A 61,932-nucleotide genomic window follows, 5' to 3' on the forward strand; every position below is an offset into this window, starting at 1 on the left:
AAGGAATAATAAAAATGTTAGATATAATGGGAGAATGCATCCTTCACATATCAATTAGACATGTCCAAAAATGTAGAAATTTAAAATCACCTAAATATATAATCAAAAAAAATTATAATCTGAAATAAAAATAAAAAATTTAAAGCATAATAAATTAAACATTCTATTCAAGATATAAATTGATAATATGTCTTAATTCTAAATGTGAATGATTGAAATAAACTATTGAGTTAAAATGAGAACAATGATTTCTAATGGATAAAATGTTACAAAATAAAATCGAAGAAACGTCCATACATATGAATGAGATAAGAATTTGAATCCCTGCCGTTTGTTTCCTTCTTCTTATTCACAGAAACCTGCAACACTCATCTCTCTCAATTTCTGCAACACTCTTACCCATTTACAGGATTGGCTCTTTCTCCACATAAGGTTAGTTCTTCCCTACTTAATTACTGAATTCATATGTTAAATTTCCAACTTCTTTGAGCTACATTCTTAAAATTATTTCACTCATAGTTTCTTCAATCATTAACATTTATGGTAACCTAGAGAAAAAGTAAACATATGTTCTGTTCTGAATCCTTGTTACCCATTCTCAGCTTATCCACCATTTTTACAGGTGCCAAGAATTATGAAGGATTATTCTAGTCACTAGAAAACAGAATTATCATGGCGACTATTGTTAACATTAGTAGTATCCCTCTTCTACCTTCAAGTTTTTCATTGAGGAAATCAATCAAACAAACATTTCTTCCCCATTTCAGAATTATTCATAAACTATCTGCTACTGCTACTGGAGCTAATTTAGTTCTTGAACCAAATTCACCCAAAATTGCTACTAATCCTGATCTTCCTTTAACTGATGCTACCCCAATTCCATCCAATAAAACAAGACCTGCAGTAAAGAAAGAAGATTTGGTTATTGGTGCTGTATTTACAGGGAAAGTGAAATCAATCCAGCCATTTGGTGCTTTTATAGAATTTGGTGCTTTTACAGATGGCTTAGTTCATGTTTCCCAATTGAGTGATAGCTTTGTTAAGGATGTTTCAAGTGTAGTCTCTATAGGGCAAGAAGTAACCGTTAAGTTACTAGAAGTAAACCTGGAAACCAAAAGGATATCTCTAACTATGCGTGAGGGTGATGAAATGGATAAGAAACAGCAGCCTAAGTATGATCAGAAGAGAAATGATGTAAAGAAAACGTCCAAGTTTGTAAAGGGACAGGATCTTGAAGGAACAGTTAAGAATTTGACTAAATCTGGTTGTTTTATTTCACTTCCTGATGGTGAGGAAGGATTCTTGCCTAGTTCAGAGGAAGCAGATGAAGGGATTGTAAATCTTATGGGTGGATCTTCTTTAGAAGTTGGACAAAATGTTCGTGTGAGAGTTTTGAGGTTGATGAGAGGACAGGTGACTTTAACTATGAAGAAAGATGAAGATGGTGAAGAGTTGGATGTGAAGCTAAAGGGGCAAAGTGTTGTTCATAAAGCAACAAATCCTTTTATGTTGGCTTTTCTTCAAAATAAGGAGATTGCAGCTTTCATGGATGAAAAGGTTTGAGGTTTCTATTATAGAGGGTCAGTGGTGATAACTTGTTTTGTATTTTCTTTAATTTGTTGTGAATGAGATGTTTTTGCATTTATTGCTTATGAAATCAACTTTTTTTCACATTCTTGCATACAGAGATGTCAATTTAATCAGCCTGGTTTGTATCGGATTCAATTTTGGTTTTTTTTCTCTGGTTTAAACAGAAGTTTATTGGGATGGGTGTGAACTTCGCTGGTGAACACTATAAACACAATTTAACCATTATCATTTTATTAAAATTTTAATTTAAATTTGTCTCTACAAGATCATACTCTATTCAGATTTAAGAACTTATATTCAATGGATGTGATGTATATATATTTGACTATTTTCTATATTTAATACATTCATATTAGTTATATTTTAAATTAATTTTATAACAACTAATTAAACAAAATTAAATAAAATTACTAATATAATAACAAATTCAAATAAATTATTTTATTAAAAAATATAAGGTAGTATATCTATAAAAATTTATTCATACATATTAGTATTAATTAATATATTTTGAATGTGTATTAAATTTGTTAAGCTAGTTGAATAAATCATATATTTAACTATTTGATTATTCATGTAAGTTAGTAGTTCACCTAAACTTTAGGGTAGTTCGAATTAAAGTTATATATAATGATGCTTAATTTTTAAAATATTTGAATTGTCGGGTCGAGAGTTGGGGTTAATTTGGATATATATATGTGAGAGTAATGAATACTTGAGTCGGATTATGGGTTGACCCGCTCATTAACTTAAAACAACTAAAAATAAAATTAAAAATATTATAGGTATGTTTCGAACTAGACAAATAAGTCTTTATATTTTAAATTTAACACTAAATTTTATGAACGCGGGACAATCTTAATAATATAAGTTCAACTTTTTAACTAACTAATATATATATGAGAGTAAATAGATATTTGGGTCGAATTGTGGGTTGACCCACTCATAAACTTAAAACGGTTATGTATGTTTTATTTTAATATTTTATTCGTAATATATTAATAAATTTAAACATTTAATATATGTTATTATAATTTTTTAAAAACAATTGTTTATATTTTTATCCATGTGTATGGAGAATTTTTTTAGTTATTATAATCTGGATTATTTAAAAATAATAATTTGTGGTGATTTTGAGAATGTATTTTGGTATAAAAAAATAAAAGGTATTAATATATAATGATGAAATAAAATATAAATATAAAGTATTTTAATATTTTGTTTAATGAATTAAGAAATGTGACGAAAAATTACGTTTAAACATATTTTTTAATTTAGATTATTAAAATAACATCATCCGAACCCACTAGTTTATCTCAGAATAATTTTATTTATTTAATAAAAAGTTATACATTTATTATAATTAAAACTTAAAATTAATAATGACATCTATAAAGATACAATCATTGAATGAAATCATAAAAAAAAATGGGTCAAAATTGGACCAAGAAAAAAGAGTTGTACGGATTTTAAAATAAATTAATTTTCAATTTAATTCATATTGTACACCTAAAGCATTCGAAATATCATTTAACCTTATAAACATCTATTCAATTCATATTTTTTACGCGATATGTCTGACTATTTTAAAAAAATAAAGAATGATCAATTAATGTTAAGATAAAAATAATATAGTAATTTATTTTTTCATAGAATAATATTTTTTATCATTAATTAATAACACCATCAAACAAGCTCTAAAAGTTGCAAGGTCCAAATAGTACTGCTGCTAGTCTTTTGTGAGTAGATTCCTTGTCTGCTTAGAAATAAATGTTCAAAAATAAAAACTATAAGTGGATCAATTTTTTTTTTTTTTTTTTTTTTTTGTATAGTTTAATTTAAGAATTTATCACAAATCATTTTATCATCCCCTTTTCACTTAAGAAGAAACTTATATAACTCAGTCAAATCTTTCATATTATATGAAAATAAAATTAATTTAACTTTTTATTTAAAAAAAAAAAAACAGTTTACAAATAATGTCTTCACACCATGGATTATTTTTTATATTTTCATTGAAGCTTATATATTATCTTCATACCTTTAAAGTGATTATCTTATTATTTATTTATATTGTATGGAAGTCAAAACTCTAATGCGAATTAATTGCAAGTCGTGCCGGCTAGGTTTAGTAGATTTGCAGATCTGTCACGCCATATAGGTGGCTTTGATATATTTTATTTATTTATTTTAATGTATCAACTTAAGGTTAAAAATAAAAAATATCAACAAACGTGTATGTTCAATACTTTTATCCAATTAATATTAAATCCAAATTATCTGTAATATTAATTATTATGAATTAGATTGAATTAAATTTGGATTTGATTAAGTATGGTTTAGATAATTCAATTTAATATTGTTTTATCTACTTGTTTAATAGATTTTATTTTTTATTTTGTTATTTTTTTTAAATCACTTAAAAAGTTTATAAATAATTTTTTTAATAATATATTATAATATTTAAATATATATATATATATATATATAATTGATTATTATAACGAAGAAATGATTGCCTAAATATTATAGAATAAACTAATAATAGATGACAAGTGAAATAAGTAAAATTAAGAAAAAAATATATTTTATTTAGATAATCCTAATTCAATCTCATCTGTATTTAAATAAATTCAAATTCAATCTAATTTGAACTCAGTCCAATCCGAATTAGTATTTCGGATTCGAATCTGATTAAATTTTGAATTAATCCGTGCAATGTTACTATAGTTTTAAATCTTAATTTAGTTTAAATATACATTTTTTAATTAATTATCTTTTTATCTTATTATAACAATAAATAATAAAGTATGTATATATAATATTGAGATGTGAAAGCTATAATTTATTAGGATTATTATATTGAAAGTTACATAAAGTAATAAAAAATTACAGATATGATCCTAAAAGTTAAAACCTTTATAATAATTATTGGTCAATATCACCCACCCACCACCATATCGAGAGAAATTGAACCAAATATCATATAAAATTGATTTTTATTAGAAAGAATATGAAATTAGATTTTGTTCTAATATTTTAAAATAAATATGGTTGAAAGTTTCTTTAGCTCTAGTTCTAGAGTGTAATGATCATGACTAATTACCCTACTAATCAAGAAAAACTCATTCCCAAGATTTTGTAGTTATTATATCTTATCTTATTGGGACTTGTCAATGTAAAAGGTTATACAAGATGAGAATGGTTGACTAAATTTAAATATTTATCAAATTAATGTAACATTTTTATATATAATTTACAATTTTAATTATTCTCATTTAATTTTGATAAATCAAAATGCTAATAATATGAAAATGAGAATATACTTTTACGATAATATATGTCAGGTGCATGTGTTTTTATTCTTGTTTTTATGTTTTGTTATTTTTTTATTTCATATTTATGTATAGTGCTTCTAGTTATTTTTCATTAAATAAATATACAAAATAATAATAATAAATGAGAATAATTAAAGTTGTAAATTATATATAAAAATGTTACATGAATTTGATAAATATTTGAATTTAGTCAATTCAACTATTGTATCTTGAATAACTTTTATATTGACAAGTTCCGTAACAACTATCTTGGGAATGAATTTTCTTGATCATTTAATAAAAATATTTCAATAAATATTGGTATTCAAATAAAGATATGACCTTGTTCTTCAAAGGTTTTTTATTTAATCTTTACAAAATAAATTTTTCTATTAATCACATCACTCATTTCATTCATTAAAATACTAAAATATTCTTTATTTTAAATTATTATTTTGTATTTTATTTATATATATCAATACCCTTTAAGTCATTCTACCAAATATAATTATCACTTTCTCAAAATCATCAACCATCATTACTTTTTTCTCTCTATGGATTATTCAAATAACCCCAATTCGAACGAGCCCTATATATATATATAACATGAATGATTTCTTTAAAATTTAAAAAGATTTACTTCTAATATGGAAATTTCCAATTGGTCAACTTTCCCATTAAACCAATCAACATCCGTTTCAAACATCATCTCCCTCTCTCTCTCTCTATATATATATATATAATTATATATGTATATACATCCATATATGTTTGTTTAGAAGAAAGAAGAAGGAGGATAGGAGAAGATGAGCAGATTTATAACATGTTTGGTGTTAGGTCTTGTTTGGTTGTGTGGAGCAGAAGGAGCAATAATGAGGGATGTAATGAAGAAAATCCATGAAATAAACAAGGAAGGTCATTATCTGGGTATAGTTATTCCAAACAGCTTCGAGATGACTCCATTTCTACAGTCTTCAAGCTTCGTCCCTCATCCCAAACTTCCTCATCTTGATTTTGCAGGTAATTATTTATTACATTTAACTTTATTATCTCTTTATAAGTAAAACAAATTTATTAATTAAATATTATATGGTTTGATTGATTTTAGGAAGAAGATTCAGGTTTGGAAAAGTGAATACCAAGAGGGTTATTGTTGTTATGACAGGATTAAGCATGGTAAGTAAGTAATTAATCTTCTTATTCACTTTTAATTAAACTTAATCTTCCATTCATTCCTAAGTTGCTTGAGAGCCATTGTTGTATTATTAAGTTTATATAACCTTCTATAATCTCTAATCTTACAAATATTAAATAGATGAATAATAGAAGGTGGGGAATAAGTTAGCACATTAGTTATTGGAAAAATGATAAAAGAGGTAAAGAAAAAAATTATTATTTTTTCAACTAATTAAATTACATTCATTCTTATCAAAAAAAATTGTCTCCTAATCATTTCTTTATAAAATATTCTAAACTTTAAGTTTTAGTTTCAATTAGAATTGAAAATGACATATTAAAATATTATATTATATTTCTTTTAATCTTTCAATTAAATTAAAAGACAAAACTTAAATAATTATGAAAGAGGTGTCTTTTTCATTTATTAAAATAAATAAAAAATAATATTTATTAATTGTTATTTAAATAACCAAATTTAATAAATATCTTCTTACTTTTCTCTTTTATTCATATTACTCTATTAAAATATTATATATTTTAAATTATTATTTTTTATTTTTTATTATATATTAATACTTTTAAATAATTTTATCAATAACAAAATTTATATCTTCAAAATCATCACTAATTATTATATTTTAAACAACCATTTTTTATTTTATTTTTAAACTCAATCAAGAAGAAAACCTAAGTCAAAAACATTAAATTTGTTCAATATTAATTTTACAAGTCACATTTTTCAATAAAATCAAGTCAATCGGTTTCAGTCCTCTTTTTAAAATGTAATAGAAAAATCATTATTAATTTTCATTGAACTTCTACAATTCATAGTTTAATTTGTGATAAGGACAATCTATATAGAATAGTAAAAAATAAAAATTTATTACCTACAAAACATTTATATATATCAGTTTAAAAACAATAATAATTTATCATTGTATTAGTGGTGATCTTTTTATATTTTATCCTATAATTGATTAATTTGAATTCAAGTATCCTAACTCTAATTTCAGAATACACCTATATTATGGTTATATTATAATTAAAACACTTAATAATAATTTGTATTATATATATATATATATAGTTAAATGCAGGTGTGAGCACTCAATTATTGGTGAGTTTGTTCAAATTAAAAGGAGTAGTTCATTTTGGAATTGCTGGAAATGCAAATCCTGAACTACAAATTGGAGATGTAACAATCCCTGAATTTTGGACTCACTCCGGACTTTGGAATTGGCAAAGGTTTGGAGATGGTCCTCAAAATGAGTTAGCCTTAGAATCAACCGGCGACTATACCCGTGACATAGGTTTCCTTAAATTTTCCGACTTTAACAACGCCACATCCGATAACCTTCTTAACAATGTGTGGTATCAGCCCGAAGAAATCTTCCCGGTCGATGGAACGCCAGAAATTAGGCAACACGCCTTCTGGGTCCCTGTCAATAAACGATATTTTCAACTAGCAAAGCGTCTCGAGGTAAAAATAAATCTTTATAAATGTTTTTGTTTTATTTTTGTATACTAAATTAATAAGTTAAATATCATGTAACATGTAATGTGTATACTTGATTTTTTTTATGTAGGGGATGGAATTGAATGGTTGTGTGAACCAAACATGTTTGCCAAGAAAACCGGTGGTGATAAGGGTGAAAAGTGGGGTAAGTGCGAATGTTTTTATCGATAACGCGGCGTATAGGGGTTTTTTATTTTCAAAATTTAATGCGACCGCAATCGATATGGAGAGCGCGGCTGTGAGTTTGGTTTGTTTGCAGCAAAGGATTCCATTTTTGGCAATTAGAGCTTTGTCTGATTTAGCTGGTGGAGGTTCCTCTGAATCTAATGAAGCTGCTATTTTTGCGTCTCTGGCTGCACAAAATTCTGTTGAAGTTGCTATTCAGTTCATCAATTTGTTGCCTTAATTATTATTATCTTAAGGGGAACTACATTATTGTTGTAAGTTGAATAAGTTGAATAAAGAAATTATATATGTATATATAATTTCAGTCAATTTTATTGTGAACTTTTATGCTGATGTATTGTTTAAAAAAGAAATATAATTTCACTCAATTTTATTGTGAACTTTAATGCTGATGTATTGTTAAAAAAAAAGAAATATAATTTCACTCCATTAAATTGTGTATTGGGAACTACATTGTGAGCATAAAATGATATTTGACTTTCTTTATATATTCATGGAATCATTGAGAATCTCAAGAAATTAGTTCAGAGATTACAAGAAGAAAAACAATTAAAATCTTGTTTGATTTGAAATTTATATCTTATATATATAAATATGCTTAATTTTAAAGTGTTCGGATTGCCGGGTCGAGAGTTGTGGTTAATTTGAATATATATGTGAGAGTAAATGGATACTTGGGTCGGATTATGGGTTGACCCGCCCATAAATTTAAAACGATTAAAAATAAAATTAAAAAAGTTATAGGTATGGTTCGAACTTGCAACATAACAAAACAAATACAACTTTTTAACCAACTATGTTAATAACACTTTATATTTTAAATTAAACACCAAATTTGATGAATCGCATAACATTTTAACAATATAAGTTCAAAACTAACTATAATATATATATATATATATATATATATATATATATATATATATATATATATATATATATAAAATGATGCTTAATTTTTAAAGTATTCGAAAATTGCCGTGTCGAGAGCTGTGGTTAATTTGAACATATATGTGAGGGTAAGTAAATACTTGAGTCGGATTATGGGTTGATCCGCCCATAAACATTTTAACCGTAATATTTTTCTCACGTTTTTTTTATATTATTATTACTCGTGCAAATGCACGGGATACATAACATTTTAACCGTAATATTTTTTTCACGGTTTTTTATATTATTACTAATGCAAATGCACGGAATACATGCTAGTATATTCTAACAATGGGAGAGTATTTGAACTCAATTGTTATATTATGAAGATAAAAAACATTTCATTCTTTGTTATTATATGATCGGTTATAATTTATATAAAAGATAATAATTCAAATAATCGAATAAATATGTCGAGCTTGTTTGGGTTGGAAATATATTCTATCAAAAAGAGAATATTCAAACCGATTTAAACAATTCTTTTGTTATATCGATTCAATATATTATGATTACTTAGCTTGACAGAGGGGTTTTGATATGTAAAATAAAATTTTAAATAACTCAACAAATATGATTCACATCTTAAATATATTAATTAATATTATAATTAATGAATATTCAAACTTTATGTCTTTACTATTTGAATTATTATTATATTAATATTTTTTAATTAATTGTTTACCCCCATATTTTTTAATTTGAATTGTTGCTCAATTTTATATAGGATACATAAAATGTTAGATTTATTTAATATATATGAGACAATAATATACATATAAATGTTTCAGATAAAAAAAAATTATTTCAGATTTATATATGAAATAATTTATTTACATGTTAAGAAATTACCAAGACAAAAATATATGCAACAAAAGAAAGCATAGATAAAAATTAATACATTTTTCTTCTGTCTTAAAAACAAACTATTATAAAAAATAAAATCACTCATAAAATCATAGTAAAACCAAAAAAATGACAAACATCACAAAAAACAAATCAAAACACAAAACCAAACGTACAAGGATCCATACAAAAACACACTGAAATCATTTACATTGTAATTCAAGAATTAATGAAATGATATATAAATGAAAAAAAGTTTTTAATATTTTTTTTTCTCAAATGTGATCATATCTACCAATTTTAAATACATTCCAAACAAAATCTTTGGTCAATTTATAGAAGAAAAAAAAGTTGATTATCTTAATAAAAAAATCTTGATTATAATTCATACATAGAATTCTGATAACAAATGATTTGTATTATTAAAGTTAGTATTTTTCAAATATCATTTTTATAGAATAATGATATCTAGACATATTATAGATTAATCGAATCTTTCATAATATACCTTATATTGTTTTCATTTCAAAATTTCAAAATATTTTTAAATTACAAAACCGTGTCTTAAAAATTTGTGATTATGATAGGCCCTAGGGTAACCTAATTCTCGGTGTTAGAATCCAAACCACAATAAACGAGGATAAAAGCAATAAAGAAGAACGAACACCAAGATTACGTGGAAAACCCTTTACGGGTGAAAAACCACGGGCAGAAGAGAAGATTTCACTATAACAAAGATTGTACAGATTTTTTTGGTGGACAACGTAAAACTGTTCGAAAGAGAAAAGACGGCCGCAATCTCTATATATTGTCTAACCCTAGAATATGATGTAAATTAAAAAAAGGGGGCAAACCCATTAAGACTACAGGTCCATATAGTGCGGGCAAAGCCCGCTGACCCAACAAGAATTCGGGCCATAAACTCTAACAATCTCCACCTTGAAACGAATTCCAATCTTTGATAGCATAACCACAAAATCAAACCTCTTCCACCAAAGCCCCTAAAGGCATAACTCAGCAATGAAGACCAACCAGGTTCAAGCAATGCTCAAACTTGGTAATAGGAAGTGACTTGGTCATCATATCTGCAGGATTATTGTGTGTACTCACCTTCCTCACAACAATATCACCACGAGCAATCACATCACGCACAAAATGATACCGTACATCAATGTGCTTAGTCCTCTCGTGAAACATCTGATCCTTTGTTAGAAAAATAGCACTCTGGCTATCACAAAATATTGTAGAAATCTGCAAATCATTACTAAGTTCGCCAAACAAGCCTTTCATCCAAATTGCTTCTTTGCAAGCTTCTGTAATCGCCATGTACTCTGCCTCTGTAGTAGACAAAGCAACTGTAGCCTGCAACATAGCCTTCCAGCTAATAGCGCAACCACCAACACAAAAAATGTAACCAGACAATGATCTTCTCTTATCAAGATCTCCAGCGTAATCTGAATCAACGTAACCGACAACTCCATCTCTACTTTTCCCAAACTGTAAATAAACATCAGTAGAACCACATAAGTATCTGAGAATCCACTGAACTGCTTTCCAATGTTCCTTACCAGGGTTTGCCATATATCTACTAACAACACTAACTGCATATGCTAAGTCAGGTCGTGAACAAACCATAGCATACATAAGGGAGCCAACAGCACTAGAGTATGGCACTCGCGACATATAATCATCATCACTATCTGACTGTGGTGACAAAGAAGACGAAAGTATAAAATGAGCAGCTAATGGAGTACTTACCGGCTTGGCACTTTGCATGTTAAACCTACTAAGGACTTTCTCGATGTATCTCTTTTGACTTATGTATAATTTACCAGCCGGTCGATCTCTAAGAATCTCCATTCCAAGCATCTTCTTTGCTGCACCTAAATCTTTCATCTCAAACTCGCTACTCAACTGTGCTTTCACTTTTCTGACCTCTCTTTGATCTTTAGCGGCAATTAGCATATCGTCAACATACAACAACAGGTAAACGAACGACCCATCATCACATACTTTAAAGTATACACAACTATCGTAATTGCTCCTCCTGAAATCATGAGTGGTCATAAATGTATCAAATCTCTTGTACCATTGCCTCGGTGACTGTTTCAAACCATAAAGAGACTTTTTCAGCTGACATACATAGTCCTCCTTTCCTAAGGCTACGAATCCCTCTGGTTGTTGCATGTAGATGTCTTCTTCAAGTTCTCCATGTAAGAATGCAGTTTTTACATCTAACTGCTCAAGCTCAAGATCGTGGTATGCCACAATACCTAGTAAAGCCCGAATAGAACTATGTTTCACAACTGGAGAAAATACATCAGTAAAATCAACACCTGGAGTTTGACTATATCCTTTTGCAACAAGCCTGGCTTTATACCTGGCTTCTTCAACTCCCATCGTACCTTCCTTTCTCTTATACACCCATTTGCAGCGAACAACCTTCTTGTTCTTTGGTAACTTCACTAGATCCCATGTAGCGTTCTTGTGAAGCGATTCTATCTCTTCCTGCATAGCGATCATCCACATACCAGAGTTTTCGCAGGTAATCGCCTCTGAATATGTCGCAGGTTCTTCTTCTGAATCAATCTCTTCAGCCACATTTAATGCATACGCAACTAAATCAGCCTCTGCATATCTCTGAGGGCGTCTAATTTCTCTACGAGGCCTATTTTTAGCAATTGAATGTTGTGGAGGTGCTTCTGAGGAGCTAGCATCATCCATTAAAACTGGAATAGGCTCTGGAGTTTGCTCTGGTGTAGGTTTCAACCCAATCTCAAGCTCCACCTCAATACTTGACTTCTGTTGATTTCCCTCGGAGGGAGTTGAAGACGGAGACCCCTGAAGCATGCTAGTCTCATCAAAAACAACATCTCTACTGATGACGACTTTACTAGTCTCAGGACACCACAACTTGTATCCCTTCACACCTTGCTTGAACCCTATGAACACACACTTCAGCGAACGAGGCTCTAACTTCCCATTATCCACATGAGCATACGCAGGACATCCAAAAATTTTTAAATCAGAATAACTAGCAGGAGAACCAGTCCATACCTCTTGTGGAGTTTTCTTATCAATAGCAGTCGAAGGAGAGCGATTAACAAGATGACATGCATACGCAGCGGTCTCAGCCCAAAACGACATCGGCAGCCCAGCATTAAGGCGCATACAACGCACCTTCTCCATCAAAGTCCTATTCATCCTCTCTGCAACTCCATTCTGTTGAGGATTATGTCGAACTGTATGATGCCTCACAATACCTTCAGTTCTACATAAAGTATTAAACTCATTAGAACAAAACTCCAAACCATTATCAGTTCGGAGATGCTTCACTTGCCTCCCTGTCTGCTTCTCAATCATTAACTTCCACTCTTTAAAGGTAGAAAACACGTCACTCTTTTGTTTCAAAAAGAATGCCCAAACCTTCCTGGAGAAATCATCTATAATAGTCAACATATAGAACGCACCACCTTTAGATGGTACTCTAGAAGGCCCCCACAAATCAGAATGAATGTAGTCTAGAGTCCCCCTCGTATTATGAATACCAGCCGAGAACCTAACTCTTTTCTGCTTACCAAAAACGCAGTGTTCACAAAACTTCAGCTTCGTAATACCCTGCACATCAAGAAGCCCTCTCTTGTTCAATTCGACCATGCCATTCTCACTCATGTGACCTAGACGCATGTGCCATAATCTTGTTGCATCAGAATCAGACAAAGACGAACTAGCAACAGCAACATCACCTGTAATCGTAGAGCCTTGCAGAACATATAAATTGGCAGTTTTCTTGAGTCCCTTCATCACAACAAGAGACCCCTTGCTGACCTTCACAACTCCACCTTCACCAGTGTATTTGTACCCTTTAGAATCAAGAATACTCAATGAGATCAGATTTCTCTTCATGTCAGGAACGTGCCTTACATCACCAAGTGTTCGAATAGTGCCATCAAACATCTTAACTCTAACCGTACCAATACCAGCAATTCTGCAAGATGCATTATTACCTATCACAACGGTACCTCTAGAGACCACTTCATATGTAGAGAACCAGTCCCGATTAGGACACATATGAAACGTGCATCCAGAATCAAGAATCCATTCGTCGCTCTGTTTCGAATCAATATCAGACGTAACGAGGAGTTCTCCATCATTGTACTTTTCAGCAACATCAGCTTCGCCATATTTCTCTGGTTGATTGCTCTTATGATCCTCACCAGCCCTCTTATTTTTATTTTGTAACTTATAACACTCAACAACAATATGACCTTTCTTCTTGCAGTACCTACACGTCTTATCTCTGTTCTTGGATTTTGACCTGCCACGGTTATTGCTGCTAGAATACCTCTCCTGCTGTCTGCCTCGTGCAACAAGGCCTTCAGCCATATTATCTGAACCAACAAGTTTATGCATCTTCTCTTTCGAGAAGAGTGCATCATAAACCTCATCTAGAGTCAAAGTCTCACGACTATAGAGAATGGTATCTCTAAAATTAGCATACGAAGGAGGTAGTGAACACAATAATATGAGCCCTAAATCTTCTTCATCGTACTTAACCTCCATAGATTCCAAATCAGAGACTATTTGTTTAAAAACAGTTAAATGATTTTCTAAAGACGTACCGTCAGACATACGTTGGGAATACAAGCGTTGCTTCAAGTGTAGCTTGTTAGTCAGCGTTTTCGTCATGCATAATTGCTCCAATCTTAGCCAGAGTGCAGCAGCTGTTTTTTCCTTCAAACAGTCTTGAAGAATCTGATTCGACAGATGCAGATAAATCTGCGATAGAGCCTTACGATCTGCTCGTTGCTTCTCTTCATCAGTCCACGAAGACGGCATCTTGTCAGCGCCATATAGCGCATCTTCCAGATCCATTTGTGCCAAAATAGCTCGCATCTTCACTTGCCATAACGCAAATCTGGTGTTACGATCCAGCAGCGGAATATCGTATTTCATCGTGGTCATGACCAAAAATAAAACAAACAAATTTGGCTCTGATACCAATTTGTTAGAATCCAAACCACAATAAACGAGGATAAAAGCAATAAAGAAGAACGAACACCAAGATTACGTGGAAAACCCTTTACGGGTGAAAAACCACGGGCAGAAGAGAAGATTTCACTATAACAAAGATTGTACAGATTTTTTTGGTGGACAACGTAAAACTGTTCGAAAGAGAAAAGACGGCCGCAATCTCTATATATTGTCTAACCCTAGAATATGATGTAAATTAAAAAAAAGGGGCAAACCCATTAAGACTACAGGTCCATATAGTGCGGGCAAAGCCCGCTGACCCAACAAGAATTCGGGCCATAAACTCTAACACTCGGATTGGAGCCTGGAATTGGCTCCAACGTCGCATATGAATATCAAGACACACGTGTCATTCCTTATCTTGTTTTCATTTCAAAATTTCAAAATATTTTTAAATTACAAAATCGCGCCTTAAAAATCAAAATCAAGCCACACGTGTCATGCTTTAAATGGTTAGTGACGTATTTTATTTTCTTCATTATTGTTCGTATTGTACTTAATAGAGGTTAAAATCGTGTAATCCCTTTAATTCAACTTATTTGCCTAGATGACTTAAGTAACTTTTTCGATCCTCGTCGACTATCTGGATTGGCCTGATTGCGTTCTTCGAAGATCTATCTCTGCCATTACTCAACCTTATCCCTCCATTCTTTTACCAACGTGCACGTCTTTACATCGCATTCAATTCCTCTAGGATCAATAGTTAAAACCTATACCCGAGCTAAACTATCGAAGACAAAACAAAAACATTGAAGAATGATTTCAGTAGAGAAATTGAAGTTGAATTCAACTTCAATAACCGACCTAGTTTAGTATAAATAGTCTCTAGATATCCTTCTTTCAATCCATCGAACAAACATCACAAATTACAGCCTAAATCGAAGAATTCAAATGAACTCCGGTGACTAGTTTTTGTAAAAACTTCTCCGACGAGTTAAGCTTCGATCCAGGGTTTGGGAAAACTTCCTACACATCATTGGAGTGTTCTTTAATCATTAGTAAGTTTCCAGACTCACTGTAATTCAAAATTGGATTTTTCCAAGTTCGATCGGGTTGTTCATTTTTAGGGTTCAATTTTGTGTTTTTCTTTTTTTTGAAATCAATCCCTAGATCTTTCTATGCTTTCTGTCGAAAGATATTTCATCAATTCAACCTAAATCGAAAAAACTCAAATTTGATTTGAAAATCTAGAAAAATTGAATTTTGTGTTCTTGAGCTTTTAAGCTGGAATTTTGATTCAATTAGTTGTCTAACATGTTATGATGATTTTCAAATCATAAAATCAACATTCCGATCATGTTTAATCCAACTGAAATTTAAAAAAAAAATTAAGTTTGAATTTCAGTTTTAAATTTTGTTACAAAGTTTGATTGATGTTCTTGTTTTGGTTGTGTTCGACTATAAACATAATTTCAAAGTTATTGGAACAAGAATTAGGCCATGAGATGGCCTAAATCAAAAGTTCCCAATTTTTTCCTAACAAACCATTTTGAAAAATCAATTGTTATATAATTTGATTGATCATGTTTAGGTTAGGAATTATGATCCCTATATTCATATGAGTTGTTGCAACTTATAGATCATGTTTTCATGATCTGTATCAAAATATACAAACCTGTCATTCTTCATACCAAATAAATAATACTCGGTCCCCGATGACCGAGTCCTATAAGACCGGGACCGAGAAGTAAGACTAAGAATCCTCAGTCTTGATTAAGACCAAAGACCGAGAAAATTGACCTAGGACCAAGAGGTCTGACCTGAGAGCGAGACTCCTAGGTCCACGACCGAGGAAGCTAAATCCAGGACCGAGCCTCCCAGACCTAGGACCAAACAACCTAAGTTTAAGACCGAACCTCCCGAACCCCAAGGCGGAACCCTCTGGTCCCTTGACCAAGTGTTCCGAGCCCCGATCCAGACCACCCTCGGTCTAGACCAAGCCTGTCGGAGCCTATCCGAGCCTAGATCGGTAAAAACAGACCTAAGCCCTAGGACTCCGGTCCTAAGGCTTGTTTGGATCCACTTTTCGAAATCCAAAATTATTTTTGTGATTTTGAAACCCCAATTCATTTTCAAATAATCCCGAAAGGTCAAAACATGATTTTTAAATATTTTTGGGATATTTTCCAAACAAATATTTTGGCTAAGGCCCCATTTGGAATTTATTTTTAAATTCTAATACTTTTTTGATATTTTTCAGGTATTATACTCAATTTATATCAACGCAATCGCATGTACGCCCTTTTAAATAATTGTGTATAATTATTTACGCAATCTAAATAATTTTGTATAATTGTTTAGGACCTCAATGCTACTAATTAAAGGAAATAAATATTATAAACAAAAATTTTGATAGCCAAACTTTTGCTTTATAAATAAAATTGTCTTCGACGGCCGCGGAGGACATAGCGCAAAAATGTTTTCCTGAGCGTAATCAAATAACGAATCTCTTATGGAAAATCTTGTATAAAGTGCGTTTATATACGTATATTTTACTGTTTTTTTTAAATCATTTGGCGAATCTGTTTTCAAATAAATAATTTTTTTAATTAATTTAAACTGAATTTCAAATCAAGTCATTTTCTAATTATAACAAATCCCCATATTATTAAAATTTAAATAAAATTAATTACTTTTATATGGTTAATTTCAAAAGCTCCCAAGTACTTTCAAAATCTTTTAAAATAATGTTTTATTTTAAAAAGATACATGACACACAAACCAATATTGAAAATTATCGAACATCGAGCCACCCCGTGATCCCCCGTATTGCCACTAAGCTACGAAGCAGGGCTTCCCGGGGGTTACGGTAGTATATGAAAATACTCGATTTGAAGAATTCATATCTCGATATAAAAAAATTAGAAATAAAGATGATCACATTGCACTTCGAAATGCATTGATTGATCATTTGTGGGAAGAATAAACCAATTCCAACATTTAAAAATTTATCTCCTTTTTATTTGTACGAATAATTTTTTATTTCAATCTCCGATTTAAATTTTTTAGTTTGTGTATTGTAATTTTTGAATTTTTAATGAATTTTTATAATTAATTTAAAATCAAATTTTAAATAATGGGGTGATATTAAAATATTGTGGTGTAATTTATAACATTGTAAAATATATTGGGTGATATTAAAAAATTAAAAGAAATTGATGTAAGAAAAAATATTATAAAAATATTTTTTTGTGTTTGAGAATAAGTTTTTTGGTTGGAGAAGAATTACTGTTTAATGTGTTATTTATATCAAAATAAGTTTAAAAATAGTTTTTTCGGTTATAGATGGTCTTAGAATGTAGATTTCTTTTTAAATTTAATTAAATTTTGATTTTAACAAAAATTTGAAATAATAATGACGATACACTTAATCATTCGTTAATGTCTTATCATCAACGATTATTTCATTAAAAAATGAGATATTATTCATGTTACAATGATAAAGAAGTCTACTTGTTTAATATATATATATATATATTGAGAGAGAATTAAGAGTTTTTAAGTAAAAACTAATTCCTTCCCAACTAGATTGAGTTTGAAAAGTATTTATAAATTATAGATTTTTTTTCAATTAAATAATGTTATAAATTACACCTTAAGGGGACGTTTGTTACGTGGTACAAGTTATATAGGTATAAATTGTAAGAGATATAATTTATATAGGGGTATTAAGATCTATAAATTATATAGATTATTAATATTTGATTGGAATAATAAAAGAAGTATAAATTATATAGATTTTATAATTTTATGTTTGGTTGTTTGTACAAATAAATAATACAAATAATAAAAGATTATTTTATTATTGTATTTATGTAAATTATTTTTATATTTATCTTATTTTATTTTTTATTAAAAAAAATTAATCATCATATAAATATTTTTAAATATATATAATAATACTATATAATTATATAAATTCTTTATATATATATATAATTTTTTAAAAATATTATTTATTAATTATTAAATATATAATAACAAAATCACATCAAAATTATTAAATCTTGTTAAAGACTCCTTACATAAATCAATCACTTTAAATAATATTGACAAAAGAGGAAAAAATTCAAAGAATTTGTTTACCTCTTAGACCTCCACCAAGAGAGTAACTCCCTCTATTGCAATGCACCCACTGCAGTTAGATGAAGAAACCAAAGAAAATAACTTGTCATAAGAAATTAGAAGGATGATCCAAATATTTGAGGAAAGAAAAAAAAAATTAAAAGATTGATAATGGAAAAAAAATTATACAAAATTTTAACAGGGTTAAAAAGGGAAAGAAAAAATTACAAGAGTTTGTCCCTGGTCATACTTGTTACAAAATTATACCTAGTTTGAGGTATAAGTTGTACCCTTATACTCACTATTTATAAAAAAAAAAAAAAAAAAAAAAAAAAAAAAAAAAAAAAAAAAAAAATTAGCCAAACATCAACTAAAGTTTACTAATAACACTAATATCCTATATTTACACTAATTATATATATAGTGTATACATTCATATAGTTAGAGTAACAATAAAGGTTGAGAAATAAGTCAATGATAAGATATATGAGTAGTCAAGTATGTATCTAGATTATACTTAACATTCTTATTCACTTCTTAATTATACCCAATTTTTTTATATTCTCAAATTAACCATACACTAAATTTACAAATTATTTGATTTTATAAATATAATATATATATATATATAATTAAAATTTAATATATTAAATAAAATAAAAATTAACTGAAATATTATACATTTAAATTGCACAAATAAAATTAAATAATTAAAATTAAATATATTATATAAACATTAAATAAATACATTAAATAGAAAATAAAATATATTAATAATACAATTTAAACTTTTATTCCTTATAACTTCATAATTTAAAAGTATAACTATATAATGAGTAGATATGACACAACCCAACATTACATAGTTACTACAGGGATTTGGATACTCACAATGGGAGGAAATCAATTGTTTCATACCTTGTGCATAACCAAATTTGGTACCCTTATATGGTAGAATGAATGAAACATCTGATTTCATTCCCTCACAATGCAACGCGTTTAACTTAGAATTTGTAGTAAGTTGTTGTTACGATACGAGTCAACACAAAAATGATATATATTTATATTTACAAAAATTTTGGTGTTATAATTGACTAAATGTATATCCTTAACCAAATTTAGGATATTAGACACAATGTTTATTTTAGTTGACTAAATTATTATATTTTTATACCATTATTTTTAACATAAGCATATATTAAGATTATGTGCATTGTTATTTTTTGGGGGTAATTAATTTATTTTATTTTATATTGATAGGTTTAGCTCCATTTTGGGTTTAATGGTAGAAACGTTTTGAATAGGGTTGTAAAAATATTTAGCGACGAGGGTTTAGCGTAGAAATGTTTTTAGCGATTAGGGTTTAGCATAGAAATATGTTTGATATCCATATCCTGTTTAGCGAGCGGTTATGGTGTAGCTACATTTTGAGTGGGTTTAGCTACAGAAACATTTCAAATAGGGTTATAAAAAAGAGTCCCGAAACTACCATTTTGGGACGAGAAACCACCATTTTGGGACGATAAACCACCATTTGAAAAGAATAAATTGTAGTTTCGGGACCCAAAATTGTAGTTTCGTGACATTTTAAAATGTTTATATGCTTCATGGTTCATTTTATTTTATTTTCATTTTTTTCATTTGTTTTTGTAGAATAAATCAACGTAAAAGGAATGCGGCCCAAGAAAAGAGTTTACCTCAACTCTTGCAAAAAAAAAAAAACAAAGCAGCCTACAACATATTTTTAACGAGGACCTCGTCTTTTGGCCTTTTCAATATTCTTCAACTACTGTCTAATCAACAAAAAAGAGACTATGAAGGCCATAGGCTTTGGCTCTCTTCTATCACCATCACTTTCAAAATGTCTTAGTGAGATCTCTCGTTATCTCGTTAGAAAGTTTGATTGTACTAAATGTGCATTCATCCTAGAGAGTGGCGATGAAGTAAAAATCGAAGAAGAGGATGTTCAAATCATATTGGTCATCCCCATAGGAGAGCTAGACATTGTAGAATATGAGGATAACGAGACCGATAAGAAGTTGAAGGCCTTTAGGACTCGATGGGGTAACCCGATAAATGGTGGTTCTATAGTGACCGATATGCCAAAGAAAACATGGAGAACAAAACAGTTGACAAAAATTTCAAGATAGACTTCCTATTATATGTTGTCAACTACTTTCTCTAGTGTGATCATCTAAGTCAACTATCTAGGTATATCTCAAAACTTACATATAAGTATGGTATATGCATTGTTAAATCTATTTTTTTGTACTTGTAGGTTTAAAATTCTGAAATCTATTTCAGATGTTCTAATATCCCAAAGTTTAATTGGTGCAAATTCGTACTTCAAGGATTAGTTCAATCATGCGAATAATGGCAGGAGCACGAAAAACAACATTTCCAAGGACCATAAACGTTCCTTATCGTAAGTTATGTTTGTCAACACTACTTGATTTTGGTGGTTACAAATGTAAATATTTTAAACATATTTATTCAATCAATATATGTATGTTTTCAGTCGTTCTACTTGTAATAGGGTCAACAACCCTGAACTCCAAATTGACATGAAGTTGAAGGTTAGGTTGGAAACGGAGTTGGCATATAGAGTATTCGGGAGTGGAAGCGATGTTAGACGCATTCCACTTCCACCTCTTCAGAACAAGGAGAACGAGGAGACAAACGGGGGAGAACAAGGAGGCAGATGGGGGAGAATGAGGATGCAGATGGGGGGGTGCCTCATCATGAGATAGTAGTGGTAGATAGGGGGTGCCTCAAAAGGCAGTGCCTTAGAAGGAAGCGCCTCAGAAAAAAAAAAACAATGATGTAGATTTTTAACGAGGCATTGATTTAGATTGCTACATCTACCCACCGCATTACAAAATCCACAAAAGTGTTGACAAAATTAAGTGTCGGCTGGGACACATCGCCATTTTATGACAACTCGATCCAAATCTTATATAATACAATGGACAATGATAAACGTCTTAGGGATGCCATGCACAAATACTTCAAAGATCAAACACCCACTATAGAAAATGAAAATATAAATGAAAAAACACTTGAAGTGGTGGTACACGAAGAGGAAAATTGTTTACAAAAATGGTTGTTAGTGTTGTAAAAAGCAAAGTTTTAAAATACGCGGTCCGACCGACGGTCCATCCGGTCCGACCGCGAAACGGTTTATTGAGCGGTTCGGATCTTGTCTTCAAAATGATCACCTTTCGAACCGATCAAAATCAGGTCCAACCGTTCGGTTTAACCGGAAAATTAAACCATTTTTTTCCGGTTGGAAAGTTTATTATATAAACTATTATTATAATATTATTTAACTTATTTCTTTCATTAGTTTTATTTTTACAGTTTACTGATCATACAATCTCTCTCTTAACTTTTTCTTTCATTTTTGAAATAGAGAAGCTCGAAAACTAAAGAAGAAATACGGCTTTCCTCAGATCTATTTAATTTTTTCCTTAACTCACCTTAGATCACGACTATTCTTCAGATCTTCGGAAGTTCTTCAGATATATGGTTGTTCGTCAAATTTACTGTTGTTCTTCAGCTGGAACTCATCGGTAAGTTTATCAATTTTCGTAGTATTTTTGATAATGTGTTGGTTTATCATTTATGAGCAGCAAGCAAATCAATATAGGACTGATGTGTTTGGGTTTAGAAGAGAATAAGTGCTAAGAATTAGGATTTTTCAATTAGGGTTTTTCAATTTATGTACTATATAATTAAGGTTCTTCAATTTGATGTGTGGGTTTACTAAATTGCTTACTATTTACTGACTGTTGATTGCTTCAATTTAGTAATCTAGATGATATATCTAAGTCGAATATATGTTAATTATTAGTTATTAATCATCTAAGTCGGAAAGACTAAAATATAACATATGATGACAATGAGACAAACATCTTACTGTTTCTCCAACCTGAAAATCCTGAAGGCAAACTAAACAAGATGTTCTTTCTCCAGATGCATCAATGGAAATATTACAATTTTCTATTATGATTTTCGGGATCATTTCTACTAAATCTCATGCTAACCCTTTTGCACCACCTCTAGTGTCGAATATACTTGAGATTTCTTCATAACTTGGCTCAACAACTCCCATCTGACTTTGAACTGCACTTAACATTATTGGCTTCAATTTATTAATTATTAATTATTTATAACTGTTTTCAAATCTTTAATATATGTTAATTATTTATTAATTTGTTTCTTTAATTATTGATAGGTAATTGTTTAACTTATTAAGAATGTCTAACTCGGGAGCTACTCGTCCTGAATTAGAAGCTGAAACTCCAACAACACAATCAAGCGCTATTCCAAATGTCGGATCTAAGTCGGATGTAGCCCGAGAATATACAATTCTACTCAAGCATATGGGTAAGAGATTAATTCAATGCACATTTTGTGAAAAAAACTATTTCTGATGGAGGGATTTCTCGGTTCAAGCAACACTTAATGGGAATAAAAAGAGATGTTGTGATTGCTATTTTAATTATAGGGAATTATGGATATTTGTTAATTTGATTGTAGGAAATTATGAATATTTGGTATAATATAAATTTAATTGACAATTATTAAGTTCAATTAACATTTATTTGATTATTTTTTATATGCCTAACTGATTTATATATACAATTTATGTATTAATATATTTAAATTTATTTTTAAAAATAGTATAAAAAATTATGATTCCACCAGTGGTTCAACCGGTTGAACCGGTCGGATCGAAGTACACCTAAAAAAACGGGTTAGTGACCAAAACGATTTTCAAAACCTTGGACTAAAAAGACTAAAATTGGTGGCTAAAGAAACAAACAATCGGGTAGTCAAAAAAAATCCCCTATGGACTACGAAAATTCCGGCATGCCTTCAATCTTCATATATGATTAAGAACAAGCTAAAAAATCAATCTTACTTTGACTGTGCCAAAGTAGATAACCGAGATGAAATCATTATAGGGTTTATTTTTGCAAATAAAGATGATGAGAAGATAAGTAATTAATAATGTTGATTTCAGGTCCCGAATGGTTATGTCTGGTTCTGAAATTGTGGTTTTTATTCCCGAAACTACCATTTCAAGTCATTTCGGGTTTTCTGGATTTATGTATTTTCTTCATTTTCTAGAAGAAAGTGCTATACAAAATGGAGCATACCTGGATTAACATAGGGCATTTTTAATCAATGAAAAATGAACATCATGTTAAAAGTGGTATTATTGATGCATTGGCACACATTACGACTAATTATAGTAAACAATTTTCCCACGGGAGAATTGTATTTTCAACCATGGTTTCTGTAAGATCTAATATTGTTGTTTCATTTCTTTTTTAAATCAATGGTCTTATTGTGATGTTAATTTCATTTGCATGACTTTTATGAAGATTCAAAACTTCTTCTTGGTCAAGTTAATGAAGAAATGAGAATATTCGAGATAATACCGGAAGAAATAATACATGCTAATCTTGTAAGTCCAATATTTTAATATCATCAGAATCTTGCTCATATATATCATATTTTAATATGACTTTGTAGATCTTCTTCCCGATTATATATGCAAGTCACTATTATGTTGTTTGCATCAATATGCAAAAGAGTGTAATCGAAATCATTGACAACCTCCCATTGCCGGAAAAATGTAATGGGAAGATAAATATGTCACAACTCGAAAACTGGTAAGTTAAACTTTTTGTATGTTGAAGTATTTTGAATTTTATGTTTAATTTAACTTCATTGGTAAAACAGATAGCTTCCTTCATGGAGTTCTATAGAATTCTTGACTCAAATATTGCAACCAAAAATACTAATTTCCCGTTCAAAGTTTTGAAATTAGTTTGACAAGACAATTCTTATATAATAGATTGCGCAATATACTGTATGAGACATCTTCAAACTTATATGAGCGATGTAAAGTGGGATTGTGGTATAACCAAAACAAATGTAAGTTACAGATTTCACATTTTGATTGTTTTATAATTCTTTAATAACTGTTGAATTTTATTTTTTTGAAGGCAATAGGATTGCTTGATGCTTTCCGAGTAAAATTATGTGCGTTCATCATTAGGTCAGATTTTAACATGAAGTTGAACTATATTTATGACAAATATGTACAGATTATAAAAGAAGATTCTCCTGAAACATATAATAGGATGTATACTAATAAGTAGTACATTATAAATTATTAAGGTTTTTAATTATATAAATTTCTGGTATTTTCTAGTCTTCAATTCTTTTTGGTTTTATAATCTTCATGATAATATGACATAATAATATCGAGACACAAAAATGATAAGGTGTTACCGAAATCACCATTTTAAGAAAAGAAAAAAGCGTTCTGAAATTATCATTTTGGGATGAGAAACCATCATTTCGAAACAAAAAACCATCATTTCGGGTCCTTAAACCATCAATTCGGGACGAGAAACCATCATTTCGGGACAAGTTATGCAATTTGTTTTCTGAAATACAATATAATCAAATACTTAGTGTAAATATCAAAATTCTCATCAAAACTCAATGTTACAAAATGTTAAAAAAAAAAATTAAAGTTACAACATGATCATATAATTACTATCTTCGTCGAATGTTATCCCCACACGCATTATCTTCGACATATATTTGAGAGGACAAAAGTGATGTGAAGGAAAATTGAGTCGACAGTGGATCATTATGTTGTTGTTGTTGTTGTGTTGAATCAAACACTATTGATGGTGTGACCATATTTCCCTTCATTTTTTATCTCGAATACGACTTTTTAGGGATTTTCTCAATTAAAAATTGTTTCCTCTTTGTTGGTGGTCGTCCTCGACTTCTAACTTTGTTAGGAGAGTGTATCAAAATGAATGTAGTTGGAGATGGAGATGCTTATGTGCTTTTGTCTTTAAATGCTTTTGTGCTTCCATAATTAAGTGACATAAATTGTTCCATCAAGTCTTTTATGTCGTTCATCCAAAAAGAACAATTGTCTTCAGATTTTACTAATAGTTGGTATCAAAGAATTAAACGATTGAAAATCCAATTTCTTTTATCTCTCAATATTTCTCAACAGAACCCTATCATATTGCTCGACGAATTGTTTGAGGGATGTTTTGGAATGCACGTAGTCATCAAAGAAGGCGTTCATATTTTCACTCCGTTGAGATGTGGACATCCCTGCCCAAAACTGTCCTTTCACATAAACAAGTTTCCATTTAGATCTTTCCAAAAATAAAGAATTCAACCAGACATTATCTTCCAGCTGATAATATTCTATTAATCTAATCCAATCGTCTTCGTATTGTTTAATATTTATAGAGTTGTATACTATGTTTTTCAGTCTCTTCTTTATTAGATGATATTCAGTATGACTTCCAAATTTTGTAGAAAGTTTCTTCATTATATGCCACAAACAAAAACGATGATGAGTTTTAGGAAATACCTTCTCAATTGCAATCGTCAGGATCGACATTGGTCCGTGATTATGGCATTTGGAGGTCGATTATCCATACATTCCAACCAAGTTCTAAACAACCAAGTGAAATAATGTGAATCTTTACTTGACAATAAGCCACACCCAAGTAAAATGGACTGGCCATGATGATTAACCCCGACAAATGGAGTGAAAGACATGTCATAGCGATTTGTCAAATAGGTTGTATCGAAAGAGATAACATCGTGAAAATCGTCAAAGGCATCTACCCAAAAAACGTTTTTAGTTCAGGATTCCTCGTCCAAATCAATAAGGTAGAAAAAGTTTGAGTTCCTGGTTTGCATTCTTAAAAAATAATTAGTGAGTGCTTTAGCATCCCCACTCCTTAACCCCAACCTTCATGCTTCTGTAACGTAATTTATACATGTTCACTCATCGAAAGACAAGTTTTCATACCCACAAGGGATTGAAATGTTTTGGCCACAGTTATTCTAGTTTCATCGTTTGTATCAAATCTCCTCTACATTTTTGTCTATTACTTTGTAGGATCTAACATGGTGTATCCTCTTAGGGCTTAATGTATGGTTGTGCTCAAGACAAATACTTGTTATCACATATTTCCCTTCATTACGAACAACAACATTAATCTTTGTTTTATAATTTGTCTTCGTTATTGGTCTAGGCTGATGAAACTTATTTTTGACCTTCAATTCTTTCATACAACTCTTGGGACGACCAATGTTGAAGTATTTCCACCCACCACCTACATTTTTGCTCCATAACTTGGTAATTTCGAATCTAGTTAAGTGGGCATATGATGTGTAGAATTCAAAAAGTTGTTTTTCGGAGGAAAATGTCATTCCAACATTGGGAATTTCGCTGCGAAAAAAAGTGTAACTGTAAGAAATACGTACCAAAACTATCATTTCGAAATTTAAAACCATCATTTCAATCAAGGAATTGTTATTACTTGGGTCCTAAAATGATGGTTTCGGGACATTTTGGGACATTTCCCCCAAAATTCCATTTTCTGGACGTCGAAGTGTCTCAAAATCTCATCGAAAATGTACATTTTCTATACAAAACATTTGTACCAACAACTGGGTACCTTTTAGGTTCTACAGGGGGGTTTGTTTAGGTTCAGTGTTTCATCTATTGCGTTGTTCAAGTTCGGTGCTTCAGTGCTGGTTTCCTAAAAGATATAACAGTTCATTATCATACAAAAACGAAGTGAACAATATTGTTAAATAACTAGATCTATAAAAACGATACAATGCGCTAGGGTTTGGTTAGGAGATGATTTTCGTCGGAGAAGTTTCAAAGAGAGAAATAAATGAAGCATTTTGGGTTTTATTTTGGATTTATACCGAATTTATTTTTCTCTCGTACTCACGTGGCAGACCACGTATGATTCGTGGCATTTGTTTTTCTTTGATCATTCGTTAAGTTTATCATTTCTCTTTAAAAAAAAGTTTATATTTAACTTTTATTCATCGATTTTTATTACGTCAAAACTCTATATTTGGTCTTGCACCGTATCAGATATTTTTTTAGTTAAGATGGTATCGATATAACTATTTGACTGTTCATAAGCTAAATGTCGACCTTAATTTACCTTAGGATAAATTTCTATTTTTTTAATAAATAGTTACACTATGTTATAATTAAAATTTTAAAATTAACAATGACATCTATAAGATAAGATACAATCGAATGAAACCATCTTTCGAAAACTTGGCCTAAAAAATAAATGTATAAAGGCATTCGAAATATCATTTAACCTTATAAACATCTATTTAATTCATATTTTTAACGCGATAGGTTTGACTATTTTAAAGTAAAAAAGAAAGAAAGAATGATCCCGTTAATATTAAGAGTATGATAATATTTTTATTATATAAAAATAATATAGTAATAATATTTTTTTTATCATTAATTAATAACACCATCAAACAATCTCTAAAAGTTGCTTGGTCCAAATAGTACTGCTGCTAGTCTTTTGTCCACAGAGATGAGTAGATTCCTTGTCTGCTTAAAAAAATATATTCAAAATTAAAAACTATAAGTGTATTAATTATTATTATTTTTGTATAATATAATTTAAGAATTTATCACAAATCATTTTGTCATCCCTTTTCACTTAAGAAACTTATCTAACTCAATAAAATCTTTCATATTATATGAAAATAAAATTAATTTCACTTTTTATTTTACAATTTTTAAACCAAATTGTGATTGTGACTCATCGATAATGATAATAATAAAAATAAAAATAAAGTAAAAAACTAGTTAACAAATAATGTCTTCACACCAAGGATTATTTTATTAGATTTTCATTGAAGTACATACCTTTAAATTAATGCTTATTTTATTATTTATTTATATTGTATGCGAGTTAATTGCATCTAGGTTTAGTAGATGTACAGAACTGTCACGCCATATAGGTGACTGATATTTTTATTTTTTATTTTAATGTTTCAACCAACCAACCAACCGGGATTGTTGGATGATTATTTCAAAATTTAAACATTATATTAATTATTAAATTAAATAATTTTATTATTTAAATACTAAAAATATATTCTAATTAAATTTAGTATTACTTTTTATTAATTAGTTTAAATAAAAATTAAAATTCAATATAAATCAAACTTAACCTACTATGTTATCTAATATAACATTTAAATTTTAAATAATTCAAATAAATAAATAATTATACTAAATAATAAAGTTAATATATTTGACTAACAAATATTAATTAATTTTTAAATATATTTCATTTAAATTAAATATTTATAAATAAATTTTAATTGATTTTTTTTTATAAAAACTAACTCTAAATAATATTCTAAATAAATATATTAATTAATTTAAGTTAATATTTTGATTAATTCAATAAAATAAAATAAATATATTATAATGTAATTTAAAAAAAAATATTTTAAGCATTAAAAATATATGAACATCTCTGCCATCAAATTGGAGGTTACCTTACTAATTTGACAAACTCATCTTCCTAGATGAGGAGTAATTATTGTAAAATTGTAAGATTATGTTAATATATTAACCAAACAAAATACTGTATTTAATAATTATAATTTCAATTATAATTATTATTATTATTATTATTATTATTATTATTATTATTTTAAATTAAGTCTTTCTCAAAGAATGAGCCTATGTTCATTTTTATTAAAGGTGTGTTTGACGAGAGAAATTAGAATTGGCATTGGAATTCTAATTCCAATTCCATGAGAATTGACAATGAATTACAATTCAATTTCTATGTTTGGAAAAATTATAAAAATGTAATTCAATTCTAATTCTTATATTTGGAAAAATGATAGAATTATAATTCAATTCTAATTCATATGTTTGTAAAATAAAATATCGGTTTAAAATATTAACTTTTTAAATATGTTTTCACGTTTTGGCACGTTTAATACGTTTTTGACATGTTTAACACGTTTTTGACATATTTAACACATTTTTACACGTTTTTGGCACGTTCAAACACGTTTTTGACATGTTTAACACATTTTCACACTTAAAACATATTTTCACACGTTTAAGGTGTTTTTCACGATTTTGGTATACTTAACACGTTTTTGACATTTTTAATACGTTTAACATGTTTTTCACACATTTTAACAAATTTAACACGTTTTTCACGTTTTTGGCACGTTTTTAATATGTTGAATACGTTTTTCACACATTTAACATGTTTTCACGTTTTTGGCATGTCTAACACGTTTTATACATTTTTGACACATTTAACACGTTTTTTCACGTTTTGGCACATTTAACACGTTTCTCACACGTTTTTCACGTTTAACATGTTTTTCACACGATAAACATGTTTTTCACGTTTTTCATATATTTTTCACACGTTTTAACATATTTTTCACATTTTCACACGTTTTTCAATGTTTTAACACGTTTTTCACATGTTTTAACACGTTTTTCACGTTTTCACACAATATTCACGTTTTTAAAACGTTTTTCATACGTTTTAACAAGTATAACACGTTTTCACACGTTTTCCACACGTTGTAACACGTTTTCACGTTTTCACACAATATTCATGTTTTTAACACGTTTTTCATACGTTTTAACAAATATAACACGTTTTCACACGTTTTTCACATTTTCCACACGTTTTAACAAGTTTAACACGTTTTTCACACGTTTTTTACGTTTTTCACACATCTTAAAAAGTTTAACACGTTTTTCACACATATTAACAAGTTTAACACGTTTTTCATGTTTTTGGCACGTTTTTAACATGTTTAATACGTTTTTCACGTTTAACATATTTTTTACACGATAAACATGTTTTTCACGTTTTTCATACGTTTTTCACACGTTTTAACACATTTTTACGTTTTTCACACGTTTTCACATGTTTTAACACGTTTTTCACGTTTTCACACGTTTTTCACGTTTTAACAAGTATAACACGTTTTCACACATTTTTTAGGTTTTTCACACGTTTTAACAAGTTTAATACGTTTTTCATATTTTTCACACGTTTTTCACATTTTTCACACATCTTAACAAGTTTAACACGTTTTTCACACATTTTAACAAGTTTAACACGTTTTGGCACGTTTTTAACATGTTTAATACGTTTTTCACACGTTTAACATTTTTTCACGTTTTTCACACGTTTAACACGTTTTTGGCATGTCTAACATGTTTTACATATTTTTGACACGTTTAACACGTTTTTTTTTCACGTTTTAGCACATTTAACACGTTTTAACACGTTTTCATGTTTTCACACATTAATCACGTTTTTAACACGTCTTTCACTTTTTTGACACATTAAACACATTTTGACATTTTAAATATGTTTAACATGTTTTTCACACATTATTCACTTTTTTGACACATTTAACACGTGTCAACAATGTGTTAAACGTGTTTAATATGTTAAAAACATTTTAAACGTGTTAAAAACATTTTAAACGTGTTAAAAACGTGAAAATGTGTCAAAACGTGTTAAACGTTCCAAACATGTGAAAACTTGTTAAATGTGTCAAAACGTGAAAAACGTGTTTAAAATGAGATAAATGTGTCAAAAACGTAAAAAAATGTGTTAAAAGTGTCAAAACGTGAAAACATGTTAAACGTGTCAAAATGAGATAGATTCGTCAAAATCGTAAAAAAATATGTTTAAAGTGTCAAAAACGTAAACAACTGTGTTAAATGTGTCAAAACGTAAAAAAACGTGTTCAATGTATCAAAAACGTGATAAACATGTCAAAACGTGTAAAAAATGTGAAAAACTTGATAAACATGCCAAAACGTGCCAAAATGTAAAAAATATGAAAACTTGTCAAAAGCGTGTTAAACGTTCCAAACATTTGAAATACTTGTTAAACGTGTCAAAACGTGAAAAACATGTTAAATGTGTCAAAACGTGGTAAACGTGTTAAAAACGTAAACAAATGTGTTAAATGTGTCAAAAACGTATTAAATGTGCCAAAAACGTAAAAAATGTGTCGAAAACGTGTTAAACGTGTCAGAAACGTGTTAAATATGTGAAAAACCTTTTAAACGTGCCAAAACATGCAAAATGTGCCAAAATGTAAAAAACGTGTTAAACATGTCAAAAACGTGTTAAAAACGTGAAAATCATGTTAAACGAGTCAAAAACATGTTAAACGTGTCAAGGACTTGAAAAACGTGTTAAATGTGTCAAAATCGTATTAAACGTGTCAAGGACGTGAAAAACGTGTTAATGTGTCAAAATGTGATAAACGTGTCAAAAACATGTTATACGTACCAAAAACGTGTTAAACGTGTCAAAAACGTGTTAAAAACGTGAAAATCATGTTGAACGTGTCAAGGACGTGTTAAACGTGTTAAGGACGTGAAAAACTTGTTAAACGTGTCAAGAACGTGAAAAACGTGTTAAATGTGTCAAAACGTGTTAAACGTGTCAAAAACGTGTTAAACGTGCCAAAAACATATTAAACGTGTCAAAAACGTGTTAAACGTGTTAAAAATGTGAAAATCATGTTAAACGTGTCAAAAACGTGTTAAACGTGTCAATGACATGTTAAACGTGTCAAGGACGTGAAAAATGTGTTAAATGTGTCAAAAACGTGTTAAGTGTGTCAAGGACGTGAAAAACGTGTTAAATGTGTCAAAACGTGTTAAACGTGTTAAAACGTGAAAATCATGTTAAACATGTCAAGGACGTGTTAAACGTGTCAAGGACGTGAAAAAACTTGTTAAACGTGTCAAGAACGTGAAAAACGTGTTAAATGTGTCAAAACGTGTTAAACGTGTCAAAAGCGTGTTAAACGTGCCAAAAACGTGTTAAACGTGTCAAAAACGTGTTAAACGTGTTAAAAACGTGAAAATCATGTTAAACTTGTCAAAAACGTGTTAAACGTGTCAAGGACATGAAAAACGTCTTAAATGTGTTAAAAACGCATTAAATGTGTCAAGGACGTGAAAAACGTGTCACAAACGTGTTAAACATGCCAAAAACGTGATAAACGTGTTAAAAACGTGAAAATAATGTTCAACGTGTCAAGAACGTGTTAAACGTGTCAATGACGTGAAAAACGTGTTAAATGTGTCAAAAATGTGTTAATCGTGTCAAGGACGTGAAAAATGTGTTAAATGTGTCAAAACGTGTTAAACGTGTCAAAAACGTGTTAAACGTATTAAAAACGTGAAAATCGTGTTAAACGTGTCAAAAACGTGTTAAACGTGTCGATGACGTAAAAAACGTGTTAAATATGTCAAAAACGTGTTAAACGTGTTTAATGTGTGAAAAACGTGTTAAACATGTCAAAGACATAAAAAATGTGTTAATTTGGAATTACAATTCCGACCTAAAAAGATTGGAATTGAGAACTATAAAATTACACTATATTGAATTCCATTAGAATTGGAATTCCAATTCCAATTCTTAATATTAAAGTGTCTAACAAACATAATGAATTGAAATTAGACCCTCCAATTCTAATTCTAATTCCAATTCCAATTCCAATACCAATTCCAAGATTATCAAACATACCTTGGAATTGGTATTGGAATGAGTATACCAAAAGAAAATGGAAAGCATGTGAAAAATAGGAAAATTTGAGTTATTTGTTTGGCTGGATTGTTGGTTAGAAGAGAAAAAGTTGAAGGGATAAGATTTTGGATAGGGGGGAGAAATTGAGAACAGAGAAGGGTAAGATTGAAAAAAAATATATATTGAATTTTTATCTCATTTGGAACGAAATGAGGGAAATGAAAAACATAAGAAAAATATGGGTTATTTGTCTGACTGGACTGTTCGTTAGAGAGAGAAAAGAGGGAAGGGATAAGATTTTGAATAAGGAGAAGAGGGTAGAAATTGAGAATAGATAAGGATAAAATTAGAAAAAAAAATTAAACATTTAATTTTTATCTCATTTGATCAAACAAGGATTATTTAAAAAAAAAAACAGATAAAACCTAAATGACCCTTTGATCAAACAAGCTCTTAGGTGAAAAATCAAAAATACTCTAAATAATAAAGAGTAATTTTTTTAATATAATCTATGTGTTTTGGATCTTAATGTTAGTTTAAATAGACATATTTTAATGTTTTTCTTCTTAACTATTTTTTATCTTAAATAATATAATTACTTTTAAAATATATATATTTATTATAACAATAAAGTATATATATAATATGGAAATGTCAAATTAGGATTATTTTATTGAAAGATACATAAACTAATAAAAAATTGTAGACATGATCATAAAAGTTAGAGACCAAATAATAATTACTGGTTAATATCAGCCAACCACCATCAATAGAATATCATATAAAATTGATTTTTATCACAAAGAATATCAAATTAGATTTTAATTTGTTCTAATGTTTTAAAATAAATATGATTGAAAGTTTCTTTAGCTCTAGAGTATAATGATCGTGACTAATTATGACTTATAACATAATTTAGTTTGAGCGATATGTGTTATTTTTATGTTTTTGTTATTTATTATTATTTTTATTTCATATTTATGTACAGTACTTAATGGAATCTAATTATTTTTTATTTCATAAATCATAATAACAAATTAACGGATTTGGATAGTATAATTTTAACTTTTAAATTATTTTTTAAAATAAATTACTTTTCAAAATAAAATAAAAAAAGAAAAGTCACTATTGACATTTTATGTTTTATTTAACAGCTCTACTTAAATATTATATATATATATATATTATCTTTAATCGATAAATTTTATATTTATATATAGTTATTAAATAAATTTTTAATATATATAAATATTATATATATTTTTTATCATTAATTTTTATATATATATAATTATTAAATCTCTTTTATATATATATATATATATATATATATATATATATATATAAATAAACTATGTCAAAAATTATTTGAATATCCTTCCAATTACTCAATTATTTTTAATATTTTAAATATTTTTTAAAATATATATTATATAAATATTATATATATAAGAAATTTAATAATTATATATATAAATATAAAAATTAATGATTAAAAGATAATATTCTATAATAGCATTTATGTTTAACTAAATTAGCAATTTTTTGAAAATTTGAGAGCGATTTGTTTTAAAATATAATTTGAAAGACTAAAAAGTAAGTGATCGGAATAATTAGAAGGGACCCTTAAAATAATTAAAATTGTAAATTATATATAAAAATGTTACATTAATTTGATAAATATTTGAATTTAGTAACATACATTGAGGCTTGAGCCCTCTAATATAATATGATAACATCTACAAAATCTTGGGAATGAGTTTTCTTGATCATTTAAAAAATATTTTGTATCCAAATAAATATACATATAAGAAAGATTTTTTAAAATTTTAAAAATCCAAAATAAGATTAATACAACTAATTCTGAAAATTTTCCCTTTGTTTTAATATTTTAATATGGAAATTTCCGATGGGTCAACTTTCCCATTAAACCAATCAATATCAGTTTCAAACATATCTCCCTCTCCCTCTCTCTCTCTATATATATACATTCATATATGTTTGTTTAGAAGAAAGAAGAAGAAGAAGGATAGGAGATGATGAACAGATTTATAACATGTTTGGTGTTAGGTCTTGTTTGGTTGTGTGGAGCAGAAGGAGCAATAATGATGGATGTAATGAAGAAAATCCATGAGATAAACAAGGAAGGTCAATATTTGGGTATAGTTATTCCAAACAGCTTCGAGATGACTCCATTTTTACAGTCTTCAAGCTTCGTCCCTCATCCCAAACTTCCTCATCTTGATTTTGCAGGTAATTATTTATATTTATCTCTTTATTAAACAAATTAATTAATTAAATATTATATGGTTTGATTGATTTTAGGAAGAAGATTCAGGTTTGGAAAAGTGAATACCAAGAGGGTTATTGTTGTTATGACAGGATTAAGCATGGTAAGTAAGTAATTAGTCTTCTTATTTACTTTTAATTAAACTTAATCTTCCATTCATTCTATATGACCTTCTATAATCTTACAAATATTAAATAGAGGAATAATAGAAGAGAGAAGTTGGGAGAGATAATAGGTTGAGGAATGAGTTAGTACATTACTTATTAGAAAAATGATAAATGATAAAATGGAGTGAAAAAATTTATTATTTTTTTAACTAATTAGATTAGACTCGTTCTTTCCAAAATTCTCCGCCAATCATTTATTTCTTCTATATAAAATATTCTAAACTTTAAATTTTAGTTTCAATTAGAATGGAAAATGACATATTAAAATATTATATTATATTTCTTGTAATCTTTCAATTAAAAGACAAAATTTAAATAATTATGAAAGATGTGTCTTTTTCATTTATTAAAATAAATAAAAAATAATATTTATTAGTTAAGTTATTTAAATAACCAAATTCAATAGATATCTTTTTACTTTCTCTTATATTCATATTACTCTATTAAAATATTATATATTTTAAATTATTATTTTTTTATTTTTTATTATATATTAATACTTTTAAATAATTTTATCAATAACAAAATTTATATCCTCAAAATCATCACTAATTATTATATTTTAAACAACCATTTTTTATTTTATTTTTTAAACTCAATCAAGAAGAAAACCTACAATTAAGTCAAAAACATTAAATTAGTTCAATATTGATTTTACAAGTTACATTTTTCAATAAAATCAAGCCAATAGTTTTTAGTCCTTTTTTTAAAATGTAATAAAAAAATTATTATTAATTTTCATTGAACTTCTACAATTCATAGTTTAATTTGTGATAAGGACAATCTATATAGAATAGTAAAAAATAAAAATTTATTACCTACAAAACATTTATATATATCAATTTAAAAACAATAATAATTTATCATTGTATTAGTGGTTATCTTTTTATATTTTGTCCTATAATTGATTAATTTGAATTCAAGTATCCTAACTCTAATTTCAGAATACATCTATATTATGGTTATATTATAATTAACACACTTAATAATAATTTGTATTATATATATAGTTAAATGCAGGTGTAAGCACTCAATTATTGGTGAGTTTGTTCAAATTAAAAGGAGTAGTTCATTTTGGAATTGCTGGAAATGCAAATCCTCAACTCCAAATTGGAGATGTAACAATCCCTGAATTCTGGAGTCACTCCGGACTTTGGAATTGGCAAAGGTTCGGAGATGGTCCTCAAAATGAGTTAGCCCTAGAATCAACTGGCGACTATACCCGCGACATAGGTTTCCTTAAATTTTCTGACTTTAACAACGCCACATCCGATAACCTTCTTAACAATGTGTGGTATCAACCCGAAGAAATCTTCCCCGTCGATGGAACACCAGAAATTAGGCAACACGCTTTTTGGGTCCCGGTCAATAAACGATATTTTCAACTAGCAAAGCGTCTCGAGGTAAAAATAATTTTTTATAAATGTTTTTGTTTTATTTTTGTGTACTAAATTAATAAAAGTTAAATATCATGTAACATGTATACTTGATTTTTTTATATAGGGGATGAAGTTGAATGGTTGCGTGAACCAAACATGTTTGCCAAGAAAACCGGTGGTTATAAGGGTGAAAAGAGGGTTAAGTGCGAATGTTTTTATCGATAACGCGGCGTATAGGGGATTTTTGTTCTCAAAATTTAACGCTACCGCAATTGATATGGAGAGCGCGGCTGTGAGTTTGGTTTGTTTGCAGCAAAGGGTTCCATTTTTGGCAATTAGAGCTTTGTCTGATTTAGCTGGTGGAGGTTCCTCTGAATCTAATGAAGCTGCTATTTTTTCATCTCTGGCTGCACAAAATTCTGTTGAAGTTGCTATTCAGTTCATCAATTTGTTGCCTTAATTATTATTATCTTAAGGGGAACTACGTTGTAAGTTGAATAAAGAAATTATATATGTATATATAATTTCACTCAATTTTATTGTGAACTTTAATGCTGATGTATTGTTAAAAAAAGAAATATAATTTCACTCCATTAAATTGTGTATTGGGATTTGGGAACTACATTGTAAGCATAAAATGATCTTTGACTTTCTTTATATATTCATGGAATCATTGAGAATCTTAAGAAATTTGTTCAGAGATTACAAGAAGAAAAACACTTAAAATCTTGTTTGTTTTGAAATATATTCTAACAAACATCTTATGTTATACGAATAGAAAGAAAAAAACATCTTATTTGTGTTTGTTATATGATTCGGATATAGGGTTATTATATAAAAGATAATAATTCAAATATTTGAATAAATATGTCGAGCTTGTTTGATTTGAAAATTTATTATAGCAAGAAGAGAATATTCAATTTGAATAATTTTTTTTGTTATACCAATTCAATTCAAATTTTAAAATATTATAGGTTACATAGCTTGATAGAGGTTTTGATATGTAAAAACAATTCAAATAACTCAATAAATACAATTCATACTTTAAATATATTAATTAATATTATAATTAATGAATACTCAAAACTTTATGTCTTTACTGTTTGAATTATTATTATATTAATATTTTTTTAAACAAACTCAATTATATAGATACATAAAATGTTAGATGTATTTAAAAAATATATATATATATATATAGTTAAATGTATAGGAGATAAATGTTTTTTTTATAAAAAATAAATTATTTCAGATTTATATATGAAATAATTTATTTACATGTTAAGAAATTACAAAAACAAAAATATATGCAACAAAAGAAAACATAGATAAAGATTAATACATTTTTGTCTCTTTAAAACAAACTATTATAAAAAAAAATTCACTCATAAAATTATAGTAAAACTGAAAAAATGACGAACATCACACAAAACCAAATGTACCAAGATGGCAAGATCCATACAAAAACATACTGAAATCATTATCAGTGTAATAATTCAAGAATTAATGAAATGATATAGAAATGAAAAAGATGTTTTTAATATATTTTTTTCTCCAATATGATCAAATCTACCAATTTTAAATACATTCAAACAAAATCTTGGTCAATTTATAAAAGATAAAAAAAAGTTGATTTACTTAATAAAAAAATCTTGATTATAATCCATATATACATAGAATTCTGATAACAAGTGATTCATATTTGAGATTTGTATTATTAAAGTTAGTATTTTTCAATTATCAATTTTTTTTTTTTTTTATAGAATACTGATATCTAGACTTATTACAAATTAATCAAATACTTCCTAACATTCCTTTTCTTGTTTTCATTTTAAATTTTGAAATTACAAAATCGCGCCTTAAAAATTTGTGATTAGACTAGGGTAATCTAATTCTCGAGGCTGAAATTGGCTCCAACGTCGTCATATGAATATCAAGTCACACGTGTCATTCTTATTTTGTTTTCATTTCATAATTTCAAAATATTTTTAAATTACAAAATCGCGCCTTAAAATTTGGTAATTAGACTAGGTAACTCAATTCTCGGGGATTCGAGTCTAGAATTGGCTCCATATTCGGTAGTATGAATATCAAGCCACACGTGTCGTGTTTTAAATGGTTAGTAACGTATTTTATTTTTTTTCATTATTGTTCGTACTATACTCAATAGATGTAAAAATTGTGTAATTCGTTTAATTCAACTTATTTGTCTAGACGACTTAGGTAACTTTTTCGATCCTCGTCGACTATCCGGATTGGCCCGATTGCGTTCTTCAAAGATACGAAGATCGTAAAATCGGGCCATTGTGAATCGTGGATTAGTCAGTCTATCTATGAATTTCAGCCGTGGGATTGAAATTTGATTGTGAGCCGTGAGATAGCAATGAGTGATAGTAATCAGACCGTCCAATATTAATAAGAAATTGAATTTGAAAAGCTTGAGAGTAAAAGAAGACCGGACTGAAAGCCCATTCGCAGTTTCTCACCCTTTCTCTCTCTATTTCTTGTACCTCCTCCAATCCTTCATCTTGAATTCGATTTTCATTTCTAAATGATGCGAATTTGCTCTATTTCACTCCATTTCTAACATTGAGAAGCAATAAGCCAATGTGAATTGATCGAGGTTTCTTGATTCGGGTCAATCCGCGATTCTTCTCTAAGAAACATTAGTATCTGTGTTTCTTCTTGCAAATGACAGGCTTTTGAGCATTGGGATTGATTCACTCTCAGCTAACGCCCGATTGGAAAGTGGGTAATTTCTTTTATATGTTATAATACAGAGAGCTAGCTATCCGTGAATTTGAGTTTATAGCTTTCGTTTGGTGTAGAAATTGATGGAGAAGACTGAAGGAGGTGAGATTCCCGCCAAAAAACTCGCGAGACAGCTTGATTTCACCGCACCTGGTCCGTCGGCTCAATCCCAGTTGCTGCGGCCACAGCCTCTAGCAGTGAATCAGATGCAGCCGCCGATTCAGAACCAGATACCTTATCGTTCCGTGTAAGTCTTTTCTTTTGTAATTTACCCATTTCTTGGATTTGAACCCTATATGGGAAGATTAATTGGACTTTAATAAACTCTGTCTTTCTTTCTAATTTTGAACAAACGACCATTTAACTAATTCCTGATATTGATATATCAAATCTTGAATGTTTGATGTCACTGTTGTTTATGTTATTGTTTTCTAGAATAACCATTGATTGATTATGTAGTTTCATTCAATTATGTATGCATAATGAATGCTCCTTTAATCATATATATATGATTTCTTCAGAAAGCCAGAGTCTCCAAGAACACGACAAAGAGCGAATTCTGATTCGAAAGATGCCACTCCAAAGAAGCAAAAGCAATGTAACTGCAAACATTCGAAATGCTTGAAGCTGTAAGTTGTGAATATTTCCAATTAGTATTAGCTTATGCTGAAATCAATAACTTATTTGAATAATGTATTGGGAAAAAAAGGTATTGTGAATGCTTTGCATCTGGAATCTATTGCGATGGTTGCAACTGTACCAATTGCTTCAACAATGTCGAAAACGAGCCTGCAAGGAGAGAAGCAGTTGAAACAACCTTAGAACGGAATCCAAATGCTTTCAGACCAAAAATTGCTAGTAGTCCACATGGTGTTGTTAAAGATAATAATAGTAGTAACAGGGTATGTCTACGATATATTTTATATAATCTTCGTGATTTTCAAAATGTTTAAATTAAGCTTTTTCACTTTTTTTTTTCTTTTTTAATTAAAAGGAAGAAGCTCGAGATGTGATGATGACGGTGGGAAAACACAACAAGGGATGTCACTGCAAGAAATCTGGATGTCTAAAAAAATATTGTGAATGTTTTCAAGCAAACATTCTCTGTTCTGATAATTGCAAATGTATGGATTGTAAAAATTTTGAAGGGAGCGAAGAAAGACAAGCTCTCTTCGGTGGAGACCATTCTAACAGTGCCATGTACCTTCAGCAGGCAACAAATGCCGCTATAAGTAATGCTCTCGGTTCTTCATCTGGATATGGATCGTCTCAATTAACAAGGAAAAGAAAAGCCCAAGAATTCTTTATTGACACCAAAGATTCGTCTTTTCAAAAGGTTCCACATTTCCAACACGTAAATTCATGCCAAATAAATTACCCTTTCTAAACAAGTTAAATGTTATTGTTTTTGACAGGCCAATCATGTGAAATCCTCTTCAAACGCACCTACCTTGTCTAACACCGCTTATGCCCGGGCTGGAAATGCTGCTTCAAATTCAAAAGTTACTTACAGGTAAACTTACATTTACTTGTAGATTAATGCTTCATGCTGTTATGGTTAAGTTTAATTCACAGAACTAATTAACTGTCTGGAATGTGTTTGGATTAAGGTCTCTCTTAGCTGATATAATTCAACCTGAGGATTTGAGGGAGCTTTGCTCGGTTTTAGTGGTACATTCAGCCGAAGCTGCAAATACATTGTCAACAGGTACTCAAGTCTTTTTGGAAAGTGTTATTTTTGTCGCGTTTGCATTTGGTATGAAAATTGCCAAAGTAAAAAGTGAGTCATTTTGTTTGCATTTGGTATGAAAAGTGTTATTGAATTAGATGAAACATTTTAGGTGAAAAGTGAATGTAAAAAGTGATTTCTTGACAAATTTATAGATCATCCAAATGAGTTTCTATTTTTATTTTTGGCCAACTAAAAAAATTAGCTACCCAAAAAGCCTCTATCTATTGACATTGTTTTGAATTTTTCCAAGAAGAAATGATATTGAAAAATCGTAAAGTGATATTTTTTTGTTTGGGACAAGAATTTTTCTTGATTATGATCATTTATAGTGTGATGTTTGTTGTTTCATTTCATATACGAATCATTTTATAAATCATCATCCTTTTTTGCTTCATTTGGTATAGATATTTTTTTTCTTGAACATTCAGATCATAATCATAACAAATTTAAAATTTTCAGGATCGAATGAGAAGACTGAAGCAGAGGAGCAGGAAAGTGGGAACATTGCTGAGAAAAACAATTCTGATGCAGAAAAAGGAAGGCCTGCATCTCCTGGAACTTTAGCACTAATGTGCGACGAGCAAGACTCGGTTTTTGTTATTCCTGCTGCTTCTTCTTCTTCCCCTAAAGAGGCCAGACATTGCCATAACCACCCTGGCTCTTCAAAGTTGGATAATGGGCAAGACAAGTCAAACGTATTATACGCTGAGCAAGAAAGAATTGTTTTGACAAAGTTTAGAGATTGTCTAAACAAACTTATTAACTTGAGTGAAATAAAAGGTAGGGTGGTTGGATGATTATCCTCTTTTCTTTGGGAGAATTGTTTTGTATTATTAATTTCGGGAAAGACTAACATGGAACATGTTTGGAATCTAACAGAGGCGGAATTTTCTTCATTGGTGAGAACTGGATTGGGAGCAATGATTAGCAATGGGATGACTGGCGTTTCGGAAAAGGGGGATTTAAAAGTGAAGGGTCATTCATAGTTGAAGTGTGAAAGACTGTAGATCATTAAGATTATTAACCCATGCAATAGGTTATACAATTTTTTAGTTTAAACTGGTTTGTTGTTGTTGATGTTTAGTTTGATAGACTGACTAGACTAGCCTCATTTGATGGATGAACACTCATTTTTGTAACCTGAAATGGGTATTATTTATTATTGTTGTTTTTTTTGGTAGAAACAATAGATTTATTTTTTTCTTCTCAAAAGAAACTGGCCACTATTATTATCATCATATATAAAACTGATATCTTTCTTTTCTTATTACCCTGATCTTGTGTAAAATCTAATTGTTGAATTTGGTTGGTTCTTTAAGATAATTGTGTTTTTATTGTTGGACAGGTGCAGTATATAGTCAGTGAGTCTTAAAGAACAGGCCATTTGTTCTTTTGTGACTAAAAAAGCAACTCACGGGACTGTAATGTCCTATTTTTTTGTCATTATGCTGGAGTTTTCAAACAGAATCATTCTCCTTTTTATTATTAAATTCTCTTATCTTATCGTTTCTTCTTCTTTCTCTGTTTCATTTTATTAAGCAATCTAGCTAGTTAATGGCTACTTCTGCATAAGAACATCACACAAACAAAGGGGAGATGAAGTCTTCAACAATTCAAAACCAAACCGAGCAAATGCAGGCATCAGAATCTCGGTTTTTCAAGTCTCTTCAGGTCAGTCCTCACTTTCAATTCTCTTTTATGCCCTGTTGTTCTTTCTTCCTCATTATTGAGTTGCAGGAACTTAAAGAGTTGAGTTCTCAGCTCCACTATGCTGCTGATTACTCGGAAAAATCCTACCTAAATGGCGAAGAGAAGAAGAAAATGTATCATTCTATCACAAATTTTTTTTCTTTTTAAATTTTTGCTGTCTTGGCTAAAGAAATTGATGAGCTGATTTTGGTTTTCAGAGTTTTGAAGAATACGAAAGACTATATATGCAAGGCCTTAGTGACTGTTATTGACCATGTTGGATGTGTTTCCACCAATTTGGATTTCGAGCTATCAAAGGAAACTGCGATTTCTGAAGCTGAGTTTGGAATTGTCTGCTTGAATCAAGTGAGTATCTTTAATCTTTATTTTACTAATGAGATTTCATATAATTCCTTATATTGATGTTATTATTATTGTTATTATTCAATAGAGGCTTATCACATTGCAACAATATTTTCACAAGCTTGAAACGATGAAACATAGCTGGATCAACACTTCTCCAAGATATCATTCTCGATATATAGTTCCTCGTGAGTTTTCTCATTTCATCATTCAATCAAGAGAAATATAATCTGGGGGCCATGACTGTCTGAAATAACAAGATTTTTTTATTTTATTTTTGCTATTAATCAGCAATGCAGGAGGATCTTGATAAACCAAATGATATGGGTTTTTTCCATGTTCATAACGGAAATTCAAACAAACTTAAGAAATCTATCCGTTATCGTCTAGAAGCTGCTAAGGAATTTGAAGCAAATGAGGTGCCACTTTTCTTGTACACAGTTAATATGAAGAAGACATGTCTTTCTAAACATTCAAGCTTGGACTCAAATGATCCAACTTTGACTCAACCAAGTAATCAGATTTATAATGGCTTTTTTGATTGATGGTAATCCAAATTAATTAACCAATATCTTATCATAAATTCTTCATGTTTGATTGAATGCAGTGTTGCCCGTTCGGGATAGCCTATCATCATCTTCTTTTGCCAAAAATCGAACTCCTTCCTTCCATTTTCAGGTTAGCAACTTACAATTGATTGCTTCTTTCTTTTCTTCAATCTTAATCTTATCTCCTTTTACGTTTTAATTTTTTTCAAACAGGACTCTTCTCCGACGAGGACTAAACGTAACATCGTATCGCTTCTTCTTTTTCGCAAAAACAAATAATGAATTCAATCAAATGGGCATCCATTTCATTTCAATTTTCTACAAAGTCAATGTAGTAGGAGCGTTTAATCAATTTGAATCTTACATCCGTTCTGACAACATATTTTGAAACGAAAAACAATATATATGGATGTATCTATTCTAGTAATCTAACAATTTAATTTCGAATTCGAAATATAGGAATCTAACCATTTAATCTAAGTTACAATGTACAGATAAATTAAATTTGATCTTTCCGTTTTGTCTTTGTTTAATTTATTAAAATTTATTTACAATACGATTACAATATTAATTATCGTGATACATCTAATCCTCCATGTATGATCAGATATAGGGTTACATGAAAGGGTATTATCACCGAAATAATAAGTCTGGATCTAAGTTTTTTTTAGAAAATCGATCAGATAAATTCACTAACAATAATTTTTAAGAGATCAAACAAGTTTAATTTTCATTTAAAATATTTTAATTAAAGTGAGTGTCCTACATGGAGTTAAGCTAACATCTTTGGTTAAAAAAAATTAGATTATTAAAGTTAATGAACATTTGTTTTTATTTAAAAAAAATATATTTATTAACAAAATTACAAAAATATTCTTTAAGATAAATTTTAAATTAAATAATAAAAATTATACTATAATATAAGATCATAAAAAAATCAACTTTTTGATATAATTTTAATAGGATTATCACAAAATAAAAAATTTCAAATAAACTAGCAGTTTTGATCTGTCATTTACATATGATTAGTATCTAATTATATATATTGGCAAAAGAAATACATATACATTTATTATTATAATTATTAATATTATTTCTGAAAATAATAATAATAATAAATATAGTGAATTAAGAGAAGTAGCGATTTGGACTCTTTAAGCCGTTTAAGCCGCTGAGAGCTTCAAGCTTATCAATGTAAGAAAATAACTTGTTGTTATGATCCGGTTTGCCTCTGATATGATCTTCATGGCCGCCCGACGATGAGTTTTCATTGCTGTTCCTCCCATCTGATTCTTCATTGTACCAACCCAAGATAGATGATAGCGATTCTGGGTTTTGCATATCCGAATTACGATAAGGAGATGTTGAACCTGAATCGTCTCCGCCGCCGGGAATCGGTGATGTCCCCAGGCTACGAACCGGCGAACGATCAATCGGAGTTTTCCGGCTGCAAGTTTCCAGAGATGGGTCTTGAGCTAATGAATCCGCATATAGAACATCATCTATTCGTGACATAACGGTATTAGCTAAGCTTTCTAGTACTCTTGAATAACTTTCTAGAACAGCATGTCCAATATCCTGCACATATTACAAACAAATCTTAGTTCTGGGTTTATTTGAAAACATTAATCTTGGTTTGGTTTGGTTTGGTTTGGTTTGTTTGAAAATCTTACAACGTTGGATTCGATTTTGCAAATGTCTAGTGATGATTGAGGTAAACCAGGGAAACGTTGTTTGAGGACGAGTAATATTGTTTCAGCTCTCTCTTCGAAAAGTTCTCTTTTCTCTATACTGATGGCGGAGCTCCAAGATGATTTGGCATCTTTCTGAGTCATTTTTCTTTTCCATATCATTATTGAAGCTTCGATTTTGTTCTTGAGATCTAGACATTTGTGTTCTGTTGATAGGTCTATATGGGAAAGGAATTCGGATGGGTCAAAGCTATCTACTGTTATACTCTTGTAGATTGAATCTCCCAAGCTTGATCTACCATTCTTGTAAAACAATAACAACAATAGTTGGACTAGAGATTGATTTGATTATTCATTATCAAAAACAAAAAGAAGATGGGGTACCTTGGGAAGTGATTCAATATAGTTTTCTGGGATTTCCATTTCTGATAGAACCATAGCATTGATAGCCATGGATGCTTTAAGAACTTGATTGACTGAATCTTTCTGAAATTGAGTCCATTTCCTTGAGTTATCTGAAAGTCCATTTGGAGGAACTTTAACTGTCGGTAACCACCATTTTCCATCTCTTTGAACTCCTTCCCCGGCTGCATCTTTCGATACGTACCAGAATTCATTGTTCTCTTTGAAGTTATCTAGACAATCCTGTTTGTTTGTTTGTTTGTCGTTTGATCAGAATTGAATTGGTTAAATAAACAATTGAATTGTTTGTTACTACTTACAATTAGCATTGCATCGAGCTTTTTTAGTGCTTGGATGTTCATTAGTAGATCTTTTCTTTGTTGGGTCACCATTATCTGTCAAAATCAAAATTAGATTATCGATCCCAGACAAAAACAAAAGATAAAAAATACCTCCATAATGCTTCCATCTTTGCCCTTCTGCTGAGAAGGAACAAGCTCAACAATGTAATCAGTGACAGAGAGAAGCCAAAGAATCTCTTTTTTCCATCTAGCCTTTCTTTCAGGAGCCATTGGTTCTAATTTCCTCTGTTCTCCAAAAACAGAGGCTGCATTGCATAATTGATTCAATTAATAATAATAACTTCATTCCTCCTTTGATTCATTGATTCATTGATTGTTTGTTAATTTGTTTGTTTGTTTGTTACCAGCAAGATTGGTAATGGCATTTGAGAGAGCCAAAGCTGATGAAACCCCCTGACCTCCTCCTGACATATCTTCTCCTAACAAAAGCTTCGAGAATCTTTCTTTCATGAATTCCAAATCTATGAAAGAACAAGACAAACTTATAATTAAGAATGAACACACACACACAGACACACACAAAAACAAACAAACAAATGAATAAAAAACCTAACCTGTAGGGGGGCCTTTTCCCTTTGGGGCTGGAGGTTCTGATGTGGTAGAGTCTGACATTTTGTTGTTGAGAAAGAACAAGTTTTTTTTTTTTTGGTTTTTGGTTTGAGTGGATTATTTGAAAAGGATGTATATTTTGATCATAATCCTTTTTATGTGGATGATGTGAAAAAGGGGTTTTGTGAAGGAAGAAAGAAAAATTAAGGTCATTGAGGGAGTTGTTGGTATATATTTATTTGCAACAAATTAATCCGGATTATCCTCTCTCTCTCAGCCATTAATGGATGGATCAAAAACTTCAACCTCTCTCTTTTTAATTTCTCTATTTTATTATTAATCAATCAATAACCTAACCTAACCTAATTATTCTTTTATGTAATTTGGTGTAACTATTAAATTCCAAAAAATATCTTACAAATCAAGTTCTGGGTTTGAGTTTATATTTCAAATAAAAACAAGATATTTACAGCAAAAGCGGGAAACACAGAATGTGAATTCAAAACCTAGTACTAATTAATTACTGATATAACATTTATATTTGTATCCGTTATAGATAGATCTATAATATAAATGATCTGTAGAGAGATGCCAAAGTTTCATAACAGGAGAGAGTCCTGTGATTGCATTTAATAAGTGGGTTGTGGTTGCATTTAACATATGTCCTCACAACTTTTTTTTTTTTATCCTTTCTTTTCATATTACTTTTCAAATATCTCAACTAATTCTCAACAATATTCTTTATAAGGTTAAATTGAAGTTTTGGGTGTGGAACCAACCATATTAACTTTAAACAAAACTCTGAATTCAGGAAAATAAAATAAAAAATTATTCAGGTATTGTGTATTGATGTATTCATTCATTGAATTATTCAACAAATTATTAAACTCATAATGCTTAATTTGAAGATTCACTAATCATTCATTCAAATAAGGCCAAAGGAAATACTTAATAAGTACCTTATAGTTTGACAAGGTATTTAAATTGGAACTTAACTAGTATTTAATTTCATATAAAAATAAGATTTTTATGCATGACAAAACAGTGGAGTGTCTAGTTCTTCTTTATTTAAAAAAAGAAAATGAAGTTTTATAAATGATTCAAACATTAATAGTTATGAGTCATATCCAAATAAAATAAAATTGATCAAGCAATAGTTATTAATGTGAACAAAACATTTTAATTTCTTACATAAATTTTTGTGTCACTTTGTTTACAATGAATGATAATACAATTAGAGACTATTCTAATTATTTGGCAAGACCCTACTTACCATTTTATAAATTAACCATTGACTAATTATAATCTTATCGAATCTAATTAGGAAAGGCTAAGCAACTCTAGAGTACAGTATTATTCATTCTTTAAATTAATGATAACATTATTTAGACACCTTATAATTGGTCTTGGTCATCACTCACTCATTTCCAAATATTTAATGTTTTTAATCAAATTTAAGACATTAATATAAATCAATTCTATAAAATTCTAACTACTTGAATTATCATAGTAAATCACTAAATTGATCACTTTGTATACTAGAGGACTTACATTGATAATATATAATTAAATGTTAGATTAAATTATTTAATATTTTTAATTAAAATAATATTATAAAATTCCAAATAGGGGAAAAACATATTTGGCCCAAAGGAAGACACTTTTCAAAATTCATAATTATTTATGGTATAATAATAATAAATAAATAACATTAATAATAATAATAATAAATAAATAAATAAATAAATAAAGATGTGCAGAAGAAGCAGAGCAACTGTCTCCTTGTCTTGGTTGTTTCCAATGCTGCTTAAATGTTGTAGTTGCTTACAACAGAGAAGAAAGTCAATTATAATATTCATTTCTATTTTTGCTAACAATATCTTCTTCAATCTTCAATATCATACTGGTTAGTTAGTTTGATTCTGTTTATATCTTTAATGGGTTTGCTTCAAAATCTTGCTTCTCATCTGGGTTTTGTTTTGTTTTGATTTTTAGAACTGATCAAAGATATATCAGGGTTTGAATTCTGTGATATTCTTGGATCTTCTGAAATTGTTTCTTCTTTTTGTTTCTTTGTTAGTGTCCGTACTCATCTGATCAAGGGAATATGCGACAGGATAGTATGAGGTCATCAGTTTATAGATCATTTGTCACCTGCGATGATCCTAAAGGTGTGATTGAATGTGGGACAATCAGAAAATCCAAGTTTTGTTCCAAGAAATTGGAGGAAGAAGAAGAAGAGACTGTAGCCAAAGTTATTCGAAGAGGGAAGAAAAAAAACCAGAAACAAGAAGAAGATGGAGAAGATGATGATGATGATGATGAGAGGTTGCGGCGGCGGCGGTCGTCTTCCCTTCAGCTTAATGAGGTGGCGCGTGATGCTCTGAAATTGAACCGTATGGCAGATTCTTATTCAAACAGATCAAGCTTTGATGGAAATTCAAAAGATGTAGCCAAAGATTTGTTGAAAGGAGCTCTTGATTTGCAGGAGTCATTGATCATGCTTGGAAAGCTTCAAGAATCCTCAACTAAAATGGCTAAGCTGAAGAAGAAGAAGAAGGAAGAACACAATGATCAAATATTGGGTTTTCAAAAACAGAGACTTTCTGTTCATAATGGGTATTATTCACAAGATTGTTTTGACGAACTTAGAGAAGCCATTAAAGAAGGTCTTGCCAAGCAAAATCTCCTTTTAAGGAGAAGAAATCTGGATATGGCTTCCACCAGTTCAACAACCCATTCATCATCATCATCATCATCAATGATCGAGAATTCCCAGACCAGACTCCCTGGAAACCCGAATTTGATAGCTAAACTAATGGGTCTTGATCATATTCCAGCAAGAACAAACTCATACAAGCAACAAGTAAAGAAATCTGAAGATGCTCAACCGCCGCCTATCGTTATCATAAAGCCTGCCAGATTTCTAAATCCAGATTGTGACACCAGAGAGATGATGAAAATTAGTGATCTGTATACAAAAAAGATGATCAAGACAGATCAAAAGCCTGCTAAAAGGCTAAACCAAGATTTGGGATTGAAGAACATGAGAAGAACACGTTTCAAACATCAAGAAGATTCTTTCAAACCAAAAGCTTCTACAGGTGTTCCAAAGAAGACTAAAGAAGAAAGAACCCAGAGAAGAAGAAACAAGCCGGAAGAGAATACAAAATCAGTGGCCGCCGTTTCCAAATCAAACGGTAAGACGAAGAAAGATAGAATTGTTCAAATCGCCCCAACTCCAAGGTTTCAAAATTCTCAACATAAACGTCGAAATCCCCCCCAAAACAATGACAAACCGGTGAGTCCTTATAAATATTTGATTTCTGATCAATGGAATGATAATTGATAACCCATATCTATGTTTTTACGCAGATCAAAGCTATAGAAGTTGAAGTCGACCAAATCGAATTGACAACTCCAAAAGAAATCGTTAAAATCTTGAACCTTACAGATCAAAAGGACATCAATCAGAGCGAAAATTCAGTAGAAAAAACAAAGATTGACACAAAGGGTATGCTTTTGAGTAGCCCATTGTTCATTGCCTATGCAAAGGAGCTCTTCAATGTCGTCGTCGGCGACACCAAACTGCCGTCAAATACAACCATCGTTGATTCGGGATCGGAAAACGACCGGCGGCTGATTATAGACTATGCAAAGGAGTTGATGCAAGAAAAATACCTCAAGAGAATCGATACAAGTAGTGTTACACTGGAACAGTTAGTGGATGAAGTCTGTAATGGAATCGGAAAGTGCAACGATCAGCCGGTGAAGGAGAACGCCGGCGCCGGCGGTCTAGATGCGGTTTGGGATTTGGGTCGGAGAGAAATGGACCTGATTGTGGGTGAAATAGAGAAGATGATTAGTAGAGAATTGGTGGATAGTTTGATGATAGAGTTTCAAATTTGAAATATATAATCTTTACTTAGATTGATTAATCAATAATAAAATGTAAATAAGGATTGTTCAATCAAAACAATATTATTGTTTGATAATATTTTGGAAACAACATTAAAGCTGAGTTTATGTTTGTTATAATTTTTCTTTAAAATGTTTTTTTCTTTAATATTTCATGTTGATTTGATTTAAATCATATATATCTCAAAAAAGAAAAGTGTTTTTAAATTCAAACCAAAATTATCCCCCAAAACTTTACAATTCAATCATTGTAATCCAAATAGAAACAAGTTTGTTCAAGAATTGAACATATAATTTATCAATTAAAAATGATACTTGTATCTAGCAAATAAACATGTCAAGTTACAAGTTACAACTGGATTAAAAAAATAAAATATAACAAGTTTTTATTTTTTTTATAAAATTAAAAGTGTAATTTTTGTTATTTAAATAATTTAAAATATTAAAATACTAAATAAAAAAATACTGGTTCAATATTTTAACAATTTAAATTAAAAAAAATCGATTTAAATAATAAAATAATAAGCTATTTTATTTTAAAAAATTATTGAAAAACAAATTTGTAATTACAATTTCTAGTTAAAAAAGTAAAATTGAAAATTATAAAATTTAGAATTTTATTATAATTATAATTATAATTCTTAATATTAAATGATTTATCAAACCTAATAATTAAATTTTTTAATTTTTAATTCCATTTCCAATTCGAGGTTAAAAACGGAATTAAGATATATCTTTTAAGGTTGATAATTATATCTTACAAACCAAACTCATTTACAAATTAAAAATAATATTATAAAAAAAATCCTTACCACCGTGGCATTCTAGAAGTTTCCTAAGTAATAATAAAAATTGAACAATATTAAAAATTTGTTAGATCTAGATTTTTTTTTGTTTTTTTTATAACTTTTATAAAAAATATTTTATCAAATCAATATTCTAACAATAAAACATTTTATAATTAAAATACTAAAATATTATTACTTTATTTTTATTAAATTTTAAATATAAAATATATTTTTAGTAATGTCTGAGTTGTTAAAATCGACTCTTTATTTGAATAAACTAATATTTCAGATATCCTATTTTAATAAGTCTCATAGTTATGAACTCTTTATTGTTATTATTAAAGTTATACAAAATAAAACATTTTTAAATTCTTTAAAATTTTGGTAATTAAATCAGTATTATAGATATTTTATTTATTTATTTATAAATACAGATAAATAATAAATTAATGGAGTTGAAAATGATTAAGATAAAATTTAGTTTTTGTATAATTTTAACAGAGAATCCTGAAATTGTGAGGTTGAATTAGACCATTCAAACTATTAGTAAATAAATTAATTAAAAATGTAAAAAATAAAAATAATAAATCAAACAAACAAGCTCATATGTCTCAATTTGCAAATACATAAATCAAAAAAAATAAAATTAGAAAAACCAAAAATTAATTATTTACAATTATTAAATTTGAGAGCTGTCAAAAGGTTGTTAATAAAAAAATAATAAAAAAAATCCTAAAAGATTACAGAAGGAAACGTTTGAATTGCTTCGTTTTCTGAATCCTGATTGTGTTTCTTGTAATTTTCACAAGTAATTTCCTTTAATCTCTGTCGCATTCATTGATATATAGATCATCAAATCTTCTTCTGCAATTTCCATGCTACGATGGGCGATATTAGCAAGTCTACCATTCTAATGGCCGCCAGAGACAGAGATCGCGAACTTCTCATCTCCCTCCCCAACTCCACCATCACTCACCATGATGATCATGATCAACCCTCCTCCACCGTCCTCTCCTCTAACAATTCCGGCCGCGAGGTTCTTTCTCTCTCTCTCTCTCTCTTATTTCATCTTTACTCCACTTTAGGGTTTTCTTTTCAACTTATTCAGCTTACTTCAGTCAACGCGCTTCCATATTGTTCGATCAACTAGGGCTTATCTGATTCAACAAAATGAATCCCATTTCACATTTATTACTTGCAATCGTGTAATGCCTGACACACGATTCAATTATTCATTTTGCTTGTAGACTTTCTACAAAGTTATTCAGAGCTGGGCTTCCAAAAAGTTCATGACAGGATGGTACGTTTCACTCAATTCATTGTGTATATAAATTCATGCATTCTGGCCTACTTGGAATCAAACCCATAATGTTGAAATGTGTTCTGTTATGTTCATTATTAAGAGATGAACATATCATGATCTTAATGAATGGAATATGATGAATTTTTTTAAGTAGCTGATATTAATGAATCACAAGGTTTAAGCTTGCATAAGGTAATTCCTGCTCATTAGCAGTCGAACCAGATAAGCTTAAATCATGTTTGCTGTTTCTGTTGTTGCTTATGGATTTTATTTTCTTTTGCCTTGTTCTTTGCAGTGTCATCCTATTTCCAATTGCAGTTACTTTCTATATAACTTGGTGGTTTATTCGATTTGTGGATGGATTTTTCTCTCCAATTTATGCTCAATTGGGCATTGACATCTTTGGTGAGGATAACATGTTTGTTTTTTCTTTCGAAATCCTTTTAATTTGAGTTGTCTTTTCATAAGTGAATTCAGTTAGTGCCAACGTTTTGTTAGGCAAGAATGGGTTTTTTATCCATGAACTATTTGAAGAAAGATATTATCTTTGATCACAAATAGATTCAATAATAATGATCTTTGTATTGGCAAATTGGAACTCGTTAACAAACTGACTAGATTGACTCGCCAAGTGGAGTAAGAGATTGAGGTCTGGTCTCAAAAAAAAAAAACTTACTAGATTGTTCATTTTGTGTGACTTGAAAATTGAATCTACTGTTTTATTTGAAAAGTGGAAAATTATTGGATAATCAAAAGATGAGATTATTAAAGTTTATTTGAATCTATTTGTGTTAGGTCTTGGATTTGTGACATCAGTCACTTTTATTTTCTTGGTGGGAGTGTTTATGTCATCATGGTTAGGAGCGTCACTTTTGAGTATTGGTGAGTGGTTTATTAAGCGGATGCCATTTGTGCGTCACATTTACAACGCCTCAAAACAAATAAGTTCTGCAATATCTCCGGGTATGATGAAGAACACTCGTAGATTTTATTTTTTCATTTTCATTGGAAATGGACGCTTATTATTATTATTATGTGATTGCAGGTCAGAACAATCAGGCTTTTAAGGAAGTTGCCATCATAAGACATCCACGCGTTGGCGAATATGCATTCGGTTTCATCACTTCATCCGTTATTCTTCAGGTTTACTATAATGATTACAATGATTTTTTTTTTTTTTTTAAATGAACACTAGTAAGTAATATCTTCTGTTGCAGAGTTTCTCTGGGGAAGAAGAGTTGTGTTGTGTTTATGTTCCCACAAACCATCTTTATATTGGTGATATATTTCTCATCAATTCTAAAGATGTCATCAGGCCCAACTTGTCTGTTCGAGAAGGAATTGGTAAAAAAAAAAATAACTCCACAGAAACCGATTATTTGTTTGTGAATTAGGTTTCGGTACGAATTATTGTTTTTTGTGTGTGCAGAGCTTGTAGTATCGGTGGGAATGTCAATGCCAAGCGTCTTATCTGCAATGGATTCGAGAATTGTTGAATTGGAAAGAAGTAGATCTGATGGAAGCTGATTGAATTTTTTATAGAGAGAAATTAGTCTAGCTTTTGTGATCATCTTCCTTTTGTTTTGACATTACAATTTGAATTTTACTTACAATATATATAGGTCAGACATGTTTCCCAAACATTACACGGCCAAGCCAGGCCAGACCATATCTTCTTTTATATCTTTGAATCCATTTTAACCATTTGATGACAGCTTTTAATCCATTTTAACCTAATTTTTTAAATTGCCCCAACTGTTGTGCCATATATATAACTCATGGATGCTTCAGTTTTGACTAACCAGACCTTTGCATTTTGATCAGGGGATGCCTATATTGCTGTACTGTTCTTGATCTCTGTAAGACTGTAATTTCTTATTTAAGTAAAGTTTTTATTTCATTTTAAAATAATAATAAAATCTGCCCAAATTGACCAACCAGATTAAGGAGGGAATTGATATGAATATTTTGTATATGATTTAACCAATGTAAATTCTAATTTCAATTCAAATTATAAAGAATCAATTAAGAACAAACCAATATTTATGGAATTTAACATAATAATTTGAAACATGATACAAAATTGTACACATTCTATGAACTAGACAAATGAGCTATAACCGCCTCCAAGAGGAACTCTCGGCCTGAAATCAGCCGATACCTTCATACACGAGCAATGATTGTAGCCAATGCTCTGAATAGGTTATGGACCAACAAAAAAGAAATAAATTGTTGGAGTTAGGCAAAATATCTAATATGAAAAAAATAATCATAAAAAAGAGTAAACATACTGGAATACTTAGTAGCAGGCCTTCAGGATTAACTAGAACAGGCAGTCCTCTTCTTACAGCAACAGGTATAGCCTTCAATGACTGCAAATACTTGTCCACTTCGGGACGATTCTGGCACAGTTTCGCAAGATAAAGCCAATCGGAATCAACCATTTGTCGAACCCTAACCAGCCTTTCTGTGGTTTTCCCACTCAGTTTCCACTTTATAAGAAATCTGTTCATGAAATATCCAGTGCCTTCATGCCGAAGCATAATGCAGTCAGTTTGATCATTTTTCGTCAAAACTTTATTATGTTTCGTTTCGGTTTTCATCCTGAAATGATCGGTTTCAACTTGTTGTAGCGTTAGAATGTTCTTGCGGGTTGATTCGCTAAGAATGCCTTGGGCTAACAAAGATTCGGTGGAAAGGGCGTATGGAAAAATTGGAGTTGGATTATTGTAAGTGTTGGAATCGGAAATGATTTGATCGATCGTGCTAGGGTTCTTTATATGAACGTGTTCATCGTTGATCTCGTAGAAATTCAACGGTGAAGATGAATCGAAAGAACAGATGAGGAGTTTCGTGCCTTTAGAGCCAGGAGATGGACAAAGGTAACAACAAGCTGCAGTGAAAGAAGTCTGCAAAATATTAGAAGAAAAAAGCATTAGAACAAGACACGATCAAGATTTTACATAAGATGGAGATTTAATTCACCTTGCATGGAAAAGTACGGAAATACCCCAATAGCGATCTCAATGCACTTCCTCGTATAGGTCCACGTTTCTGGGAAATGAACTAACAAAAAAAAAACTGTTTTAATACATTCAATAGTAAACATGACAACCCAACATAGGACGAGAAAACTACCTGTAATAAACAAGAAATGTATTTCGAAAGACATATATCTTCAACAAGCGATGGATTCAGACGTACCAAGTCAATAACTGCGTAACCATGCTGCACAAAGTAACATAAATTTAAAAAAAAATTCAATCAAGGTGCTTTCAGTGAGAATCGAAGTTGAGTGGGTAACAAAAAAACGAGTTTCTAGATTAGAACTTACGGGCATGATAGTTGTGGAAAGACTAATCAAGTTACGACACGTATAGTCGACATACATGCGTGTTCTTCTACACAATGAGATAAGAGATTGTAATTCAGCATTGAAAGTGCCTACAAATATAGGAAGAATATACTATTATTAGATGTCCATTGTTCAATTCTAAATGTTCTTCACAACTTACCTACTGCCAATTTCTTCAATTCCATTCTAATCCGATTACGAGCAAAAAGTTGACTTACGTTTGTTGGATCTTCCACCCAATCCTGATTATTTCCTCGACAAATCTGCAGAAATCATCCATAGTTGAAAAAAAAGCTCTAGGAGATTTCTCTTAAAACAGAGGAAAGTTCATTTTGCTTCCTCAACTTGAACTAAGCTTGCTCAACACGAAGTAGTCTCGTTCTGCATCTTAGACTTTTAAAAATGGATCAAACTATTTCTCATCGTCTTACTTTTGTTAACTTGTTGATGTCTTGATATGCATTACAAGTATTTTAGCCAAGAATTGAGACAAAGGAGCTGCAAAAATTGTGTATGGATAATTTAAGAACTTAACAAAGTTACTGCAGGAGGTAGTTTGAGCAGAAATTGTGTATTGATTCCTACTGCAAGTTTAGGAAACAAAATGAACTTTTATCCTAGAAAAATGTTTCATTACCTTGTAGAGATCATTTTTCGAGAATTCCAATAGTGGTCTGACTAGTAAAACGGTTTGACCATTTGGGTATCTGGAGAACAATTGAGTGACAAACGCCATGCCAGCTAGCCCTAGGATGCCACTACCACGAGAGAGTCTAAGAACAAACGATTCAGCCTGCAAAAAATGGCAGTTACTCCCATTATTGTCGCAAAACCTACATAAATTGGTGAAAATTAAATCCAACTCATACCTGATCGTCTGCGTGATGTGCTAGTAGTAATACACCTATTTGGTTTTCAAAGCACACCTTCTCAAAGATTTCATACCTAAAATATTCATTTACAAAGATCATTTCTATATGGCAAGCAAACGGAACACAACTGTTTATACGAAAAAGAAAACCTCCTATCGCGAGCTGCTTCTTGTAAGTGACCTTGTTTAGGCCTACCATCTGACCATTCACATCGGACAATCTCACTTCTGATCCCTACAAACAACCGTCATGTTATTTACCAGTTTCTTGGAAGATATCTTGTAAATAATGGACACATGAGAAAAAAAGAAGTATACCCATATTCAATAAACGTTGTGACACTAAGTGTGCTTCCTCTTGACTCTCGGTTCGCAGTCCATGATCAACTATTATCGCCAAAAGCCCATCTACTAAGGTTTGATTGCTGCCATTCGTTTTCCAGCCAGCAGCCAACACACACAGAGCCATACTATCTGGACCACCCGAAACTCCAACAGCTAAGAAAAATAACACCATCATCATCTTAAGGAAGCTCAGATAAGCCAATTAGAAATCTATCTAAGTCAACATCAATTCAACTAATGATATCTTCATTTCAGTTTATTGTCTTCCACATTATGTAAAATTGTTCGTTGCTAAATAGATAGAGACTAATCATGACCTAACTAACTCAAACAAAAGATTGTGACTAGCTCAATTGATCTTTTTTCCTAAATTTCTCAAAGTAGTGCTCTTATTTACTGACCTATTGGATAATGAGGTCTAACGCCCGCCATAGCCATCCTCTTGGCGAAGGTCTCGTGGTAACCAGATATATCAAGTGCTCGATGTCTGTTATTCGCGCCATTGGAGCAGAGCGAGCGAACAAAGAAAGGTATGTAGAGAGAAAATTTGGATTTTACATGGAGAGAGCTCAGTCCGAACAGGGTTCGTGATGAAACACTAAGAAATGAGCTGATGAAGCGGAAATTCGCCGCCTTGATCGGAGAAGGGACAAGAATCTCCGGCGCCATTCGCACCTTGGGTTTCGAATATTGGCTTTTTACATTTTACCTATGGGAAATTTGATGAAATGACCCTCATAAGTGCCTTAATTCCAAAAAAAGTCCGCCTACTAATGTTTGCAAAATGGGCCTTTTTACCCTGCGAAATATCCATTTTACCCTGTAATTGCACTTACTCGAATTACACTTACGCGTATTACACTTACACGAATTACACTTATGCGTATTACACTTACGCGTAATATGAAAGACGCATATTACATATACGCGCATTATGTAATATGCGTCTTTCATACTATATAAAGCGCCTAATTTTGACCCTCATTTTAAATCTCCAATCTTTAGGGTTCTGACTCTCTCTCAAACCCTATCCCCTTCGATCCCGCTACTCCGCTAAGGTAAGACATTCTCGTCTCAATGCCTTCTTATGTATTCTAGGATTTTGAATATTATCCAAGTGCTATTATGTTGGATGAGGATTTAGGATTTTAAGTAAATCTTACAAGTTTATCTATGTAAATGACAATCAACAACACATGGGTTTGTACTTCATTGATCTATGAAAGTAGAAGTTAAACATTTTGACGGATATGGAAATTGAAGAGGAGAATCCGACGGAGCTTAACACTCTCAACATCGGTAGAGGATTCGCTAGCGTAGGCACATTGATGGATGAAGTAGGCAGAAAGTCAGATTGAACGATGAATCATGAATTCAATGCTCATTTATATTAAAAACATGCTCTTTCATTTTGTCTTCCATCTTCCATTGATGATGAACCTATTCCTATTTTGATCTTCTAGAAGGTGCATCCATATATTTTCTGCCAAATTTTCTTTTTGCTGCAATTAAGTAAATAACTTAACATATGGGTTAATTACTATAATACACATTTTTCATTTCCTGGTTTTTTGAAATAAACATAATTTTCAATTTGTTTGAACATTATTTTCCATTATTGCAGGAGATTCTTGATGGAATTGAGTTTGCTAAGGGTGACTCCAAATCAACCTGGGGTTCTATGCGTACAGCAATGGGGCACCCATAACCTTTTGACTTGAAATATGTTGCTATTGGGAATGAAGACTTTGTTACTATTCAATGATATTTTTTATTGAAAAAGATCCATATTTTATGAATAGTAATAAAATATGTTAGTATTCAATGATCTGCGAATGTGAAACCATCAAATGGCAAAATTCTGAAATGAAATGCATAATCTATTTGAAATTGCGAAAACCTATGCATAAAAGATTGTGACTAGCTCAATTGATCTTTTTTCCTAAATTTCTCAAAGTAGTGCTCTTATTTACTGACCTATTGGATAATGAGGTCTAACGCCCGCCATAGCCATCCTCTTGGCGAAGGTCTCGTGGTAACCAGATATATCAAGTGGTCGATGGCTGTTATTCGCGCCATTGGAGCAGAGCGAGCGAACAAAGAAAGGTATGTAGAGAGAAAATTTGGATTTTCCATGGAGAGAGTTCAGTCCGAACAGGGTTCGTGATGAAACACTAAGAAATGAGCTGATGAAGCGGAAATTCGCCGCCTTGATCGGAGAAGGGACAAGAATCTCCGGCGCCATTCGCACCCTTGGGTTTCGAATATTGGCTTTTTACATTTTACCTATGGGAAATTTGATGAAATGACCCTCATAAGTGCCTTAATTCCAAAAAAAGTCCGCCTACTAATGTTTGCAAAATGGGTCTTTTTACCCTACGAAATGTCCATTTTACCCTGTAATTGCACTTACTCGAATTACACTTACGCGTATTACACTTACACGAATTACACTTACGCGTATTACACTTACGCGTAATATGAAAGACGCATATTACATATACGCGCATTATGTAATATGCGTCTTTCATACTATATAAAGCGCCTAATTTTGACCCTCATTTTAAATCTCCAATCTTTAGGGTTCTGACTCTCTCTCAAACCCTATCCCCTTCGATCCCGCTACTCCGCTAAGGTAAGACATTCTCGTCTCAATGCCTTCTTATGTATTCTAGGATTTTGAATATTATCCAAGTGCTATTATGTTGGATGAGGATTTAGGATTTTAAGTAAATCTTACAAGTTTATCTATGTAAATGACAATCAACAACACATGGGTTTGTACTTCATTGATCTATGAAAGTAGAAGTTAAACATTTTGACGGATATGGAAATTGAAGAGGAGAATCCGACGGAGCTTAACACTCTCAACATCGGTAGAGGATTCGCTAGCGTAGGCACATTGATGGATGAAGTAGGCAGAAAGTCAGATTGAACGATGAATCATGAATTCAATGCTCATTTATATTAAAAACATGCTCTTTCATTTTGTCTTCCATCTTCCATTGATGATGAACCTATTCCTATTTTGATCTTCTAGAAGGTGCATCCATATATTTTCTGCCAAATTTTCTTTTTGCTGCAATTAAGTAAATAACTTAACATATGGGTTAATTACTATAATACACATTTTTCATTTCCTGGTTTTTTGAAATAAACATAATTTTCAATTTGTTTGAACATTATTTTCCATTATTGCAGGAGATTCTTGATGGAATTGAGTTTGCTAAGGGTGACTCCAAATCAACCTGGGGTTCTATGCGTACAGCAATGGGGCACCCATAACCTTTTGACTTGAAATATGTTGCTATTGGGAATGAAGACTTTGTTACTATTCAATGATATTTTTTATTGAAAAAGATCCATATTTTATGAATAGTAATAAAATATGTTAGTATTCAATGATCTGCGAATGTGAAACCATCAAATGGCAAAATTCTGAAATGAAATGCATAATCTATTTGAAATTGCGAAAACCTATGCATAAAAGATTGTGACTAGCTCAATTGATCTTTTTTCCTAAATTTCTCAAAGTAGTGCTCTTATTTACTGACCTATTGGATAATGAGGTCTAACGCCCGCCATAGCCATCCTCTTGGCGAAGGTCTCGTGGTAACCAGATATATCAAGTGGTCGATGGCTGTTATTCGCGCCATTGGAGCAGAGCGAGCGAACAAAGAAAGGTATGTAGAGAGAAAATTTGGATTTTCCATGGAGAGAGTTCAGTCCGAACAGGGTTCGTGATGAAACACTAAGAAATGAGCTGATGAAGCGGAAATTCGCCGCCTTGATCGGAGAAGGGACAAGAATCTCCGGCGCCATTCGCACCCTTGGGTTTCGAATATTGGCTTTTTACATTTTACCTATGGGAAATTTGATGAAATGACCCTCATAAGTGCCTTAATTCCAAAAAAAGTCCGCCTACTAATGTTTGCAAAATGGGTCTTTTTACCCTGCGAAATGTCCATTTTACCCTGTAATTGCACTTACTCGAATTACACTTACGCGTATTACACTTACACGAATTACACTTACGCGTATTACACTTACGCGTAATATGAAAGACGCATATTACATATACGCGCATTATGTAATATGCGTCTTTCATACTATATAAAGCGCCTAATTTTGACCCTCATTTTAAATCTCCAATCTTTAGGGTTCTGACTCTCTCTCAAACCCTATCCCCTTCGATCCCGCTACTCCGCTAAGGTAAGACATTCTCGTCTCAATGCCTTCTTATGTATTCTAGGATTTTGAATATTATCCAAGTGCTATTATGTTGGATGAGGATTTAGGATTTTAAGTAAATC

The 61,932-nt window shown here is 30.3% G+C and overlaps 9 protein-coding genes across 13 annotated transcripts; 7 read left to right on the forward strand and 2 right to left on the reverse strand.

Annotated features, from left to right (window-relative positions):
* The first annotated feature begins 288 nt into the window (after window positions 1-288).
* Window positions 289-1,717, forward strand: LOC124931972 (polyprotein of EF-Ts, chloroplastic-like). Its single transcript, XM_047472564.1, has 2 exons — window positions 289-432; window positions 623-1,717. Exon 2 carries the CDS (start codon window positions 673-675, stop codon window positions 1,561-1,563), a length of 891 nt encoding a protein of 296 aa, XP_047328520.1. The 5' UTR covers window positions 289-432; window positions 623-672; the 3' UTR covers window positions 1,564-1,717.
* Window positions 1,718-5,701: 3,984 nt separating this feature from the next.
* Window positions 5,702-8,035, forward strand: LOC124932426 (bark storage protein A-like). Its single transcript, XM_047473051.1, has 4 exons — window positions 5,702-5,927; window positions 6,016-6,083; window positions 7,174-7,566; window positions 7,673-8,035. The coding sequence occupies exons 1-4, from the start codon at window positions 5,714-5,716 to the stop codon at window positions 8,006-8,008; spliced, it is 1,011 nt and encodes a 336-aa protein (XP_047329007.1). The 5' UTR covers window positions 5,702-5,713; the 3' UTR covers window positions 8,009-8,035.
* A 27,081-nt stretch (window positions 8,036-35,116) lies between these two features.
* On the forward strand, window positions 35,117-37,544 carry LOC124932425 (bark storage protein A-like). The gene is made up of 4 exons (XM_047473050.1): window positions 35,117-35,369; window positions 35,442-35,509; window positions 36,584-36,976; window positions 37,077-37,544. Exons 1-4 carry the CDS (start codon window positions 35,153-35,155, stop codon window positions 37,410-37,412), a joined length of 1,014 nt encoding a protein of 337 aa, XP_047329006.1. The 5' UTR covers window positions 35,117-35,152; the 3' UTR covers window positions 37,413-37,544.
* A 1,865-nt stretch (window positions 37,545-39,409) lies between these two features.
* LOC124932240 (protein tesmin/TSO1-like CXC 5) lies at window positions 39,410-42,705 on the forward strand. 3 transcript variants are annotated; one of them, XM_047472859.1, is made up of 9 exons: window positions 39,410-39,700; window positions 39,781-39,950; window positions 40,225-40,332; window positions 40,413-40,605; window positions 40,698-41,039; window positions 41,119-41,216; window positions 41,314-41,411; window positions 41,895-42,215; window positions 42,315-42,705. In XM_047472859.1, the coding sequence occupies exons 2-9, from the start codon at window positions 39,787-39,789 to the stop codon at window positions 42,419-42,421; spliced, it is 1,431 nt and encodes a 476-aa protein (XP_047328815.1). In that variant the 5' UTR covers window positions 39,410-39,700; window positions 39,781-39,786; the 3' UTR covers window positions 42,422-42,705. The 3 variants fall into 3 exon arrangements, with proteins under 3 accessions (XP_047328815.1, XP_047328814.1, XP_047328813.1); XM_047472858.1 differs by having other exon boundaries at window positions 39,411-39,704; window positions 40,698-41,057; XM_047472857.1 differs by having other exon boundaries at window positions 39,411-39,700; window positions 40,698-41,057.
* A 233-nt stretch (window positions 42,706-42,938) lies between these two features.
* LOC124932241 (probable protein ABIL4) lies at window positions 42,939-44,528 on the forward strand. Its single transcript, XM_047472860.1, has 7 exons — window positions 42,939-43,106; window positions 43,173-43,258; window positions 43,343-43,490; window positions 43,576-43,675; window positions 43,779-44,000; window positions 44,095-44,165; window positions 44,249-44,528. The coding sequence occupies exons 1-7, from the start codon at window positions 43,032-43,034 to the stop codon at window positions 44,312-44,314; spliced, it is 768 nt and encodes a 255-aa protein (XP_047328816.1). The 5' UTR covers window positions 42,939-43,031; the 3' UTR covers window positions 44,315-44,528.
* A 459-nt stretch (window positions 44,529-44,987) lies between these two features.
* On the reverse strand, window positions 44,988-47,352 carry LOC124932343 (rop guanine nucleotide exchange factor 9-like). Its single transcript, XM_047472962.1, has 7 exons — window positions 47,045-47,352; window positions 46,835-46,951; window positions 46,581-46,735; window positions 46,449-46,523; window positions 46,111-46,371; window positions 45,709-46,029; window positions 44,988-45,613 (listed from the first exon to the last, which is right to left on the reverse strand). Exons 1-7 carry the CDS (start codon window positions 47,100-47,102, stop codon window positions 45,164-45,166), a joined length of 1,437 nt encoding a protein of 478 aa, XP_047328918.1. The 5' UTR covers window positions 47,103-47,352; the 3' UTR covers window positions 44,988-45,163.
* Window positions 45,415-51,091, forward strand: LOC124932344. 3 transcript variants are annotated; one of them, XR_007098743.1, is made up of 2 exons: window positions 45,415-45,554; window positions 45,943-46,435. XR_007098743.1 is itself a non-coding variant. In XM_047472964.1 (2 exons), exon 2 carries the CDS (start codon window positions 49,147-49,149, stop codon window positions 50,386-50,388), a length of 1,242 nt encoding a protein of 413 aa, XP_047328920.1. In that variant the 5' UTR covers window positions 45,525-45,554; window positions 49,120-49,146; the 3' UTR covers window positions 50,389-51,091. The 3 variants fall into 3 exon arrangements, 2 of the variants coding, with proteins under 2 accessions (XP_047328920.1, XP_047328919.1); XM_047472964.1 differs by lacking the exon at window positions 45,943-46,435 and adding an exon at window positions 49,120-51,091 and having other exon boundaries at window positions 45,525-45,554; XM_047472963.1 differs by lacking the exons at window positions 45,415-45,554; window positions 45,943-46,435 and adding exons at window positions 48,836-48,945; window positions 49,120-51,091.
* Window positions 51,092-52,490: 1,399 nt separating this feature from the next.
* On the forward strand, window positions 52,491-54,774 carry LOC124931446 (protein LIKE COV 1-like). Its single transcript, XM_047471911.1, has 7 exons — window positions 52,491-52,781; window positions 52,993-53,045; window positions 53,344-53,453; window positions 53,844-54,011; window positions 54,094-54,191; window positions 54,266-54,392; window positions 54,478-54,774. The coding sequence occupies exons 1-7, from the start codon at window positions 52,629-52,631 to the stop codon at window positions 54,573-54,575; spliced, it is 807 nt and encodes a 268-aa protein (XP_047327867.1). The 5' UTR covers window positions 52,491-52,628; the 3' UTR covers window positions 54,576-54,774.
* Window positions 54,775-55,067: 293 nt separating this feature from the next.
* Window positions 55,068-58,288, reverse strand: LOC124929838. The gene is made up of 11 exons (XM_047470224.1): window positions 58,021-58,288; window positions 57,593-57,772; window positions 57,425-57,509; window positions 57,273-57,348; window positions 57,041-57,196; window positions 56,564-56,666; window positions 56,383-56,492; window positions 56,187-56,276; window positions 56,034-56,114; window positions 55,340-55,957; window positions 55,068-55,242 (listed from the first exon to the last, which is right to left on the reverse strand). The coding sequence occupies exons 1-11, from the start codon at window positions 58,286-58,288 to the stop codon at window positions 55,150-55,152; spliced, it is 1,860 nt and encodes a 619-aa protein (XP_047326180.1). The 3' UTR covers window positions 55,068-55,149.
* Between the last annotated feature and the right edge of the window lie 3,644 nt (window positions 58,289-61,932).

This window comes from Impatiens glandulifera, chromosome 3 (assembly GCF_907164915.1).
Source record: "Impatiens glandulifera chromosome 3, dImpGla2.1, whole genome shotgun sequence".
Lineage (NCBI taxonomy): Eukaryota > Viridiplantae > Streptophyta > Magnoliopsida > Ericales > Balsaminaceae > Impatiens > Impatiens glandulifera.

What these genes read in the sequence shown, in the direction of transcription:
- LOC124932344 (XM_047472964.1), top strand. Translation starts at nt 49,147, where the DNA reads ATGCGACAGGATAGTATGAGGTCATCAGTTTATAGATCATTTGTCACC.
- LOC124931446 (XM_047471911.1), top strand. Translation starts at nt 52,629, where the DNA reads ATGGGCGATATTAGCAAGTCTACCATTCTAATGGCCGCCAGAGACAGA. An exon ending in ATTGGGCATTGACATCTTTG is followed by an intron (nt 53,454 to 53,843) that starts GTGAGGATAACA and finishes TATTTGTGTTAG; the next exon opens with GTCTTGGATTTGTGACATCA. An exon ending in CTTCATCCGTTATTCTTCAG is followed by an intron (nt 54,192 to 54,265) that starts GTTTACTATAAT and finishes CTTCTGTTGCAG; the next exon opens with AGTTTCTCTGGGGAAGAAGA.
- LOC124932426 (XM_047473051.1), top strand. Translation starts at nt 5,714, where the DNA reads ATGAGCAGATTTATAACATGTTTGGTGTTAGGTCTTGTTTGGTTGTGT. An exon ending in TCCTCATCTTGATTTTGCAG is followed by an intron (nt 5,928 to 6,015) that starts GTAATTATTTAT and finishes GATTGATTTTAG; the next exon opens with GAAGAAGATTCAGGTTTGGA. An exon ending in TTATGACAGGATTAAGCATG is followed by an intron (nt 6,084 to 7,173) that starts GTAAGTAAGTAA and finishes ATATATATATAG; the next exon opens with TTAAATGCAGGTGTGAGCAC.
- LOC124931972 (XM_047472564.1), top strand. Translation starts at nt 673, where the DNA reads ATGGCGACTATTGTTAACATTAGTAGTATCCCTCTTCTACCTTCAAGT.
- LOC124932241 (XM_047472860.1), top strand. Translation starts at nt 43,032, where the DNA reads ATGAAGTCTTCAACAATTCAAAACCAAACCGAGCAAATGCAGGCATCA. An exon ending in GGCGAAGAGAAGAAGAAAAT is followed by an intron (nt 43,259 to 43,342) that starts GTATCATTCTAT and finishes TTTGGTTTTCAG; the next exon opens with AGTTTTGAAGAATACGAAAG. An exon ending in TTCTCGATATATAGTTCCTC is followed by an intron (nt 43,676 to 43,778) that starts GTGAGTTTTCTC and finishes GCTATTAATCAG; the next exon opens with CAATGCAGGAGGATCTTGAT.
- LOC124932425 (XM_047473050.1), top strand. Translation starts at nt 35,153, where the DNA reads ATGATGAACAGATTTATAACATGTTTGGTGTTAGGTCTTGTTTGGTTG. An exon ending in TTATGACAGGATTAAGCATG is followed by an intron (nt 35,510 to 36,583) that starts GTAAGTAAGTAA and finishes TTATATATATAG; the next exon opens with TTAAATGCAGGTGTAAGCAC. An exon ending in AACTAGCAAAGCGTCTCGAG is followed by an intron (nt 36,977 to 37,076) that starts GTAAAAATAATT and finishes TTTTTTATATAG; the next exon opens with GGGATGAAGTTGAATGGTTG.
- LOC124929838 (XM_047470224.1), bottom strand. Translation starts at nt 58,288, where the DNA reads ATGGCGCCGGAGATTCTTGTCCCTTCTCCGATCAAGGCGGCGAATTTC. An exon ending in TTTCCACAACTATCATGCCC is followed by an intron (nt 56,277 to 56,382) that starts GTAAGTTCTAAT and finishes TACTTTGTGCAG; the next exon opens with CATGGTTACGCAGTTATTGA. An exon ending in GCCTGCTACTAAGTATTCCA is followed by an intron (nt 55,243 to 55,339) that starts GTATGTTTACTC and finishes TAACCTATTCAG; the next exon opens with AGCATTGGCTACAATCATTG.
- LOC124932343 (XM_047472962.1), bottom strand. Translation starts at nt 47,102, where the DNA reads ATGTCAGACTCTACCACATCAGAACCTCCAGCCCCAAAGGGAAAAGGC. An exon ending in TGCCATTACCAATCTTGCTG is followed by an intron (nt 46,736 to 46,834) that starts GTAACAAACAAA and finishes TATGCAATGCAG; the next exon opens with CCTCTGTTTTTGGAGAACAG. An exon ending in AAGATGGAAGCATTATGGAG is followed by an intron (nt 46,524 to 46,580) that starts GTATTTTTTATC and finishes TGATTTTGACAG; the next exon opens with ATAATGGTGACCCAACAAAG.
- LOC124932240 (XM_047472858.1), top strand. Translation starts at nt 39,787, where the DNA reads ATGGAGAAGACTGAAGGAGGTGAGATTCCCGCCAAAAAACTCGCGAGA. An exon ending in AGGTTCCACATTTCCAACAC is followed by an intron (nt 41,058 to 41,118) that starts GTAAATTCATGC and finishes TGTTTTTGACAG; the next exon opens with GCCAATCATGTGAAATCCTC. An exon ending in AATTCAAAAGTTACTTACAG is followed by an intron (nt 41,217 to 41,313) that starts GTAAACTTACAT and finishes GTTTGGATTAAG; the next exon opens with GTCTCTCTTAGCTGATATAA.